General features: G+C 37.6%; 3 protein-coding genes across 3 annotated transcripts; 2 read left to right on the top strand and 1 right to left on the bottom strand.

The window, feature by feature from the left end:
• Nucleotides 1-872: 872 nt before the first annotated feature.
• SP555 (SPRY domain-containing SOCS box protein SP555) lies at nt 873-23,593 on the top strand. The gene is made up of 3 exons (XM_089241683.1): nt 873-962; nt 7,966-8,543; nt 19,709-23,593. Exons 2-3 carry the CDS (start codon nt 8,480-8,482, stop codon nt 20,515-20,517), a joined length of 873 nt encoding a protein of 290 aa, XP_089097809.1. The 5' UTR covers nt 873-962; nt 7,966-8,479; the 3' UTR covers nt 20,518-23,593.
• Nucleotides 23,594-36,933: 13,340 nt separating this feature from the next.
• eIF3h (eukaryotic translation initiation factor 3 subunit h) lies at nt 36,934-45,248 on the bottom strand. The gene is made up of 7 exons (XM_089241682.1): nt 45,046-45,248; nt 42,867-43,023; nt 40,713-40,880; nt 38,307-38,406; nt 38,034-38,183; nt 37,349-37,484; nt 36,934-37,222 (listed from the first exon to the last, which is right to left on the bottom strand). Exons 1-7 carry the CDS (start codon nt 45,118-45,120, stop codon nt 37,001-37,003), a joined length of 1,008 nt encoding a protein of 335 aa, XP_089097808.1. The 5' UTR covers nt 45,121-45,248; the 3' UTR covers nt 36,934-37,000.
• A 12,738-nt stretch (nt 45,249-57,986) lies between these two features.
• On the top strand, nt 57,987-58,907 carry LOC149078088 (protein CFDP2-like). Its single transcript, XM_089242094.1, has one exon. The coding sequence runs from the start codon at nt 57,987-57,989 to the stop codon at nt 58,905-58,907; it is 921 nt and encodes a 306-aa protein (XP_089098220.1).
• Nucleotides 58,908-60,948: the final 2,041 nt, after the last annotated feature.

Raw genomic sequence — 60,948 nt, 5'->3', positions numbered from 1 at the left:
AGGGTGAACCTAAAGATGGCCGCCGTAGCAGCAGTTGAAACGTTAGGGATAGTGTGACTAAACAACCCAGAAAGTTTCACTTTAGCCTTTGTCATCTCAAATCGAAAACCTTCGAAGTAGCCTTCTATCGACAACGTAGGCGGCTCGGGGCAGATTCAAATCCAGGTTCCGAATGTAATCTTCATACATCTTACTGGGGCCCTATCTATATAAGGTGAATATTTCAAATAGTCCCTATGAATCCAATTCAGAAGTGGGGGCCTTCCTAGAAGAAAGCTCTTAGATTTCAAACCATAAATTTAATATGGAAGGGTCCTTGAAAATTTCTTGTGTGGAAGCAGGGATTTTGTTCAGTGCCGTTTCAACTCATGGCCCCCCACCCCGGGCACTGCCCGGTGGCTTCAGCTGCAGAGGGAGACTCATGGAAACGAGATCTGGTCAACATTTTTGGCAGTAAGCATGTAAATTGGTGGGCGGACTCACTATATAGAGGGCCTCAGAAAAATCACATTGCCCGGGGGCCCATGATGCTCTTAAGACGGCCCCATTATTTTCCCGTGAGAATCAAGATTACCGCTAATCGACCGGTTTCTGAAGGAGGTCATCAAACTACTCAGGGTGGACCATAACGACTTCCCATGATCAAACAAATCGAATTTGCATTTCCGTCACAACGTGGGAGGGTTCCCCTTGATTCGATGTGGCCCCATTCACACAACTGAACCACCAGATACGACATTAAATTGAAGTAAATAAGTAAAACAAAAATAATAGCATGCACGACACCGGAATTTTCGAATTTCGCCAAAAATCGCCACTCTAGGGTTTCCGTGCTGGAAAAATTTGTCTGGCTGTAAAAGTAAGAGAGAGAGAGAGGACAATAGAAAATTGCCGGCTTGACAATGAATGTGCTAAGGTTCGAGTCCCGTTTCAATTAATCCAAGGATAATCCGTTAATGAAAGTAAGTGATGATTTTCATGTTAAATTCAATGAATCTCGGAACCGATTCTTACCAAGAGTCCATTACGCAAAACCAATCCCATATTTGATGGTGTGCTTCTCCTTGGAGCAGAGAAATCCGCACTTGGTTGAAGGTGAAGCCTAAAACTGCGTCATGGCTTCCCTTTGAGCTCATAAATTCCGAGAATAAAACATTCTTGAAAAATGAATGAATCACTATCAATGTGAATTTCTCCTATTTATTAAATGAGAAAAATGAATCATAATTCAATACATGAATTTTCATCACATTTATAATTATACTCTTAATATGACGTCATATGAAGAAAACTGCAAATCCATAAATGCAACTTGAATTCTTTGAAAACATTTTGTAAACAAATATTATAAAACATAAGTGAATTAGAAAATATATAAATTTGTAATTTTAAACAAATTGATTAGTTGTCATTGTAATCCATATGGATGCTCCATATGTTTAGAAATGGAAGTTTTTAATAGATTTTTTTTTTCTGATCTTTTATGAAAGTGTTTTTTTAATGATGTGCTATCATTAAATCATAGCTAATGAAAATTTTCCCATTTATTTTTAAAATATATTTGTATACTATTCATAATAATCAGTTACTTCATCAGTCTGAAATTAATTACAATTTTTAGTATAATCCATTAAAAATTCGATTTTTTGCGGTTTTCATGAGAAATTCATGATATTTCTATCAAACTTTTCACTGATGTGATTGCGTTTACTCACCGAACTATCAACCATGTGCTTGATCAAGAATTTCTTCACAGTACCCTCAACTTCATCTCAGACTAGTGTTAATATTGGCACCCAACCCTTAATGAAAAACCTCCTCTAGAATTTATTTCTTCAATGAATTACTCAATAATTTTAGAGGTGATTTTGAACTTGAAGTCATGACTTCTGCTGACCTTTGTTGGAATCATGTCAACCAGACAAACTTTTTGACAAAAATATTGTCAAAAAGTTTTTTTTTAATCTAAACATTCTAATAGCACCATTACTATACATTATTTTATCTAACTTTATGATATAAAAAAATTTAAGACATCCCTGTGCATTCAGAAATACTGTTAAATTCATTATTATTTATACAAATACAAAGACCACAACAGGCAAAATGTCCAACGAGGTGGCTGAAAAAAAGATGTCCATAAAAAAATATAGATGTCAAATAAAAGAAAAACTTACAGTAACCCATAAAATAGCAATTACAGTAGACGCCACTTAGAGTAGAAATCGCGGATAATATTGCCATTCAAGTATTGTTATCACTTTCGTTAAGTACGGAACGAACTAATATCATGACATGGGGAAAAATTAGTTTATAGTTATCAGGACCGGTTCAAGTTGTCAATTTTTTTTATCGAAAGTTTTTTTTTCCTTGCATATTTTGAAGCTAAGGTCGAACCAGACTCGTTTTCCCCCCATAAGTTATCGATCTGCTAGACCAGCGATTCTCAACCTTTTTTGACTCGCGGAGCACTTTTCAGTGTATAATTTCTATGGCGGAGCCCTGTTTAACTCGAAAGAGCCCTTTTTAGTATATTATTTATATGGCGGTACCCTTTAGGACTTTTTTTTTTGTTTTTTTTTATCAAATTTACTGATTTATTTTATTATCCTCGAGTGGCCGCGGAGCCCCTGGGAAGTGCACACAGAGCCCCAAGAGCTGCGCGGAGCACCGGTTGAGAACCGCTGTGCTCGACTATGTAGAACAGGTGTCTTCAACCTTTTTCAGAGTCGCGAGCAGTGCCAATTCCCCTATCATCAAAAGAACACCTTTTCAGAAATTTGACAAGTCTATGGCTGAAATCGGGATAATTGTGATCCTTGAATACAATTTGCACACAAATTGGATTGGGACGTTGATCAAATGCTTACGAGCACGAAAATTTATGTACATTATTATTTACCTATGCATTAGTTTTTTGGACATTATCATATAAAATTTGTAATCCCCTTTTAGGCAGGGATTAAATTACAAAATTTGGTAAAATATCTTTTACAAAAGTTGAAAAAACAACCAATAAGCCTATTGGTTACAATGCGCTAATCGGTTGCATTTTTCAAGTTTTATAAGAGAACTTTTCTAAAACTTCCTTTATAACTTGGAAAATACAACCAATGAGCGCATCTGTTGCATTCGAGTGAATGTAGCCAATAGGCTTATATTGGTTGGTTTTTTTTTTCAAGTTTTCTTTTCTAAATCTTTTATAGTGTAATGCCGGTTTTATTTACATGCAACATATCGCAAACCTCAAGTCAATACGCAACAAAAACTTATTACACAACAACTGATAACTTCTGTTATACTGAACTTTTACGCCAACTTAACCTTTTGTTCTTCAAACACTTGAAGCCAATATCTGCCACCATATGTTCGATCAATTTCAAAAAATTATTTTTCTTTTATGGGAAACAGTCGGTAATTTTTCTTTTAAAGATGCGAGGTATCGAATTTAAATTAGGAGAGAAAAAAACATTTAGTTCATATAAAATAATGTGCCATGAATAACTTATTTTTCTAAAATTATTCATTTTAGGGGAAAAGAGGAATTCAAGTTTTCTTTTTAAAACTATATAGTTTCTAGGAACATACACGAGTCAAGAAAACATAAAAAGGAAATTTTTTCCTTAAATTTCTTGGTCAATATCCCTGAACTAAAATAAAAATCAGAATAAGAAATAATAGGAAAAAAATAATGAAAATTAAATGGAATTTGAATTCGGCCTGCATATAACGTAAGAGTTTATATACTATATACATAGCACCTAAGAAATACAATAAATTGAGTGAAGAAATAAAATCAGAAAAATCATACACAAATTTAAAAAACTACTAATAAACAAAATCAACACAGTGAATAATGCTTTAAATGTACATGTATTTTTATTATGTACTTTTTTTTCTCTTTACGAATGCAAATGAGGACTGAGTATTATGTATATTATTGGTCTGTTGTCAACCTCTAATATACAATATATAATATCAATATGCCCTGGACGGATTATGTAATCCCTTGGGCTATTACGTAAATGGTAATATGTGTATTTTGTTTTTGTGCGTGTTGTTTATGTTGTATGTGTGTGTAAATGAATTTCAAAAGGAAAAAAAAAAATCTATAATATACAGTCTATCTATTCTCATCTATTGGGGGGTTCTCAATTTTTTGTGTTCCCCGGACTTTTGCACCAATAAGACGAAGACCAGGAACCCCTTTGTCAATAACATGAAAGCCACGGATCCCTTTACAGAATAATATTCAGCACAGTAAAAAGTAAAATGCAACAAGTTTTCTTATACATTCATGTTTATAATTGAGAGAATAAACTGGTCTGTAATTGTTAATATAGTTAGGGTCTCCATTTTTTTTTTTGTAAAATCAATAAACACTGGAATATTTAATTTTGCCATAGTGATGAAAACTCGCAATCGGCGAGTCAATTAGGTGTTTTATTACTTCAATATCATGAAATAAAATAATTTTTAGCATTTTATCACTTATCTTTGGTGACAGATTGCAGCGCTGTTTATTGTTCCATCGCAATCAGTTGTATGTGTGAGCTCAATTTCATTATCTTCGTTGATATGCACAATATCATTCTGATTTTTGACTGCGTGTGAAAGTTTCGAAAATTATAAAAAGGTATTTATAGTGTATTTGAATGATATTAATAAATTTTTAATTGATTATTATTTCTCATATAGGATCAGAGAACGATGTACGTAAATTAAATTTTTTGAATTTAAAATCACACAAGATGAATATTTGTCTCCAAAATGTCCAATGATGAGAATTGGAATCGTTTCAGAAATTGAAATTAATTTTCCGGAAAAATATTTGATATATTCATATTGAATCTGAATACGAAATTAAATTGATGGAATTTTTTTTCTAATTGTCTACAAAATCCAGAACAAAAAATGTTGAAAAAAATTGGTAAAATGAAATGTTTATGAAAATTTCTCAAAAACCCCTTGCAAAAAAGTTATTGAATAGGTAACAACAGCTAAAAATTAACTTTTAAAAATATATTGCCACATTACAATGGGAAATAATGAGAACATCTAATAAATATATAATTTAAACTCAGTAATAATAATAATATCTAAATATTTAATATTTAAGTAACATTCAAAATTGATCAGGAGTTAACGGTATTTTATAATATTTTGAAACAAAAATTTCTGAATGTGATCTTTAGGGCTGGTAATCCAGTTCTTACGGAGCAGCATCGTACAAGCAAAATGCATCTACCTCAGTCACAGTTTACGGCTGGGAATCGATGAGACACGTTTTCCCAACAATATTTCACTTGAAAGCTTTATTTCTCTCTTCACATTAAATTTATTTTCATGACTGTCTATGACCTCCTACTCAATTTCATTTGATTTTCACCAATGGCCCCTTCAGAACAGAGCCGCCCTTAAGGGTGTGTGACGAGCGCGGTCACACTGGGCCCCGCACTTACAGTTACAAAAGTGAGCCGCTGTGGTGGTCGAGTGGTTATAGTGACGGACTCGCGATGCGAGGATCCGGGTTCGAACCCCACAGTGGTGGTCGGCTGAAGTTGGTTTTCTGTGGTTCCCAACTTCAAGGCGCGAATGCGAGCCGATCTCCCCGTTAAAAAGTCTCGCCACAGAGAGCAACAGGCCTACAACGTTACAAATATTCAATCATTACACTTCACTCACAATTTGAAGTATACATGGCAGCACTGAAATATCATACACAACACTAGCTACACACTCAGACTGTTAGATGTGCACACTCACTTTGTTCCAGACTCTGCCACGAAGCTGGGCTGGAAGAGATCTCGCCAACGGGATAAGTCCGGTGGCAGAGACCCTGGCGTTCATTCATTCAGTAACTAAAGTGAAAAAATATACATATATTAAATACTTTTTTTCTTGTAGTAAACAAGGTTCTTCTAAGCTTCAACTCATTTGATCTACTTCATCGCACACCAACTCCAGTCATATATCGCCATATGGCAATTTCCAACTATTGGAGTTGGGTGGGAAATGAAGGCGTCATCTATCGTTGGTCGCCCCAGGCTCGATAGGTAAAGAACTTTTCCTGATGTGCTTTTGGCTGGATCCGAACCCATGGATCTTGACGGCAACCTTCATAGTGGAAGACGAGCATTTTACCACTGCGCCACACGGGCGCAACTGATTTGATTCTGGAATTTTCATCAATTCTGGAGAATTGTTTCCCTCATTAATTCTAGAACTGATTCTCTCATCAATTTCTGAATTATTTCTCTCATCAATTTCTGAATTATTCCTCTCATCAATTTCTGAATTATTTCTCTCATCAATTTCTGAATTATTTCTCTCATCAATTCTTGGAATTTGATTCTAAGCGGGGGGGGGAGGGAATACTTATTTACGTTCTAGATAATAAAAAGAATGAAGTTAAATTTCAACAACTCAAAGCAATTAGCCATTAAACTTTTTTTTTCTTTGCATGAGTTTTATTTACTTAACATATTTGAAGCAAATGATCCTTATTTTTTTTCTTTTGTACAAGTATTTTAGAAGTCGAAGAAACAACAAATTCCTATAAAGTATTCACATGCTCAAACGCGTGCAGTGCTTGGAACAGATGCCTTAAAGATTTCGCATTCAAAACCACATGTAAATTCCAACCTTTTCTCATATGAAAAGTGGGCTGGTAACTGGCACATTTCGAGAATAAATGCCCTGCAACCCTGTACGTTTCTGGAAAATGCCTTAAACGAATGTCCTGTAAAGACAACTACATCCACATCTTAAAAATTTGAAAGTCTGATCTTATTTCTATGGGATCCAATAATTGCAACTTAAATTTAAGAGTCAAACTTAGTCCGATTTTTCAAAAATGTTGAAAGAGTATATGGAGATATGCCGTATTTTTATAATTTCACATTGTTTTTATTTACTCCATCATCAACTTCAGAAATGATCTTAAGTTTCTCTTTAATTAAAAACTGTTTCCTTTCGAGGCCACTCATTTCGAAACAGAAGAAATAAGAACTATTCCACTGGCTAACCGCAGATTTAATTTCTTTTTCACTGTATTGGTCAAAATTTATTTCTTCCCGCACCTCCACAAGGCATAGAAGAACAAATCTTCTCAAACAGTTCAGCAAGGGAATTCAAAAATGAACAAGGCATCATTTTTGGAACGTTCTCTTTCGTGGATTTTCAGAAATTTGATTTTGAATACCGAATTTTTCATTCGTAATATCAGAATTCTCAATACGTTCTCTCTATGTAAACTTATTTAAGGATTGGAAAAGTTTTTTGTTACAACGAGATTTTCGTTATTCGTTAAAACAGGATTCGACTATATTTTGCTGTCTTCAGTTAAGGACACTTGTCTCTCGTTCAGTGTCATACTTCCTGTCAATGCATTTAAAAAATCTGTTCAAAAATCAATATCGAAATGGAATTCAAAGAGCATCAACGTGCGGGCAAAAAAAAACAAAAACGGGTTAATGGAAAAAAATGATTTAATTTTAATATCGGATTGATCAAATCGGTCAACTCAACTGGAAAATTTAACGCGATTAACAGTTAATCGATTAATAATCCCAGCCCTAATTTTAATTAACTTTATAGAGCACACTGTACGTTATCTTGATATGGATATTTGAAAAAAAAAGATATTAAAAAAAGGAGGATGTTAGCGCGTGCGGAGCCCCTTCCTTCTCCCAAACCATCCTCTCGCCCCCAAAATCGACATCTGCTCGCCCGCATTCGGATCAACACAACAAAGGTTACGCGCGCACACACACACACTCTCACCGTGAAGCCCCCCCCCCCCGGTTAGTGTAGTGGGGGGGGGGGCGCTTCAAAGATACGTTCGAATTTATCAGGTCTGGGTGAAGAGGTAGGGATGACAGAATCGCATTATGATGAGTCCCCGATATTTTCTTTCCCTCTCTCTCCATTCTATTACTATTATTATTATTTTTTTCTTTTTAGGTTTGGGCACGTGTCTGGCTTGTGCAGTACACCGGAGGTGAGAGACACAGTGGTTGTATCGGCGGCGAGAACAAGGGACAGTATATAGCACAATATACAGAGAGATTTTTTTAATACATAAATGTATTTACCAGAGAGAGGAACTGCCGTCTTCCTATCCAACAATGGTAGTCGTCTTCGGCTGTTCTCCTCCCTCTCCAGCACCTGAACTTGAGGGTCTTCTGCAGCATCAGGGATCGTCGGATGCGGTTCTTCTCTTCCTTCCGCAGACTGGCACGCAGCAGACGACATCATCATCGCCTGGAGTCCCGAGGCAGCGGTTCAGTTTATTAGTCGATCCACTAGCGCTGGAAGTTATAGGAGGAGGTGGAAGAAGAAGGAGCCGTTATGGTGTTGGTGATGTCGTTGGGATCTACCGGCAATAATAATAATTTGATTAGTTATAATTATAGTAACAACAACTACAACCGATGCCGCGAGAGTTTTGAAGAGTGTTACAGCAGCAGACGGTACAATGGACGACGAGGAGATGATGGACGTTTCGGACGATGGCGTGTTGTCGTCGTACAGAGGAAAAAGTGAGTGGCGTTTCATTTTCGATTGATCACTTAAAATTGATTAATATATTTGAATATTAATTTTATTTTATGATTGTGTTGCCAGCTTTGTTGGCAATAATGGAGGTGAACGCGAATGAGAGTGAAGTTAGCGTTTTTTTTTTTGTAAAGTCGGGTTTTCCTAGGAGCAGGTTTCCTGTGCCACGCGCAACGTGATTCGCCCAGCGCGACACGCCGTCCACTCACCAGTAAGAAGAGCAGCATGACTGTTTTCCTACAGAGTGCAATACCCCTCACGACAGCGCTTTACGTCGGGCGTGATTGGCCGACTGCTTCTGGAGGAGTCAAATGCGTCGTGCGCCGCGGTTTTGCCGATATTCTCTTCACTCTTGTGTGCTTTATTTCCCTTCCCTTCAAACAGGAGCATGCAGACGACAGAGTAGCTGATGCCAAAGCCATATACTTTATATAGCCGCCCTGATCTGATGCGCCTCGCTAGGAAAACATAAACGCGTAGCGTGATTATCTAACTCGTTTCTGTCGGCGCGAAATAGTCTAATTCAGGTCACGCTGCGCAACAAACCTATTCCTAGGAAAACCCGGCTTAACTGCGGACCGGCGAAAATAGTTGAAAAATTTCGCCGGTGAAAATGCGAAATAGTTTGCAGACCAGCAAAAAATATTTGAGTACGACGAAGAACTTATTGATCGGAAGAAATACTCAGACAGGAGGAACCCAGCTTGCTGACCAGCAAAAAATATTCTTGAAACTAGTTGAAAATTTTCGCATTTGAAAATGGGAGAAATAGTCCCCGGGCAAGCAAAAAATATTTACGTACGAGGAATAATTTGCTGACCTGCAAAAAATATTTCAAGTCGGTCCAGGGAAAAAAATTATTTTGCGAATCGGCAAAAGATACACATAAACAGAAATCATTTGCAGAATAGCAAAATATACATAAACAGGAGAAATAAGGGAAATGACAGGAGGAATAATATTTTGACCGGCAAATAATATTCAAATGGGAGGAAGGAATAATTTTCTGACTGGCAAAAAATGTTTAAACAGGAGGAATAATGCTCCGACTAGCAAAAAGATATATAAATAGGCGAATAATTTGCTACCGGCAGTAATATACTATCTCTCTTCTTATAATTACTACTACTGAACCACACATGCACAACGTCCATATTCCTCTGCGGAGTTTCTAATGAATTGCTACATGTTGGAATGTGTGTGTAGTGAACCTGACGTGAAGTTTGTTTCTGTATAATGCTTGTGTGTAGTGCTTCCACCTGCCATCAATTTTTCTAACTATGAGTGAAATGTAATGATTGAATAATTATATTGTTGTGTACGCCTGTTGCTATAAATCGCGAGACTTTTTCTGCTATATTTTTTAGAGTAAATATGTTAATTGGTGACTAGGTACTTTCAGCCCTTTCTGGCTGGAAGATGAGTTTTAGAAACATCACTTTGCCTTAGGGCCATGATGCCAAAACGCGTTTTACCCCCAGTCCAGTGGTTCTGACTGTGCAGGTCTGGGTTCGAATCCCGGGTCGGGCATGGATGTCCACTAACACTAACAAATTCTCTGGACAGATCCTAACGATCTCTTGTAAGGGAGTGAGGGAATACGTGCTGATCACATTTATTTATCTTGCTTTTTTTCCCAACTTTTCTCTGCTTTTTTTGAATTCAAATAATTCAGTGAATATTACACTTAGGGCGGTATTCACCCCGACAGGGTTTAAACTATAGTCACAATTTTTGGATGAGTGATCGACACGGATTGGTTAAAAACCTGAATTTAACCAATCCGTGTCGATTATCCAAAAATTGTGACTATAGTTTAAACCATGTCGGTGAATACCACCCTTAGAAACGTGGAATTTTTGACAGAATTTTTCAAAGAAAACGTGGGTTTTTGAGCAGAGGGTGTACCGTACAAAAAGTTAATTTTTTTTATTTTAATAACTATACGACCCCTTTCAACATGAATGATGCATCTGAGTTCTACTCATTTTGATACTTTTTCCTAATAATTGGAAGTATTCCTTTAGCATCAACGGTAAGCTTGTAAAATGCGATGCGTGCTGGTAGCTACGCACTACGGCTCGACGGAAAAACAATCCTCCCAGCGCGACCCAACCAGCACGGGTAAAAGGCTTATATCCCGGGTGGGACAGAGCCTGAGTCGTGTCTGGTCTGTCGGTAGCTACGCACCCTGTATGTATATTTTTTGATATTTCTTAGTGAAGAAGCCAGTGGGAAGGAAGTTCCGTAAGGCCGGATGTAATTCCCGAATGAGTCGGAGTTTGTGTACCCATCAAGTAACACTGCATTCACTTGAATAGTGCTTTTTTGTATAATGTATAATTTCAGCCTTGAGGTAATTTCTGAATTTCGATTTTTGTTGTGTGTGGTCACAAATTGCTATCTTACATGCTTATTATCCATCATATTTACTATTTTTGTGACTTCTTGGCACATGATTTTCATTCTTTCCGCTACTACAGCCTGGATTTCATCAGATGACCGGATGGTACGGGCTCGGTGTGAAACTCTTCCCTCAATTTTCATTCTTTCGATGACCGCTTAGCTCATTTTCTGCACACGAGGGCTAATTAGACCGGGACCTACAATTTTTATACCGGGACCTCTGTTTTTATACTCTTCGATGTGGGACTCCCTGCGGTAGCAATTTTTTGTGCGGTCATGCCGCTGTTTCTGTTGCACCCCCGTGTCAGGAAAGTTTCTGACAAGGATGAACCTGGTGTCGAACTCGCGACACCTCTAATCACTTTTTAGTACTTTGAGCGAGTATCTTATCGACCTGGGCTACCGCTCCCGATGACCACACTTGGCACTCACACTTCTTTCAGTCTTCCACTATGGAAGATAAGGGTCAATTCAGTCTTCCCCTATGGAGGATAAGGGTCAATTCAGTCTTCCACTATGGAGGATAAGGGTCAATTCAGTCTTCCACTATGGGGGATAAGGATCAACTGCTTTACTCCTGACTATTCGGCCCATGACCACCTAACCGATCATTTTCATCCTTTTTATGATCAATCGGCCCAAAATTCTCCTTTCCATGATAACTCGGCCATTGATCTTCATTCTTTCCATGACCACTTGGTCCAAAATTTCCATCCTTCCAGTGACCAGTACTGTGAGCCAATCCAGTCACTAGGTCCAGCATTTCTATCGTTTATTCTGTATTAGGGTCAAGTTCCCCACCACGCGTGTATTTCGTTGCATACGGCAAATAGATTGCTGGATCACGAGTCACGACACCAGTAACTCAAACATCTACAGCAGAGGTCTTCGACACTTTTCCAGTCGCGAGCACTGCCTGTACCCATCATCAAAAGAAGAGCACGCTTATGGCAAGTTTGACATACCAATGAATCAAATGATTTAAATCCTTTTTTACACAAGCAAGGCGATTACTTGGGACGTTGATCAAGTGTTCGCGAGCACTTGAAAAAAAATGGTATTTGTAGCAGAGCTCGGCTGCATGTTACTGAACTTTCCGAATTATATCTTTGAAGCCATTCAAAATTGATATTTTTGGACTTCCTTTCGCTAATATAGCTAATCAATATTGCATTATAAAAATAGGAACTTTCCATTGTGTGAAGCAGCTGCCGAATGTTCGAGTCCCAAATGGAGAAATAGGAGGTAGAGAGGTAGGTGGTTGGGGTTGAAATCGAAATATCGACCGGGGCCCGTCGGTCAATAAACCCAAAAGAGCGCCCGCAGAATATTTTCCACATGAGCAGCAACAGCAGATGGTGAAGTGAAGCCTTTCCCAAGATTCTACCTTCATACGTGTTAACCGTGGAGGTTAAGGATTAACTCCTTTTTCCATAACATAATAATGGGAAAACTTTCTGCATTTAAAAGATACGCCATTTAATGTCACTTTTATGGATCAATATTATTCGTACTGAGCGATTTTTTCAACATTCTCTTTAAAACGATCGGAAGTAACTACAGCATAAAAGTATATTTTCCATCGGCTATACAACCTTAGGTCGGAAAACAACCAAGCATGTTAAAAAATAATCAGCAATGGTGGCTTAAAAAAAAAAAAGACGAATAAAAAAATGCAAAAGCAGCATCAGCCAGTGCCGTCTGAATGCATGGACTAAAGGGGCTCTCAAGAAAATGAGATCTGGTTAGAATTTTCGAGAGTAAGGCTGGGATTGAAACTATAAAAGTTTGATACAAGATGTTTTACGAATTACAAAACTTGGAAAAAACAACCAACAAGCCTATTGGTTAAATTCGCTCGAATGTAACTGACACACTTGGCTGCACTCTTTCAAGTTTTATAAAATAGCTTTTCTCTCAAACTTTTAATAGTGTAATGACGGCCTAACCATGTTAATTGGTGGGTAGGCATTTCTAGCAAGGTTGGGGGCTCAGAAAAGTCACTTTGCCGGGGGGGGGGGGAGCTCGATGATCTTAGGATGGCCCTAGCTTCAATTATGGTTTTTCTAAGGCAAAGAAAACCCACAACTTATTTTTAAGAATACGCAAGCTTTCAAACGCTTTTCTGGGAGTACGAACACCTTATCTAGCAAATCGGTATGTATCTAGCAAATATGTATTTTTGGGAATACAAAAGCTTTCGCTGATTCGAATCAAAATTTAATTTCACTCCTCCAAATTTCGTTGACTCCTTCAAATATTAGGTAATTTTCTTTCTTTTTTTATAAATAGAGTTATTTCTCACTGATAAAAGCAAAAAATACCCCTTAAAATTATACAGGCGGACAACACTACTTAAACGTGTATCTAGATAAGTTTCCTACTCATGAAGGGTGCATAGTTAACAGCACGCACGGACCCTACAGCAAGATTTGGACCCTACTTCCAATTAGAAAAAGTATCCAAATAACTTGTAGACCTAAGATTCGTCATTCCTATTGCAAGGGGTTGGAAAGTTATTAAAATAACTTTTTATCGGACATCCTGTACCCAACCTGCATTTACATTGTTTTTTTCCAAACTTTCCTCCGTTTTTCTCTGGAGAGTCTGTGTCTCTGTTGACCTGAGGAAATGACGGCAACAACATTCTAGTTGAGTTTTGGGGGACAGGGTGTCCGTATAAAAAGTATTTTTTATTTTATTTTAATAACTATATAACCCCTTGCAACATGAATGACGTATCTGAGTTCTATACGTCATTTGGATACTTTTTGTATTTGGAAGTATGCCTCTAGAATCAAAGGTTCGATTTTAAAATGCCGTGAATTCTAGGGTGTGTGAAACAACCTCCAAAATATTTCTAGAGGTGCGAACCTACGCATTTGTAGGGGTAAGTACTTCAATAGTTGCAACTTCAACGCGTATCTATGGGGGGGGGGGGGAAGAGCAAGTCCTCCGCGCATTTCTAAGACTACACATCTGGAGATAAGTATGCTTCCAACGAATTCCAAAGTGTACGCAAGCCTCTTCAGCATTTCCATATTAAACTCAATATTTTAGTAGGGATACTTGGAGGCAGCATGAAAAGTAGGGAAAGACTGGCATGAATTTCAAACATGTTCCGCAGAAACCCGGGGATTCGTGAGGTTCGTTTCAGAATAAAACAGAAACCAGAACGAAAATGACACGAAAGCCGCATATACAGTCGAATCTCGTTTTAACGAATACCGTTATAGCGAAAATCTCGTTTTCACGAACACTTTTCTAATCCCTCGGATAAGTTTACATAGGAACAATGCAAAAACCTGGAATTCCTTTATAACGAAGTGATTTCACCGGTCTCTTGGAGTTCGTTATAACGGGATTCGACTGTATCAGTAGCCGTCGTGTTTTTTTAGAGACTAGCGATTCAAATGATGCTCCGTACACCTCTGGGGACAGTGGCGTCGAAGTTGGAGATTGTTCGAGCAACTACAGTATTTCATAGTACTGTGCCGAGCAACCGCAGAATTAATTCAGAAATAAATTCGAAAGCCCAAGTCGAGCACCCATAGGCTCAACATACCTATGACAACCTCTTGTGGATATCCAGACAGGGGCATCTCTTTTGGGACCCTTAGCAACCTGGGAGGCATGGCATGAAATGTGTTTCAGAACTGAGATATTACGATGAAAATATCTTTCGTAGAAATTAACTGCCCGGAGCCGAATATTCGCGTAAGGCACCAAATATTCGTGTTAAGGGACACCTGGGTTTCGAAATTGCCCATCTTAAAGTGGCGCGGGAAAGGGGTGGGGGTTTCCGGTCACCATGATCAGTCACCGAATAATTTTAATGTTTCTAATAGAGTTTTAAGCTGTCGGTTCCGATCTAATTCGAGGGGGATTATAACGACCCCAATGATCATCGCCATCCAATACGGAAAAATGGTGATGATACGAAACGGAACCACGGGACACCGATTTCGGTGGCTCTCTGAAGCAAACATCTGCGAGTACGAGGCACATCATCACCTACTCGAGGAGGTATAAGATGAATGCGTACACACGGGGGTAAATATCCGGCCCTGTGAACGATGGGCTCTTTGGGAACACAAAAAAATGTCAGGTGGTTCGTGTTGATGACGTCACCCCCAGGCAGATGATATAGGACGTACGTACTTTACAGATATGAGTGCGTACGGCACGCGACAGCAGCCGGCACGTGCCCCGCGAGCAGGCAATCTGCCTTTTCACTTCGATTCCTTTTTCTCTCTCTCTCTCCCCCCCCCCCCCGAATGTGAGGAAGAAAGCATTGGCACACAATAATAACGGTACGTGCCCATAGATACGGTATAGCACCCGTTATAAATGGAGATTACGGTCTGTCCATGAACCCAACGTCCTGTCTACGGTTACGATAACGGTTTTCTTTTCCCCCACCATCCATAGCAGTTTTTACTTGAAAAGCCACAAAAGCTTTCTCCTGTCTTTTTAGCATAAAAAGCAGATGTCTGAAAAATATAGCTTTTTTTTCCTGATGTCTAATGTTATTCTATACATTTATGCCCAACCGTTTTTATTTTCGCCTGCCGTTTTCCTTTCTTATTACGAGACATTTCTATGGATTCGTTTTGCTATTTTCACTGAATTATAGACAGGATTGGGTTCAGGGCAGTTTGCGGCCCCGTGCGAAAAAAAAAACCTTTTGCAGCCCTCCGACTTACATGCAATGCCGTCCAATAGCACAGACACTTCCACTAGAACTTAGGGTGAAAATTTCGAACCACAAAAAAATTGGTCATTTGGAAGGCGGATCCTCAGAGAGGTTTCAATGCAAAATATTGAAACTTTAAGGGTAGGACTTTGATGCGCATTTAAAAGTCAAAATTTATAATTAACATACTTTAATACTGTTTTATGGCTTGAACGGCTGCACCCTTTCACACCCAAGTCCAGTTCTGATGGGACCATGGCTAACTCGAAACAGTTTTGACGCCCCTCCGGTATATAAGCCGCATCAATGATACGACCCCGAGAAAACTCAGCCGTGTTCCCAGCTAGATAAAATGCATCAAAAATCAGTTTTTCCCCTGCGAATCATTCCATCTATTACAGAGTACCGCTTCAATGTAATGGGTTCACTTGGGATCCTTAGGTGCAATGGAGGGGGGGGGGGTACATGTTAATGAGATATCGTAAATATTTTCGAGATTAAGTATGCAAATTTATAAGCAATCACTTCCAGTCAGGTGGGGGCTCAGAAAAATCAATTAGCCGAGGGAGCCCATGATGCTCATGAGACGGCCCTCTAATACATGCATAAGTGGAATTTTACACAGATAATGGGTCATTCAAGTATTACGTCAGCATCGGGGGGGGGGGGGGTCAAAAATAGCGAAAAATCTGCTTACGTAATAATTGAATAGCCCCTAAAACATTTTCCAGAAATTTTTTCCTTTACCCCTAATTTGACACCCCTGCTATAGTGACGCACAGCCCCAGAGTCCCGACTAAAGTTAAAGCAAGATGTTACGGTACCACCAGATCAAGAGGACGCTAAAATGCTTGCTTGCCCTGTAACAATCTGTACAAAATAGGTAAAGTATTAATTAATAGTTAATTCACTTTAACCACTTAATTTTAATAGAAAGTCTTTTAGATTTTTTTTTTTTTTGAATTTTTGTTTATGAGGCTAGACAGTCTGGGAAATAGGATGGGCTTTCTTTTCAGGAATGAGCAAGTCCATATTTAAAAAGTGAGGCACCTATGCACAGGTGCTGCTTACAAACACCTCGTGTAGGTTCTCATAATTTACCCTGCCTTTAGGTAATGGTGTCTAGGGAGGCTTGTCAAGCAAATTGGCGCATCGGAATGTAGGCATCGTAGCAGCTGCAAGCAGGGCCCCCTAGGTTGCGATGTTTGTCAGGCGCCTGGCCACTTTTTAAGGGTCTCTTCCGTACTGAATGTATTTTTTCATACATTTATATTCCATACTGAATTTATTTAGCTTGAAAAAACAAAAAACTATGCGAATCTTCCCGGGCCCATGGGCTGGAACCATGTCAGACAAACTCTTCTGGTGACCATGGCTGCAAGATGCCACTAGGACAAGGTTTCTGGAACTGTGGGCCACCAACATTTGTCAAATGACCACGACGTTTGAACTGAACAAACGTACTTTTTCCGCTGAGCAACCGAGCGTTAAGATTTGGTATTCAACTCAAGTGGAAAACTCGGTCAGCGTGTGACTAGTGGTTAAATATTTTTCCTCTGAAGACCTCACCCCCATTATTGTCGAAATGCATTGGGATTTTTGTATTTTCGTGTATTTGCCTTATTTGTTGGCGTCTTCTTAATATTCTTGGGCAAAGTTGATCAACTCTTCCATAATTAATTGGCATTCACGCGTTCACGATCACGAGTCAGTTCCAGATGCTGACAGCAGCTCTGGGACCACAGAGTAATAATACTATAGAGTGCGCGCGAGGGGTTACAATGTGAAGCAAAGATCCGGAGTCACGTGACTCCGGTCGAAAGGCTGGTCAGGGAATCTCGCTGGCAATGCTTTCCTTATGGCTACTCGTATGACGATCTACACGCGCTGTCTTATTTTTGATTAGAATGGCCAACACTTGCGCAGCTTTCGGATGTTCTGAGCGGTTTAGGAAAGGGGGACCAGTATCCTTTCACAAGGGAATACTTTTTTGCTTATTCCTCTTCTTATAAATTAAAAATTGGAATATTAAATTGACGATGCAATGGATTTCTGACGTAATCTCAGTTTTTAACGACTCCATTTTGGATTTAATTCAATTAAAGTTCCAAGTTTTGGTAAAATTCAAATGTCATGAGTCATTATTAAATGTTTTAATAGAATTTTTGGCAATAAATGATTGAAATTGTGAGTTTTATGAAGTTTTAACTGAAATATACGTCTCCGCAAGATTTGGCGAGATTTGGCGAGCTAGTGAGTTCATTCGAGTTTTGCTCAACTTGGAAGAAAATATGCTTTTCAGAAGGAGAAATTTATGAAAAATATTCTATTTAAATAGAATATGAGGAAAACTTTCCCCCCCCCCCCCTCTAGACAATTTCAGTTTTGCATAAAAATGCATAACAACCTCTAAAAATAATAGTATTTTTACCCCTCTTCACACCTGAGATAAAACTATTACAGAAAAGAAATTTTTTTATTCATTAATTTATGTTTGTTGTATGTGAAATTGCCGCTTCAAACAAGAAAATTAATTATTCAATTGATTTTTTGAGTCAATATCTGTACTAAGACCTGAAGTCATATATTGTGTGCCTCAGATGTTATCTTGAAAAAGAATCATTCTAAAAACGATTTAATACCTTAAATTAAGATTAACATATGCATACTTTTGGAGCGAAGAGATTACATATGTCATATATATATATATATATGTGACATGTGTAAATATTATATTATATATATGAAATATTATATCCTAAAATATTATATATATATATATACACACTTTAAATTATTACATATATACTCTACATGGAATTTTAATTCTTATAATTTAGAGAAATTGATGATGAGATTCTGTAATTTTCTTGAGTAAAATCTATTTTAATCCTGAAATATTATGTAAGTGTTTACAGTTTTGTGTGATGAGGTTATAAAAGGTTTTTCAGGAATGTTAGAAATGAAACTTTTTCTTATTGTTTGAATATTATTTCATGACTGAATATGGTATGAGTGTGAATGTGTTACATTACATAACATAATATGATGCATTATAATTAATTATACATTAATTATGAGTATATAGAGTAATTGTAATGTTCTGGAAAGATATATTTTTGTTTTAATAACCCCTAGTATAAATAAATTTTCGAAATTAAAAGCGACAAAGTGAATGAAGAGAATATTTAAAAATATAAATGAATTAGGCTTTACAACATATACGTTGTTCCGTTTTCCAATATTTGTTTATTTTATAGAATTTACTTTTTCAAATCTGATACTTCCTAAATATTTCACATAAAAATGAGTGAAATTCATTGAAAAAATGAAGGTAAGTTTTCATCAACTTGATCGAATTGAGTCAAATTTCGTTACAGCAACATCCTAGCTTCTGTGAAAACGCGCCAAATGTAATAGCGCAGAACCTGTTCTTTCCCCGACAATACTGCTCATCTTTTCTTCACGTTCGACAAGTTTTATGAATAGCGTGCGCGGTCTATTTATATCTTAAGTCTATGTCTGGGACAGTCCCAGGGTTATAGGGAACTTTTTTGTTTCCTCATCACAAAACAAAAATGCAGCCCTACTCAGCACACCTATGTACAGGTCGGCAATACGCATCTAAATGCGTCGTAATTCACATGAAAACTCAATTTCAATCATCCCAATTTCGTTCAGCGAAAATACTCCACATTTTCAGATTTTTTTAGTCTCCCTCCATTTTTCAAAAAATTACTCCTCTTTGTATAAAACTACTTAAAATTTTGGAGAGGAGTGAAATGACTCCTGAAAATCGGGGCCGTCTTAACAGCATGGGCGCTCAGGCGAAGTTTGTTTTCTGAGGCCTTACATGGATAAAAATGCTTGCCTACAAATTTGCATGCTTACTTTCGAAAATTTCGATTGCATTTCAGTTTTTTGTGAGGCCACCGGGAAGACCCACGCGTTAAGACGGCACTTCTCAAAACTATTTTTTCGGATAACACTGCTCGGGATCTATATATTTCGCTGATTTTTATTCGATTTTTTTTCCCTCTTCCGCAGTCATGAAACCAATGGATGACTTCCCTCTGCTGAATGGATGCAATGACAATTGGACTTGGAACAAGCTGGACAAGTCTCACGAGGTCAGGCTCTATGGCCCCAAGTTGCGGACAGCCCACTTCCACCCGAACTGGAGCAACGGGGCAGCGGGCGTCAGAGGCACCCGGTCTCTGAACAGCGGCAGGTACTACTGGGAGATCAACGTCTCGCAGAGGATATTCGGCACGAGTATGATGTTCGGCATCGCGACCAGGAAAGCCCGACTTCACGTCGACAACTTCGTCAACATGCTCGGGGAGGACGAGTACGGATGGGGGCTGTCCCACAAGGGCCTGCTCTGGCACAACGGCAAGGTGAGGTACTATACGAAGCCGTTCCAGGAGAACGAGGCCACGACCGTCGGGATACTGTTTGATGGGATCAAGGGGACCCTCACTTACTACAAGGACGGAGTATGCCTAGGTTTAGCGTTCACGGGCTTGCACCTGGTAGAGGATGAACTGTTTCCTGTGGTGTGCTCTACGGCTGCGAAGACCGAAATGTCTCTGGGAGTGATGAAGAGGGAGTTCGGTAATTTGCAGGACAGGTGTAGAGCAGCCATACTGAGGCTCGTGCGGAACGAGAACGATCTAGGCGAGCTGCAACTGCCGAACAGGCTGAAAGTGTACATAGCGGAGGGCATGGACAGTATCAGGAACCTGGACAGGCACCATAGGGAAGAAAGAAGCCCGGCAAAGACTCATGTTTACATGACTAGGTCAAGCGTTTGCAACCATGATTCAAGAAACATGAACTACTTGATGGTTTGATGAAAATTGAACCAGAATATAACCAACACGCCTATGGGTTTTCTACCGGCAAAAATTCTTCAACCCTACGAAACTGCAAATTAGTGGCTTTTTTGTAGAGATTTTGCAAATTTGTGTAACAGAAACTGACAAAAGATTGACGTGTAGATCATAAAATCCCTTTTCGATCTAGGAATTCAAGAATTCCTACTTTGTCCCCCCCTTGTCATAATACACGACTCTTATACTGTTTCTGGTGGAGCAACAGTATTCTGTAAAAAAACCCCAGGGAATGTAATTCTTCCGAAAAATATTTGATGCCATTCCCAACTCTTGACGATCTGGACAAAGAAACTGGAAAATGATTTGTAGATATTTTTTCTTGAATTTGATGGTAAAACAAAACTTTTGGAGAGAAAAGCAGTAGATGGACAACTGATGTCTAAGTGATAATCTAGTTTGCAACTTGGAAGCACTTTTCCAAAATTCTGTACATCATAGGCTGATACAGGGGGTTGGTTTCTAAATAGTGGCAACTGTTTGATTGTCAGTGATTAAGGTGCTGGTGGATGACCCTGGCATTGCTTAACTTATCGATGATACATGGAAAAGCAGCCTACTGCCACAGAAATGTTCTGGAGCCATCGCAGGAATTAGATTGAATTACTAGAGAGTACAGGATGTGGCACATCATTTCCCAACCATAGTGCGAGATTTGGCAAATTAAAGAATAAAAGTCGCCAGTCTTTGCTCGCAAAAAAAAAAACTGTTCTAAATAATGTTTATTTGACTTTTCTGAGATTCAAAATGGCTACTTTCAATATTGAAAAAGATGCTATTATGAAATTAGAAAAATTAGCATTTTCCTTAGACTAATTTAACAACATATGCAAAATTTTAGGTGCCAATACCAATTTTCTAGTTGCTGTGATGACTGAATTTGTGAAACCCTTATCTAGCAATGTGAAATAATGTCACACTTTCTGCTGCTGCATATGCTCGAATATCCAAGATCATTGTTTCTTTGAAGTTTTCTACTCATTAGTACTGTTTGGTCAGGGCCATCTTAAGAGCATCGTGGGGCCTCCCGAGCCAAGTGATTTTTTTGAGGTGATATCAAATTTAGATGCTTCTCTTGAAAATGTTAACAGGATCTCAACTTTGAAATGCCCACATGTTAAAATGGCACCGTGTTCAGTATAAGTTAATACAAACCAACCTGCTTGGAGACACTTGTGCTGTGACAACTTTCACACAAGATTTTTGATATAACTTTGACACAACTGCACAGCTCCAAAACATCATGACTGTGATTTACAATATATCCCTCATTAGCCACATCCTTGTCATCACTTTGCATGAGTGCAAGAAGCAGGAAATGAGCCCATTTGCTGAAGCAAGGCATATATGTAACTGACATGAGGTACAAAATGTTGCCACTATTAAATAAAAACAAAATAACTCCTGTATTTTCACGTCATCTAAAGTCGGAAATCCTTTCACAAAGTAGCCTTAGATTCTATTAGAGTCATCGCCAGTATAGACTATGATTCAAATGCGAAATTCTGATCACTGGAATGCATTTGTGAGCGATCTGTCGTCACTACCTCGATAATATTTGTGTAATAGTTTATGTGCTCCAAATATCCACTATTTTTCTCCTAAATATTAATTTTGCGGTCTTGCTGTAGAAAGTCCATTTATTGTTATCGTCAGCTTATCATGCATGATTTCAAATGTAGAATGCATCGCTTTCGTTTTGAGTGAAATGATTCGAATCGAGAGACTTTAAATTCTAATAAGTGTTAAATTATTGATTCATATGTAAATAGCTTTGTTTTATATTTATAATCAAAGTATATTATATTTATTGTCTTTTTACTATATTACACTGGTATGCAAAACTTGGACTATTTGATTACTTATCCATACCTTTGCAATAGAGCTGCCTGGATAAATGAATGTCATGTTACAGACCTGTGGTGAACTATTTCGAAACTAGCAGGAATTAATATAGAAATATATAAAGCAGCTATATTGTGAAACCTGCGGAGCCTTTAGCAATCTCTGTGTATATACACTGATCACCTTTTCAAAACAACTGCTCAAAATTTGGCTAAACCATACATGCTCTGCTCACCCATGGCTTGCAGGTCAAATGTTGCCCACAACCTTAAACTTAGTTTTGTAAAATTTAACAAAGCGGCACATTTCCAGAATAATTAATCTGAGGTGCTGTTCCAGATCTCTTAAGTAGCCCGTGCAACATGTTTTCAAATCAATGAAGTGGCCCACAGCCTCCTAAAGGTTGAACATCCTTGTGCAAAACAGTTACAGTCAAACGGCATTAGCAGGTTACTCGGATAACATGTCACTTTTTCACAATCTTGAATGGCGTTCTTATGTTAAACTTTTGATGATGTGTCTACACACTCTGCTTAAAGTGCCACTTTCGTGAAAGTATAATTTATAAATTTTATAAATAAGTAATATTTATAAATTTTCCTAGAAACTGGACTCTTAAACAATATACACAATACCTGCACACAGTAAGTTGTATGACAGACCATGGGCACCTCCATATAAGGGAGGCTGAGAAGTTTTCAGGCCTAACCCCAGCATTTGAGATCCCCCCCCCCCCCCAGAGTCATGTCTAGGTGTGCCCACGCCTTAAGATGGCTCTGAGAGATCCCTACCACAGAGGCTTCCCAATTTTTATGTTGATAAAATGGAAAATCATTACGAAAATGTCAACAATTAATGACTACATCTTGATAGACATTGCAGCCTTAAAAAAGGTTTTTCGAAGTCGAAGCCTATAATTCTTCCATCATTGAAAAATGAATACAAAAGTATATTAATTCAGAAACTTTAAGAAAAGTTATAATTGTCATTTCAATTAAATTACTGGTACAACGATTTTCACTTATATCTCTTCCAATAAATTTTGATATAGCCCTCGTACTAGCATTTTATTATCTTTACTGGAATAGTTTTAGGATTAAAAACTAACAAACAGGACTCCCACCAAAAAAATCAGAAAAAGTAAGACGGGGTGGAGGGTACCCCCCCTCCTCCCAAGACATAATCATAGCATAATAAAAAAAAAACCATAAAATGTTTTTTGTTTTTTAATTTTCAAAAAAAAAATTCATAGTACACTATTTCAGAGTATCCTGTAAGATTAACTCGAGCTAAAGCAAAATGACAGAAATGACTTGGTAACAAAAACAATTTTTGACCAAAATAGGGTACTAGCAACCACGGATAGTGTGTTTTTCTGTCTTCCCCTCACAATGTATGTTACATTCTTTTTTCCGAGTCTTCCAGAGTTCAGTCTGTCAACTTTTCGACAATGCACACAGCAAATTATGAAGACACGTAAGTTTATTAAGAATATGACACTCTTTCGAGACCACTTCCAAGAGCACAGTGCAAAATGTGTAAATTACAAGGTCAGATATATCAAGGTGGACCAGATAGTTTTACTGCATTGCCCATCTCTTTTTCAAAAGGGTTTGTTTAAATTTTAGCGCTCAATGCCAGTGTAATAGTTTTTGACAAATGAACCACTTCTAGCTCTTTGCTGAGCATTGCAAATATTGTTTATGGCTCTGCATGCCCCTAAAAATACAGAAGACAATTGAATGTCATTGGGTATCATCAGTCACAAAACCTATAATAGGCCTATGTACCCAACTGCTTTGTTAACTGTTGTTTCACCCATACATAAAATGTGCACCATAATTTTGAATGATGAATGTTATTGCCCAAAGATCATGAACTATATAGTAAGTACAAAATTATTTTTTCGCATCCAGTAGAAGTTTTTAAATCACTGCTCTACTTGTTGACCCCTCAAACTAAGCAAATGGAAAATTAATATATAAACTAGCAAATGATCCACATACATTCTTCCTAAATAAATTTGAAAATACAATTTCTGCTTTGGCAGAATCATTAATTGCAATGTACTACATTATATTATTTGGCATTATATAGATGATTTTCTCCTCAATTAAATGAATTTTGTTGATAGATTTTGGTTAAAAAAATAGGAAAAGTAGGACAAAACCAGGACATTTTACCGAAAAGTAGGACGAGTGGAAGCCCTGTTAAAAAAAACAAACTGCAGTCAAAATAAAACCTGTCTTTGGCTTTTGCAAAATTCTATGATCTTGGGATGGAAGAGAATTAAAATAAATAAATTAACATAAAACTCTTCAATCAATAAGATTTAATTTCAAGATTTAACTTGTTTTGATAGTGAATATTTCAAGTGCATGAATTCATCAATATTCAGGGTGAGTAGCGAGACCATGGCCTACTTTGCTGATTCAGTCACTCTTATAAGGAGAGGAAGGAACATATTTTTGCTCTCTCAAGAGTGACCCCTCAACAGAATTTGACTGCATTATCAGCTCAAACTCTTTACAGCTTACCCATGCTATGAAACATTACTTTCATAGAGACACTTACATGAGACATATTGGCATTCGGCATGTCCTGCAACATAATTTTAAGGGGAAATTGGAGCACTCGTTATCATTCCACTGGCCAGCTTGTGCCGAATTGATTGCTGCACGCTTCCATTTTGAATGATGTATTACAATTATGCATGTCCTTACGGTTAGCATGCCAGTCTTTTAGAATATTAGATTTTATTTATTGTGTCGTTTCATTATTTATGAATTCAGTGCCCACGTAAAAAAAACCCCCTTCAGAACTTGATGCATGACTTTAATATCGGAAACAAAATTCATATCCAACTGATATTATAATTCTTCGATAACCCAAACTGAAAACCAGTGCAGATACTGTCATGCACCGGTGGTGAAAAAATTGTCTTGAATGTAATAAGCTTTATTGAATCAAAATATGCCTCATCAGAAAAATCTGATCAATTTCCACTATTTATTAAATCAGTGTTATCAATAGTGCATATTAAGACTCGATTATGTGCTGAATATAATTCAGTGTCCAAATATGTATATACGTGTGTGACCAAAATGCCTATTTAACACTTATCTGTGTGTGTGTGCGCGCGCATAGACGACAGCCATTTTTATACTCAAGAGATGTTTCTCTTCTCACCGTAATTTTTTGCAATTTGTCTCACAGCATAGTTATTTTGCAAATGCATTTTTATTTAGACGCGATACAATTTAGTCTCGTTGCAGAATAACCAAAGCATATGCCTAGTCAAATATGGCTCAAAAAGTGCCAATGTAGAATTACGAGATAGTATTTTGTTCTGGATATTTTTTAACATATTTCCATGTAAATAAAATAAATGTCAATTCATGTGAAGCTCTCGATATAATATATATTTCTGTATGTTATTTGTGAAAAAAAAACGGAATAGTAGTTTAGATTATTACCTGGTTCCGAACAGGATCCATGGATGGGTGCATTCTAGTCATAAAAGAAATGCCGAGCGGATAGAGAATCCTCTGTCGGGAGTAAATGTACATATGAAAAATAATATATATTGGAAATGATTGGCACTGCTTTCATATGTGACGTCAATTGCATTATGATCTACGTGTTCACTTGATTAAAGTTTATTATTGGTGTCTCTAAAAATATTGTTCGTCTCTTTCAATATTTGTCTGTCATGAATGGTCTTTACCCTTATTTGATTCTAATCATTTAACACATAAGTAAACATTTTTTTTTGGTTTGCAGGAAGAGGCACATTTATGGTTTAGCTACCTGTGGGATAATTACAATTTTGCCCCACCCTTCTCCCATTCTAGTCTAATTTTATTGACTACACTTTCCACCAGGGTTGTTTGGTTTAAACCACGTTGGTTTAAACCATGGTTTAAACCTTGGTTTTAACCAAGTGATTTTTTTAAAAAAACCACTTCGGTTTTTTTCAAAAAATCAAATAAAAGTTGTCTAAATATAAATTTTTTTCCTTGAAAATATCATATTGGTTCATTATTAGCCAAAATGTTTCATTTTTACCACATTTTATATCCTTGGGGTACATTCTGATGGTATATCTTTATACAAATACAAATACAAATACAAATACAACGCCACAACAGGCAAAATGCCCAACGAGGTGGCTGATAAAAAGATGCCCATAAAAATATGGTTGTCATATGTTTCAAAAATACAGCAACCCAAATAAAAATGCAATTAACACAAATTACAAACAATATATACACATGATAAAATATTATACAATGCCCATAAAGAATACTTATGGTTGTCTTATTCTAAGAATGGATAGCTTCTCGATTTACCCCAACATGTTTATCGTATTTCTTTTTAAACGTGTCAATTGTGTTACAATTTACTACCTCCGGGGGTAAGCTATTCCATTTATTAACAACCCTATTGGAGAAAAATTCCCTGCGACACCATAACCTTGCATTGTCCCTCACCAATCGATACTGGTGTCCCCTTGTAAAAGCAGTCGATTGGCGGTGTACTAAAAGTTCATGGTCCATCCTATCCATCCCATTGAAAATTTTGAACACTTCGATCATATCTCCTCGACACCTGCGTTCATCCAATGTAAACATATTCAAAAAATGAAGTCTTTCTTCATAACTCAAGCCCTGTGTGCCAATAAGGACACGCGTAGCTCTTCTCTGCACCCCTTCAACCAAGTCTATGTCCCTCTGTAAGTATGGTCTCCAAAACCTTACAGCATACTCCAGTCCAGGACGAACTAAGCCTCGAAAAAGCGGAAGAATGACTTTAGGAGAACGCGAAGAGACCTTTTTGAAAATGAGACCAAGCATTCTATTCGCTTTTTTGACAACCGCTGAACAATGTTCAGAAAACTTAAGTCGCTCGTCAATGAGAATTCCCAAATCGGTGACTCTAGTTGCATCCGGGATAGTGACACCATTCAACTCGTAAGAGAACCGTGGGTTGTTCGAACCAAAATGAGCGACCATGCACTTATCTACGCTAAACGTCATGCTCCATTCATTTGCCCATGCTGCAATCTTGTTTAAGTTGGTCTGGAGCAACTCCCTATCGCTTTCATTTCCGATTACCCCCATTAGCTTCACATCATCTGCGAATTTGCTAGTAATTCCATCGACACCCTGATCGAGTTTGTCGATAAAAAGTGAAAAAAGTATGGGGCCAAGGACACTTCCCTGAGGAACTCCACTTGTGACGTCTGTCCAACCAGAGAATTCCCCGTTCACCATAACTCGTTGCGACCTATCTCTTAACCACGATTCTATCCAATTCAGCAAGTTGCCCCCTATTCCAATCTCGTGTAAACGCTTCAAGAGTTTGCCATGTTGGACCCGATCGAATGCCTTCTGGAAATCAAGGTAAACAACGTCGACATTTTTGCTCTTACCCAAAGCCTTAGTCACGTAATCATAGAAGCAAAGGAGGTTAGTTACACATGACTTCCCCTTCCTGAACCCATGCTGATTATCCGACAATACATTATTCTCGTCTATCCACTTCACAAACTGCCTTTTGATGATAATTTCCAAAATTTTCGAGAGGGAGCTCGTCAAACTCACTGGACGATAATTAGACACCACTTCTCTACTACCCTTCTTAAATATCGGAACAACGTTAGCCAGTTTCCAATCTCTCGGGACGATACCCTCAGCAACACTACTCCTGTATATCTGTGCGACTGGCCCCAACAATTCATTAGCACCTTCCCTGAGAACCCTGGGATAGATATCATCTGGTCCTGGTGCTTTGCTTGCACATACATTTCTTAGAAGATTTAGGACCTCCACGTCTTCAACTTGAATATCGTTGAGCGTTTTATTACCCCATGCAACACCCGTATATCGAATATCATTATCTCCATTAAAAACCGACGCGAAAAAGTCATTGAAAGCACTACACATGCCTACATTGCTCTCTACTTTTGAGCCTCCTATCGAGAGGGGGCCAACTGTCCCCTTACATCCGTTATTGACGTATCGAAAAAATGATTTTGGGTCAGAGCCAATGTTATCTGCCAACCTAGATTCAACTTGCTTTTTACTATCCCTTATCGCTTTCTTCAACAGTCTTCTTTTATCAGTAAACAATGATAGGTCACCTCGTCCACTTTTATACTCTCTGAATGCTCTTTTCTTTTCAAGATAAAGGTTCCGCACGCTATCCGTGAACCATAGAGGGTGTGATGTACAAACACGCTTTTTTCGAACAAAGGGTATGACGTCGTGCAAAACAGAGGACAGCTTCGTACTAAATTCTTCCCATTGACTTACCACCCCTACTGATTCCAACCGGTCTTTGAAAACTTCCGCTAACCTTCTTCGCAAAACATCAAAGTTAGTTCTCCGAAAACAAGGAACCAGTCTTTTGTTATCAACCTCACCCGAGGAAAAGTTACAGTGAAATCTGACGATACGATGATCACTGGAAGAAAACTCTTCCCCCACCGAAACATGTTCAACTAGATCCTCAGAACTAGTAAGAACTAAATCCAAAATAGCAGTACCCCTAGTGGCTTCTGATACCTGCTGATACAAAAAATTTTCGAGCACCAACTTAAGAAAGTCTCTTTCATACTGATTTCCAGATGAAAGGTTCTCCCAATCAATACCCGGGTAATTGAAATCCCCTAGTATGAGAACCCTCTTTCGCTTACACATGTAGGAAATTTCATCATGCATTTTGGCGATATAGTTTTGATCCCTATTCGGTGGATTGTAACAAACCCCAACAATAAGCTTATGACGTCTTTTGTTCTCAAGTTCAACCCATATGGTTTCAATATCACTTCTCTGCACGTTACACTCTCTAGCCTTCAAACATGATTTCACGTATATCAACACTCCACCCCCTTTCCTATCAGATCTATTTCTCAAAAAAGTATCGTATCCGGAGATGTGTAAGAAAGATTCATCCCCATCGTTTGCCCAAGATTCTGTAATGGCTATAAGATCCAAGTCCTCCACAACTATCATAGTTTCTAAAAAATCTTTCTTGTTACCCAAGCTCCTGGCATTTATTAACACACATTTTAATTTGCCCGGTGGTTTGTTGTCAATCGAGAAGCCATCCAAGTCAGAGGTGGGTAATTTCCCGTCAGTACTGTTGTGATTATCATTAACTAACCCGCATTCCCGACTACGTGGTCTGGGAGTAAAAAACCTGACCTAAGACTATCGTAAACCTCCCAGACCCCTCTCTTATTTAGATGGATCCCATCCGAACGAAGCCACCTATCGGTAAATGCGGGAAGCTCCAAGAACGTGACCCCAAGTGAGGAGCAAATGTCCTTCAGGCCTATATTGAATTGGTGGATCCTACTCCTATATCCCCTACTACCCCTTGGCAGCACTGGAATCACTGCCACATCTGAACCCCCCTCCCTAGCGGATAATAGTAAATCCCGGTATTCTGACAGAGACTCACTAATATTCGCTCCTACCTGATTTGTTCCCACCCACAGAATCACCCGCAAGGGCAACTTTCGGCGATGAAAAACGTCTCGAACGTTGCCAATCTTCCCCCCAGGAAGACAACAGCGCTCGAAACCCCGAAAATCCCTACACACTCGGTTCCCAAGTTCCCTAACCATAGAATCGCCGATGATTAAACCCCTATCACTATCCCCCTCTACCTCATCCACGACCACCCATTCGCCCTCTAAAATGTCGTTGTTCGTGGAGATTGCTTCTTCATCAACAGGTGGCTCGACGACCAGAGGGTCCGTTATAACCGGGCCCTCTAGCACCCTAACTTTTTCCCGTAAAGCTTCGACCTCGAGTTCCAGCCTTTTTCTATCCAAGCACCCTTTACAATTGAAACTATCAGCTACTATACCCCTAGACCAGGGAAACCTCCCGTCGCAAGCTCTACACAACACTAGTCGAGGTCGAGGCATACTAACACTATTGCTAAAGCTAGATAATAATAATAATACTTAACAATACGAAAATGAGAAACGTTAACTGGAAATTAAAATAATGTAAAATACATTACTATGCAAAATATACGTAAGAGACTATACGAAAAAATTACGTAAAGTAGAATGCTCAGCACTAACTCACGAAGAATAAAATAAATGACATAATAAGTCATAATGACAGAATAAGATAAATGACTTTAAATGACATAAGATTTTATAAGTGGTTTTTTTCAAAAAGTCTCATAAAAGTGGCCAGAATATATATATATTTTTCATATGAAGTATCTTAGTCATTTAAAGTTATATATAAAAGCCTAAATTTCTCATTCTTACAACATTTTCTAACCTTTGGCTACATTCTGATGCACTATCTTTAGCAAATTCATGAATAAGGATTGCATCACACATCTAAATGTAATGGTGTATTATCTCACAGGGTTTTTTTTCCCTTCACAAAGAAGCAGCTACAGTAGTGACACCATCATGCTAGGGGCAGGTGGTCCTATAATCCAATAAAGACACCAGCTGTCCTTAAAGGACAAAGACTAGTGTACTAGTAGTTACATTACCTCACTTACATTTTCATTTTCTTTCCCATAAGAAGTAGCACATCTCCTACTGTATATCTCCCAGTCTTAATATTCTCTCTCAATAGTTGTTTTTTTTAATACTTTCACACACACACACTGTTAAGCCCAGTTAATCAAGGTTCTACTGTATAGTAGTAACAGATTTCTGAAAAATAATCAGCTATATACAGGGTGATTATAATTAAAGTTTTGATTCCAAAACTATACAATAAGTACTGATCAGAATGACTTGAAAATTTGCATGGATACTCCTGAAGCAATGGAAGTTTCTTTCGCAAAAGAAAAAAGTGTAAAATGTGCAAGTAGACGATGCTGTACTTGGCCAGCAGTATAATCTATTTTGTGCAACCACATCATTTCGGCACTTCCACAGCATCAGTGTGTGGATAGAACTTCTATCAAGATGCACATTGCAATACCAGCTGCTGAAGACCCATTTTGACAGGATGCACCTTAACCCTTGCAACTTCTGGCTGTGGGGATACCTCAAAATGTTATAAACAGTGGTCAGATTAAGTGGTTTAATAAAGCTGAATTGCAAGCACATCCACATTATGACCATGGGGCATACTCTGATTCTGTTGTTGAACAAGAATTTTTGTGCTTTCAACCTCATAGCCAGAACACGCAGTGGACAACATATTTAACATTTCTTAAGTAAGTTGTAGTTATTTGTTCAATTACTTCGTTTTTTGTGATGTTTCCATGAATTATGAAATCGTGAAATGTTATAATTAAGGTATCATTCTGCCATGACTGTCTATCGTTTCCATTCTGCGGGCAAATTTCCCACATGTTGGATGATGTCATTAATTTTACATTTTTAAGTATTTTTTCCCCTTTATCAAATAAAATTGAATTTTTTCAGGAATATTCATGTTAATTTTCAAGTCATTCTGACAATCGTTCCTTTTTTACAGTGTTTTGAAATCAGAACCTTAGTTATAATCACCCCGTATATCGTAAACCATTGCTAATTAATCTGCATTATTTATGCTTCATTAAATACATTATATTCACCTAATTTTTATTACTTTTTGCAAAATAGCTTCCTAATTAAGTATACTGAAAGTAACTGGAGAAAAACCTTTATATATTATATGATTAATAATAACATTAAAATAATTTTCAAACACTCAGTAATCCATTGAGTTAAGCAAAAAATAATTAAATTGCAAAAGTTGGTTTTTGTTAAAATGTAAGAAATATTTATTGATTAATTAGTATGGGAATAGTGTTAATTACATTAATAAACATTTTATTTTAGTTAATTATTGGAAGTTTGAATGAATTTTATTGTTTTTAATGTTAATACTATTTAAAACAAAAAACCGGTTTAAACCAAAAAAACCTGGTTTAAACCAAAAAAACCCAGTTTTTTGGTTTTTTTCAAAAAAACCGTTTTTTTTACCAACCCTGCTTTCCACTAATTCACCATCTTTTGCTATAGCCAGCTTGCTTCCCCTCGCAAATACACCTGTGTCCCTAAGTCATTCTTTTGGTCACTCTTTTAGTCATATAGTCATACACATGCTATAGGTCACTCTTGAAAATTGAGATCTGGCAAGTATGGTGGATGTTCAATTCGCACCACCCCCTTTTTTGCCAGGAACTGTTTGTCAATATTGGCTGTGTGAGGGTGAGCATTGGTGTGAACAAGAAACCATGAACCTTGTTCGTACTGAAGTTGTACCCTTCGTAGACGTTTCATGAAACGGGTCAAAATTTCAATGTACCTTGCAGCATTTATCGTCGTTCCCTCAGGTAGAAATTCCTTGTGGATAATGCTTTGACTATCAAAAAAGATGATTAGCATCGTTTTGATGCATGATTTTTCTGCTCTGACCTTTTTCCGACGAGGTGATGCAGGAGAACACCATTCCACGCTTTGCCGTTTCGTTTCAGGGGCGTACCTGAGACACCAGGACTCATTCTCGGTGATGTTTTGTTCGTTCATTTTCCTGTTCTTAGTTAAGAACCAACGCACTAAACAAGCACTTTATAAAACAAGTCTTTCACGGAACACAAACGACTCTCAACTGAACAACGGTGGCGGCAGATGGCCAACACCTGCCGCTACGCATGCGCAGCGTTTTGCTTCGCCAGTGTTGCCAGATCGGCAGTTTGGACTTCATTCACAGAACTTTATTGTCAGAGGTTGTATTTTGGTTCTACAAATTTTGCCATCCTCCTTCCATTCCAAATGTTTGGCCACGCATTAATCAAGTTTGTGGCCCTAGGCTATAGTCCGCTAAGCGCCATGTAAATATGTCTGGCCAAACACATCCCAAGTTTGGTCATGGGCAAGTAGTGTGGTCGCTCCACCATTGGCAATGATTGTCAAATGTTGGTGGCTGGAAGGCTGGTCAAACAGAACCTTCCAGCTTCCAACCCAAGCCAAAAAGGTGTTGCCTTCCTGCCCGATCTTCTAATCAGTATGGCTTCACATTGGTCGAAGAACGGCAACAGCTACAACGTGCATTAGATTGTTCTGGAAGCAAATATCCATCAAGGAACATTGGGTCAGTGAGTAGTCAGCCTATAATGCTGCTGTTTTTTTTTGTATCAGGGGATGGCAAATATTTGCGAATGATTGTTAAGCCAGGCTTGACAAAAGTCTGAATTATCTGTCATTACTACGCTTAAATCAAAGATACACAACAAAAATATCACCATCACACCCAAAAAATGAGACCAATCCAACATATGCAAGAATGTCACAGCTCAAAAAACCTGAAGTTGCAGAATGGAAATAAACTTCACTTTTTCAATACAAAAGTCTGTCTACCAGAAAGAAACTTTTGCTACTTAGCGACCAATTTTGTAGCTACAGGGATGGCAATATTACCAAATTGTAGAGAAATTTTTTTTTTTTCGAATATATAAAATTAACTCAAATTCGTGAATTTTCAAGTTATGTTATTCTTGCGAGTGTGTGATATCTCATCACACAGATTTGACTGTCGAAAGATAACTAAAGCTGGATTCTCTGCAAAATTTATAATATTTTTGCCATCAAAATGGAACATTTGACCCTGGAGAAAAGTTTACATCTCTCTCCAGAATCCCAATGGTAATTATAGAAAAACCCTGCTTTTGGGAGGGGGAACATTGCAGAAGAATTTACCTGTAAAAAGTTTATTGCTAGTTTCCCCCTTCCACCAGTGACACCACACGAGTAATGTTAATGTTAGCTGTTATTGACAAAAACCACAAGGAAATATTCCACAGAGATGAGGAAAATATTGTAAATTTGCTTAGAAGTCAACCTTGATTCAATTTCCAGACAGTCAAATTGATATCTGAATTCGCTATCCGCTCCAATATTCCAATGAGATGGGAAGCGAGGTGTGTTTGGTCTTCAAAGACAGTCAAATCTGCAAAATGATATGCATAAAAAAACAGGGATTTTTCTATCATTTCTCTATTTTTATGGGCATCTTTTTATCAGCCACCTCGTTGGGCATTTTGCCTGTTGTGGCGTTGCATTTGTATTTGTATATATAATTACAGTAAAAATTGTGGAGAGAGAGAAAAATTTCAGGAGACTCGGCCACCACCCTACTTTTTTGGACATCGTGTGGTCATCTTTCCTATAAAATGGGTATAAGCAACAGTGATAATTTCCACACTGTTTGTACGATAGAATGGCAATCAGAAGATCTTAAGAATTATAAGAGGGGGGGGGGGGGTAATTGTCACTTTTCCCCTTCCACTCAACCATCAACCAAAAGTCAAGATACACGATGAATAGCACAAATGTTACAGCTTTGGATGACAGAAATGAGTGTTATGGGTATAGGTTATGATTTTAAATCTTCATTGCAAAATTAGACAATGTTCTTACAGCGAAAGTCAGAAAAAAAATTATAGGTGACATTGCACTGGCCTCGTCAATCATTGTCCCCCCCCAACAGTGGTTAAATTACATATAACTACAGTACACTCACTAATCCTGCACATAGCAGGCAAAAATGTGTCAAATCACCAAAATCACAGGATTACTGGAAGTCAATTGAAAAAAGCCTGTTTAAATAATATAAACTTCTGTGCAAAGACATGCAGTGACACCTTTTCATAGCTGCCAACTTTTGAAAATGAAAATTCGGGAGATTTTCGCACTGACCCATATTTTGTGCTAAAAACCACTCCCTAATAAATACAAAAGGGATTTTTCTAAATAGGGATTTTCCCACATAAAAGTTAAAATGTAGGGAATAAAATCCCTATTCAAAAATTAAAGTCGAATAAAATAGGGATTTTACACATATGGAAGTTAAACCCTTGGGAATAAAATCCCTATGCAAAAAACAAGTGAAATTGGGGGTCAAAACTTGGTGATCTAAAAAAAAAATAAATATCGTGTTCAATCATAAACGATGCGAATGAACCCAAAATCATCTCAAAATGAAGGGGAAAAAAGCGCCAATTTTTGAAGAACACTGACTTTTTGTGACACTTGCTTGATATTTTTTTTATATTTCACATGGGTGATGTCAATCTTTCCACCATGACCGATGTTTATGTACATAACACAACTTGTACGAAAAGAAAAAATCTGCCCTTTTCTGGAATGTTTGATGAAAGGAAATTCATCAGGGAATAAGTATCTTTATACATATAAAATTGATTAAATATGTTTTTGTTTATCAGTATTCATGTTTTGTTATATCCCACGTGAGGAAGTTTTGACCACATGCGCATCACTTATAATCTTCAATTATTATCCAGGACGATTGGCTGCTAAGCTATTTCCCTGAACGATAAGACAAACAACTTTCTTGTTACCATCAGTGTTTGTAAAATTTCCTTAAAAAGGAATTTCCCCATTTACAATGTGTGACATCATTTCGAAAGGGGAAAAAACAGGCAAAAGACTTCACGCCCCACAAGAAATTCCTCAGGGATTATCACTGAGCTATAAGGAAAGCTATAAGTTTACTTATAGCTCAGTGGGGATTATTTTCAGAAGCAGGGATTTTTTTAAAATGAAGTAGAGAATTTTTAGAGACAATTAGGGATTTTTTGTGATTTTCGTAAAAATTCGGGAGATTTAAGAAGTTTTTGGGAGGTTGAGGGATAAAGCTAAAATTCGGGAGACTTGACAGCTATGCCTGTTTTTTCTTCTATGGCTTGAAGACAACCTGTTGTAAAAAACCCTAGATTACTGGATGGGCTGGATCTGGCTCGCACGGCCAGATTATTTATAGAGTGCCAACTGTACTACATTTAATTCAAATCAATCCAAAAAAAAATTTTGCAGACATGCCTTAAAAACGAGATATACAGATTTGGGGGGGGGGGACACACAAGTCATTTCAGATACAAATCATCTTGTGGATTCCAACCAGACTGTCAAGCCAAACTAGGTTTGTTTGGCAAAATTTCACCCCACCCACTAGAATGAAACATTTCTTTTATGACTCAACAGCGATAATTTGCATTACATACGATACCATTTAAGAGAGAAAAATGCACGCAATGAACTTTTTTGAACTAATTCTTTGAGAAAGAATTTTGAAAGCCTCCCAGAAAATCCAGAAGACTTGATAACTATGCTTCAACTATACAAACATCTTTAACAGGGCTTGACTAATCATTGACAAACCAGTCACGACCCAGGCTCTGTCCCTCCAGGGATATAAGCCTTTTACCCTTGCGGGTTGGGTCGCGCTGTTGACTAATCACCGGCACAGCTTGTCATTGCACTCTGAAGTTTTTAAGCATGCTTAGTAAATTGGGGTCTAAGGACGAGACAAAATTTTTGGAATCCACATGACCAAATCACAGAAAAATAAAACAAAATAAGGACTATTTTAAGATTGTTTTTCTAGGAGAAAAGTTTGGCTCCTGAGAAATCTGGCTGAATTATCCCCCCACCCCCAATTTGTCAATCTCTGATGTATGTGATTTTATAGCACACGTAATCAACTGTTTTTAAGATTACTGAAATATGGCTGCTTATGACCCAGTATCTAATATTGAAAGACTCCCTTTATTTTGTCATCTAATGTTGGAGGCTGTACACATTTGCAAGATAAGTTCATTGTATCTTCTGCTCTTGTTGCAATGATTCAGCCAGGAACAATTTAGCAATACTCTGAGTGGCAAACTGCGACACTTGTTTGCAATAGCTTTCAATCTGGCCTGTGACCAGCAGAGCATCAAGACGTGAAGGAGGTGGAATAGTCTTGAAGAGTTTATTTATGTCCTCCTCAGGAAGGGGAGGCTCACCTTTCGTGGCTCTAGCGGCATTTTCGGCTGCCTGAAATAGAATAGCATTTTTTGAAACCTTTATATATTTTAAAAAACCAACTGGAAATACATACATTTATAGAATTCAGACTCAATTCAGAATGTTAGATATTCAAAAGCACAAAATCACACGTACCCTTTTCTGCAAATACTGATTCTTGGCCTGCTGCTGTTTCATGAGCTGACGCTGATAGTTCGTTAACTTGTTCGTTTCTTGGCTGACGGTATCCACACATTCCATCAATGCCTGGAGATTTTTCTCCAAAACAGACCTGATAACAAATAATAGTTATTACAACATACATCAAACAAAAAAAGAAACAAGCAAGACTGTGCTAACAAACAAAAACAAAGCACCTACTGGATTTCAATAGTCAAATTATCATGCTAAAAATTAATCATTACTTAAGCGATAAAACAATATATATGTGAATCTAAAAGTTCCCACAAATATTTCTCTGATTCCGAATTAATTGACAGCATTCGAACAGATCTTTTTGTCACTAAATTATGTCAAATAATCAAGAGTCGAATTCAAAATCATTTTGAATTCGACTCTTTCGTCTACAACAGCGAGTAACTCCAGCTATAAGGAGTTTTTCTTTGTTTCTGCTACTGATGAAGGAACTTCACATAGTTCCAAAATGCGTATAGCCGTGGTTCTTTTACAATTTTGGTTTAATCTACATCGGCTTTCAATTGTATTATTTTTTCTTAGTTTGCAGAATATTCTTATATCATGGTTTCACTGTATTATAATAACATAATTTATCAACCCTTCAACACTCAGTTTGGCTAAAGATGATGTTATATAAACTTACGCAGTTCCCATATCAAGGAATTGATTGGATTCTTCAGCTGGAATATAATCACTTATTTCACAAAGCAAAGCATTCACAAGATGTGAATTCCTTACGATGACTGGAATCTCTACAAAAATCTTGTTGTACGATATATGCATATTCTTCAACCTATCACAGAGAAGCAAAAACTATTTCAGATGCATAGATTAAAGCAAAATACAAACCAACATTACTGTCTATTATTTATCCTGAAGGAAGAAAAAATTCACGATTCTATTTGACACCACTTACTGTTCCAAAGAGAATTCTCCCTCTCGGTAAAGTTTCATGGCAGTATTAGATAGCCTAAATGCCTTCAGCGAAAGTGAACCTCGAGTTGTCTTCAAAGGATCTAAGAAATTGTGAACAACAGATTATAAACTGCAAGCACAGTTAGCAATTGTTAAACACAGTTAGCAATTGTTTCTAGAGTGATAACATTTTCCTTAGCGATGAGAAAATTAAAGCATAGCTGGTGAATTTAGATAAGAATTAGGAAGATTTCTGTACAGATCAGAATCCCATACAAAAACCGTACACAACAAATATAAAAGGAATAATAAACTACAAAATAAAGCATTTGCCAATAATGAAAGTAAAATTTTCAAGGATTTTCCCTCCTGGAAAGATGCAACATCACGCTAACCACTGCCAATTATAGTCAGACAGTAAGGCAAATTACTGCATTTATTTGAGTGTAGGACGAGGTTTATATTCAATTTTCAGTGCTTTAAAAAAGAAAGTTGTCCTATATGCACGAATGAATATCTAAACAAAAATTGCTGCTGAAAAGAAAAAAAAAATCAATTAATTTAAGAAATATATAATCAGGGGTCTATCCACTTTTTTTGTAAGGTCCTGTTTTTGTGAAAATGGTCATTGATTTCATGAAAATAAGTAATTTTGTAAGAAGCAAAATAATCTAGTTAATTAATCACAAAATGAATGAAAGGTAAATTTATGATTTCAATTAATTTGTATTTTGTGAAGTATTCATTATTCAGATCCAGAATTTTATGAAGGGTCCAAAATAATTGAAAATTGATGAATAAAACCGAAAACTAGAAATAGTCTCAGAATTTGTGAAAGTTTTCAATACTCTTAGGGCTTCTCTGTTTCATTCAAGGCCCAGGACCAGACACAGGGATCCAAAAGTGGGTTAGCATTGGGGGCACAGTGAGTGCTCAGGCACCCACATTATTTTGTAAAATCATTTTCAGCACCCCCCAAAATTCATTCAGAAATCTCCTATAAAATAAATACCCAGACTGATGCATCCTGCATTTACATCGTTTTCCCCTAAAAATCTTATGCTACTAGCTACTATATGTGAATAAATGAAATATAAGGAAGTGAATTAATAAATCTTAGTTTTCCTTATTTTGATCTCTAAACTCATGTCATCTTACTACGAGTAACATGATACATAACTGTCATTACTATCCCGAAATCACATTCTGGCAACACAAGCTAAATGGGGTGTATGGCCATCTAGATCACAGGCCATTCGGCAGATTCTATTGTGAGGGGATAAACTGATCGACATCTGCTGCTTCGCAAATTTTTATGGCCAAAATAAAATATTTCTTCAAGCTTTGGTGCAATTAGGTTTAGTTTGTGGGCAGGAGGGGAGAGGAGAGAGAGAGAGAGAGACTGGCAACCAAATTTTTTCTTGCAGGTTTTTTAATTTTTTTTTCCTATAATAATTTTTTTCCTAAAGTACTAATTTCTTCAAACTACTTAAAATTCTATAAATATAATAATTTTTTGGGAGTCCGGGTGATGGAGTAAAAATCTGAAAGCCTTCCAGAAATCTGGGAGACTTGGCAGCTACGTTAAGGCTGAAGTCAGAAACTTCTCTTGCTGATGAAAATAAATAGAGGGAAATCTCACAAGGGAAAGTTAGCAACAACAGCGCTTTAGAGGGTTTTTATAAGGGGCCTTGCTTGGGTGGACCAGAAAGAGCACTGCTACTCACCAGGTTTCAAGCTATGGTTACATTTTTCGCGAAATGCAAAAGAAAATCGTAGAATGCGAAAGTTGTAGTTGCCAGTTTCGCAAAAATTCATACTGGAGGTACGAAACGAGGACATCCAACCATAAATCATTAGCATTGTAGCATTTTGCTAAAGCTTTTCCCCCATTTTCGTTTTTTGTGAAAGTAATTTTTTATCTAGCGCAAACCCTGCTACTCACAAGAACTAGTGTTTAAAAAGCTTCACACACATTAAAACACTGCAAGACTACCACTACTAGACAGCACACGCACCCTGTACATGCCAAAATGAGTGTGTGCGTGACCCTCTAAATCATTTATATTGGCAGAGTTCTGTTTTATGTACTTGCTAGTGCTGCCACCTGTATTCCATATTTTAAAATGGAGACAGCAAATGCATGAATTTGTCATGTTGTGTAAGTATAAAATTGAAGGTTTGCATGCTCTTGGCAGAGAGCTGCAAGACTCTGGAGCGAAGAGGCATCCTCCAGACTACATCGCGATACGGCAATATCGGCTATTGCCCTTGCGAACATTGATGCAAGAAACTGCAAGACTGTCAAATAGTTAATGTCAGTTCCAATATATTCCTTGATTATAATTGGTAGAAGATCAGTGACTGAATTGCCAACTTCCTAAATAAGACCAGCCAATTTACTCACCATAAATTAGAACAATAGATTCCTCTATGGAATTCTGATAAGTGAACTGCGAATCAAGAAGAGGCTTGTTGTAGAAGCTTCCAAAATGTGTGCTCTGGTACCAGCCGACTTGCAAATGGTCAATATTCACATGCCTGAGGCTTCTCATCATCTCCATTTGATACTCAACTGTGAAAAAAAAAAAAATTATGTAAAGCTAATTAAATCAAATGCTCAAAAGTCAAACACGTGGTCACCAAGATTATGTATAAACACACACACACATCATACAACAGTTCTTGCTGGTCCCGTAATTCATGAGTTAGCAATCTATCAGCCAAATCTGTCCACACATCCATCACGAGGAAACTCAACTTGATAAAACACTGGATTGGCCTAATGCTTTTGATAAACAGTTGAACCCATTTATAACAGTTAGAAAAAAAACCCCAGTGAAACGATTCGTTTTAGCAAGCACTTTTATGCCCATACCAACTTTAAAAACCATGCAATTGAGCAAAATGAACATAATTTGAATACACAATACACATTTTTTCAATAATCTGAGCTTTAAATTACAGATTGAACTTATCAAAATATATTAATATTTTAATTAAAATCGTATGCAATGTAATATATACATGATATTTTGTTCATGTATATATACATCAGGGTTTAAGCTATGGTCGTATTTTGCAAAAAATGCGAAAGAAAATCATAGAATGCAAAAAAAGTAGCAGCAACTTTTGTAAAAATTCGTACAAAAGGTACGCAACGAGTAGACAACCATCAATTGTTACATTAGCATTTTGTTAAAGCTTTTTCCCCCCTTTTCGATTTTTGCGAAAGGAATTTTTTATCCAGTTTAAACCCTGATAGACATGAATAAAAATATTAAGTGTTTTTTCACATGATATGATTGTAGATGTCAAACATTTTTCCGCTAGTCATTTTTGACAAAAAACATGCAAAATGCTGTTCCCTTTTACTACGGATCTAGTTACTATTATGTTTCTTGCCCTCCCCATTTTTCAAACCATCAAAAAGAGCTTCTGTGAATTTCTTTACGTAGATATTCAGTTCACCATCCACAAACTCAGATTTGAATACCCCTGCTGCCTCTTTAAAATCATATAGAAAATTTCAAAGGATCGCAAACAACTTTTTCCCCCTCTCAATTTTTGGCTTTCAAACAAGCACATACCTTGAATTTTTGAAACAACAGACAGTGCTTTTGTGCTTGAAATTCACAAAAATTAACTTGCACAAGATAACACCACCATGACCAATGTTGTAATCTAGTTAAAGAATGACAAAGGTGCACTAAAGGTGTTTTGGAGGTTTCTGTGGTTCCCAACATTGACCCTATGCTCCACAAGGAGGCAATATAATTTTTAAGATTGGCAATTTGAATTTAACCTATGTCGAGGTGGACTGGGCATAGGATCACATCAGAAAAAGACAATTCATTGTTATATAACAACCCCTTACAATTACAAGGCTCCAGTGAATTTGGCTTCTTAGCAGAACTTATGAGCTATTCAAAAAACGTAAGAATCAGCATACGAGACCTTCTTTATTAGGGGGAATATTACAAAGTACGGATTTATGATGATTCATATTTGATGAAAATAATTTCTAAGAATGAAGATTCATATTTAATGAAAAATAGTCTAAGAATAAATCAAATTCTCTAATAATCATATGCTCCCTTTTTGACTCAGAGCCAGCAAGCATCATTGGGCTTATTTGTTGAAATGCCAATGTGCAAATTGAAATGACTATATGGCAGTGTTTCTCAACCACCGGACCCTGACAACAGTCAAACTGGGCATTGAATGATTCATCTTTTTATTTGTTGCTCATTAGTCGTGTGCACGACTGGGCCTTTCCACTCACAAAAAAATAAATCAGCACAGCCTCAGGCTTCCAAAGGTTGAGAACCACTGCTATATGTGATGCAAATAGAAAAGGGAGTGGGTGTACGCAGAACCTACTTTTTTGGGAGGGGGGATACAAGGTTAAGTTGAGGCTTGCGAGGAGCACAGAGAACTCTGAGGTAATGTTGAGTTTCAACCTTCTACAAACATTTTAAATTCACAGAAAATGCAACAAGAAATGAACATTTAAATAGTGAATATTTTTAATGTTTAACTCAATAAAATCACAACAAACCTTCATCAAAATCCTCTTCATCAGCATGACGTGGAAATGGAAAGCAATTTGTGATTTCCAAGCGGTTGTCAACAGCAAGACCCAATAACACGCCCTGGGCAACATCCGTAACTCCCGCACCTTCTTCATAACAGTGCTTGATCACTTTCAGAACAACCTGTCATGAAATAAGAGAGTATTAGAGACATGAGCACCAACATACAACAAACTATAAGGATGGACAGACGCGCGCGCGCGCGCACACACACACACACAAACACCCTGATTACGAGAATTATCAAATAACTATTTAAATAGATTGTAATAAGTAAATTGAACTCCAACTATTCAAAACTGGTTCCAAGTATCTGAAAATGTACAAGAGGGAAATATATATCTGAGAGAATCAAAAATAACTTATTTAGATGACAGTAAAACATAAAATTTTACACAAAGTATAAATAAGTAGGGCCAAACCATTGAAGTCGTTCACCTGGTTCCAGTGTTATTGGTAAAACCCTGATCCCCTATTCTATTGAATAGTAGAAGTGTCTTAAGATATGTAGGAATCAAATTCACCACATCACAATTCACAGACAACAGTTTGGTCACCAGTGAGTAATCAATAACCAAATGAATGCATGTGAGCGCGAGTGAGTTCCAGTGAGAGTGTCCGCAGTATAAATGGCTGAGTAACTATATGAGTCACCCTCACTTTGTCTACGAATAGCGTGACACGAATTGTTTGCAATGAATTTTCTGCACGTCTTTTTCAAACTTTGGATATATATATATATTTAACGAACTGTTTATGACTCATTGCGATGACGTTGATCAGCATTGTGCTTATCAAAATTTTACCTACTATTTTAAAGCAACAAAGACCAAAATTAAGGGTTATTAAATTGATTGATGATTAACACACACTTTGAGTCAATTTTTGAGACACTAAAACGAAATGTTTTTATGGTATAAAATGTGAAAAAATTAATTTAAACTTGCTTCCTAAGAAAGACAGATATAAAGATTACGGGAATAGTGGGAAGCTGTAGAGTTCATACACTCATCCTGTATATATAGTCGAGCTGTGTATACAGAAATTTTCAGTGGACAAATCTTCCACACATAGGGATTACACAGGTTCGCCTTCATTCACTATAATGCCAAAAAAACGCCGCCAGAATTCTCCGAAATAATTAACAAAATCATGTCTCAAACATAAACCACTGTTATCCAAACAAGTTCCCTTCAGAATTACTTTGAATTAGCGAGGTACGCTTTTTCAACTGAACCAGCGGTTCTCAACCTTTTTTGACTTGCGGAGCCCTTTTTATAATTTTTATGGCGGACCTGTGTAGATCTCTTTTTCTAACAAATTTACTGATTTATTTTATTGTCGCTGCGGAGCCCCTGGGAAGTGCATACGGAGCACCGATTGAGAACTGCTGAATTAGACGTTTCTCACAGTGGGCAATATTACTTTACGAGTGGCATGTGTTGAGGAGTGATGAGAGGAAAAAAATGAATGAAAAGGATGTTAAAAACCTTTCGGGGAAATCGAAAGGCGCTATGAACTAGGCCAGGATGATTTTCTATGATAGTCAGCACCACCAACTGATTTGGTGACTTTTTTCGCACATAAAAACAGCCGCATCTGGACTTGCTAGTTTTGACAACTCTTCATTAACCATATTAATCACATTTTTTGACTACATATTTTTTTTCTGTATGATTTTTCCGCAATTGGAAACCCAGACAGCCAAATTCATATTTGCTTGTTTTCGGCAACTTTTTATCAACCGCACATTTCAATTTAGTTTTTGTGTGCAATTCTTTCCACACATTTCAATTATTGCATATTAGATTGATTCGTGCAATAAACTGATTTTGTCAAAATATGCCCCCCCCCCCCCGGGTGATCAATCTTGTTATAATGGGGAACCCTCAATATATATATATTACCACAATCACATCAATTAGACGTATTCGACTAAACACTTCAAAAAGTAAGCGTTAAATTGATTGGAGCACGTGTTGACCTCAATGAGCTCTTATTTAATCCTAAATCAATATTGGATAAAATATCGATAGCCACATTTTATTGCTTGGCAATAATCGATCATCTTCAAAAATTCTGTGCACGTAAAATTCAAATACTAAATCGATAGCTCATTAAAATAAATGCAAATTAATTTATTACCAATCCATCAATTTGAACATAGGATATCGGATAATCGCCATCTGGATCACACAACGACACACGGGTGGACGCCATCTTCGTCCCGAAGTGTTGCCACTTGCCAGATGTGAATCTTGAAACCTTCGATTATACTCTCTTTTCTTACTTTATTTATTTATTTCAAGAAATCAAGACACCGCAGGTGCTGTTATCTATGTTCCAATACCAACACATTAAAAAACAGGGTGGAAATGCACACTGTCAACATTCTGGAACCATCCAGAGCTTATATTACTATGTCATAGTTTCCCAACCTTTTTTGTCCCGTTGCTCCCTATAGGGTCATATGGCAACCTCCAACGTGCTATAGGTCATATGGCAAATTTTTTCCAATGGAATTCAGATCCGAGGTTTTGATCGAATTCTAGAAAGAATTTTTTTATCCCATGCAAGTTTTTTTTTTCGGATTGCTCAAAACTGTCTCGATTTTTCTTGAAACTTGAGCATTGCACTTACGTTTTGCTCCTTTTTTCTGTCCTATATGTTTTGAAGAACACGTTTCGGGAATTTTCTGACACCTCATCCTCGTTGTTGCAAAATTAGCCAGCATTTCACATACCAGCAGTTGGCACTGTTGATACTAGATCATTTTCAACAATATCATCTTCATCCATGATGTTCATTTTCATTAGCACGTAATTGGTATATATCTACGTATTCGGAATCTGAAAGGGTTTCTAAATATCTTACAGCTTCTTTCTAATGTGAGATATATCTTTTTGATATGGTTACACTCAGCTGAACACAACAAGACTATCTAAGATTGTCGAACTCGGTTTGATTAGTCTGCGGTTCACAAAAACATGTAAGAATAAAAAAGTACTCACTCAATATATATACAAACAATCCACCCCAGAAAGCATATTTCTCTGTGTCATATTACCCAGAATTAGCCCCTATACACATGTAGAATGATGACAACAGCCCGGGGTCCGAACAGGAAAAATCGAAGCAGCGCACTGCACATTAGATATCCGTAGAATCCCGCTATCTTGAAAGGCCAAAATTCCATAAATGGAACATGCATTTTTGAACGCGCGTAGCTCTTTAATGTTTAACAGTACAAAAAAACTAATTGATTTACGTTGATTGATACATTAAGCGGTAGAAAAAAAACAAGATAATTTTCAATTTACTTGAGTCACTCTCAACGCATAAAATGTTGAATCAAATCTGTTGTATGAATTGACTTGTTCTTTCACAGCTGCTGTTCAAATTTGAACGTATGATAAGTTCAAAAAAATTTTCAAAAAATTGTTCAAAAGATTTTCGTATGTAAATATGTAAGCTGTTACTTCCATCTAAGTATGGGGCAGTGCCGTCTTAACGCATGGGCTCACTAGGGCGCGGCCCGGTGGCCCATGCATTAAGACCCCAGTTACCCTCTTTAGAAAAAAAAATGAAAAGCGGTCCGGGGGGCCTGGAGAATAGGGGTCCTCAAAAAATGAGTAGTTGAATTTTTCGAAAATTTGCCAGGTAGGGCCTCAGAAAAATCACTTGGCCCGGTGGCCCATGATGCTCTTAAGACTGCCCTGGTTCTTACCCCCCCCCTCCCCACCCTCTTTAGAAGAAAAAAAAAATGAAAAGCCCTCCCTCGAGAAAATTCTGCATACGTAGCCGACTGATATAATGTATGTAATGTACATAGAATATAAGCAACAGGAGTTTCACATAGGAATGCGATAAATTGACTTCATCATCATCGTGCCTCCATCCAGAGTTTCTAGTATATCTGTCAATGTTCATAGGGGGGTTAAACTGAGTTGTCAGTGAATGTCTCCTGAATACGAAATCAAGTATCCACTCTCAATGGTTCAAGTGAGCTCCATGGACCCCTCCTCACCCCACAAAATGGCAGCATGGGCCCGGGTGTCCAGCCTTGCCCAATACGTTCCATGGTTAGTCATGGGCAAGTAGTGTCACAACTCGGTCTTTGATAATGATCGTCAAATGCTGGGGGCTGATCGAAGAGAATGACCAGGATCTACCCAGCCTTCACTACAAGTCGAAGGAACCACCTTCTTTCCTGATCCTCAAATCTGTCTGGTCACACACATTAGTCTATGAACCCCAACAGTCGCAATACTGATACGTCTGGAAGTAAATGTTATTCACCAAGGATAGGCTAGGATGGGACGGTGTGTAGCTAGCCTACGGCACCGCTGCTTCCTTGCAGCAGGGGAAGGCAAAGAAAATTAGACCAAAATGGAAGAAGGGCTACAAAATTTGTGTACACAGGCGGAAAAACCATAAACCGCCTGTGGGTGTATCAATGTTTTGGAGAACATATTTCGAGCTGGATTACAATTGCGAGCAGTGTAAGGCCAAGATTACTCTATAAAAGTTTCATAAAAGATGAAAAATTCAACCAATAATCCTATCGGTTACTTTATAGTGTGTAATTCCAGCCTAAGAGCCCAGACTTTTAGAGTGCAATCCCAGCCTAAGAGCTAAAATATTTCTTCGAAGGCCAAATATGTGTGATTTATTGAGACGAAATAAACTTGACTTGAACATATACTTCTTTTTATTGGTGCAGAGTGACAAGGCTTCCCGTAGCAATAAAAAGATCTGCATATGATTGCCATTCCAATACAATTATTAATAATAATACCTACATATTCCGTACACATTTAACTTCGTGCCTTAAGCCGGGATTACATTATAAAGGTTTTATAAAAATTTCCTTTACAAAACTTGAAAAAAGAAAAAAAAAAACAACCCAACTAATAAGCCTAATGGTTGTATTCGGTCGGATGTAACCGATACGCCTATCGGTTGCATTTTTCAAGTTTTATAAAAGGACTTTGATAAAACTTTTATGGCGTAATCCCGACCTTACTGCCAGGGGTTTACGGACCGGAGTTAGTGTGCTTCCGGATTGGCGAAACTTCGACGAGCTTGTTAACTGAGCTGAAGTTAGTTAGCTCAGCTTTTCGATTTACATTGAATAATATGCAAAAGTATTTAGAATTATCTGGTATTTTCCATTTTAAAAATTAAAAGAAATCCTATGCTAAACTATTGATAAAATCATAGAAATTTGCTGATTGAAAATTACAACTTGAAAATTAATTATATGAGGAAAAGAATGTTTTATCAACAAGGGATGGCAGCACATACATTTACGAGATTTATCTCTTTTTTTTTTTATTTGAAGTAAAAACGCTGTTCATGCTCATCATGGAATTACAAACTTTTTTTTTAAGCCGTGCTACTATTGCATTAGTCAAAATTAATGAAAATTCAGATTTGTTGAAAATTCAAAATCAATGAAAGATTAGTCACAGTTGATCGAAATTCAGAATTGATGGAAGAAATGATTCTAGAACTATTAAAATTTTAAAATTAATGAAAATTCGGAATTAACGAAAACCTAAAATTAATGGCAGATATACGGAAAATATATTCTGGACGTAAATTAATGTCCAGAATTAATAAAAAAGTTACTGAAAACTCATGAAAGAAATAATTTTATAATTATCGAGAGAAGTAACACCAGTAAGTAATGAGAGAGATAATTGAAAATTAATGAGCTGAAATAAATGAGAGAAATAACTCTAGGATGAATGTAAGAAGCAATTGAAAATCAATGACTAAAATAATAACGAAAGAAATAATTGGAAATTAATGAAAGAAATAGTTCTGAAATTAATGAAAGAAATAGTTCTGAAATTAATGAAAGAAATAGTTCTGGAATTAATGAGAGAAGTAATTCCAGAATTAATAAGAGAAGTAACTTCAGAATAAATGAGTGAAATACTGTAGTTTTTAGAATAAATGAAATACCTCTAGAATTAATGTAAGAAGCAAACATGAATCAATGGCCGAAATAGTACCAGGATTAATGAAGGAAATAATTAAAAACTGGTAAAATAATTAAAAATTAATAAAAAAATATTGAAAATTAATGAATTCTGGAAATAATGAGAGAAGTAACTTCAGAATTAATGAGATAAACATTATTGTTCTAGAATAAATGAAAGAAATTACTTCAGAATATGTGAATGAGAGAATCAATTGCGAATCAATAAGTGAAGTAATTAAAGAATTAATAAAAGAAACACATAAAGTAGCAATAAGTAGTAGTTTTCAGAACAAATGAAAGAAGCAAACATGAATGAATGACCGAAGTAACACCAGGATTAATAAAGGAAATAATTGAAAATTGGTGAAATTAATGAAAGACATAATTTGAAAATTAATGAAAGACATAATTTGAAAATTAATGAAAGAAATAATTGAAAATTAATGAAAGAAACAATTGAAAATTAATGAAAGAGATAACTCCAGAATTAATGAAAGCAATAACTGCAGAATCAATGAAAGGAGTAACTGCAAAATCAATGAGAGAAGTTTCTACAGAATCCAGGGCCGGATTAACCATTAAGCAAAATAAACACGTGCTTAGGGCATCAGTACTAAAAGGACACCACAAAAAGATACCAAATGGTATTTTTTTAATGTACAATTTTTTTTCAACATCGATCATCCGATAGAAGATCCTAAAATTTTAAGAACACTTGATGGTATAGTTGAAGATCATTATCACAAGGATGGCACAAAAGATGAGAAACTAATAATATTGCAAACTAGACCACATTATTGCTGAGTTTTTTGATTAGCTTTTCACAATTTTCATAAAGTACGCCCAGGGCTGTCTTAACATTATCATACGCCCACGTACAAAGCGATTTTTCTGAGAGAGGCTCTACTTCCTAGCTAAAACTTCATACCTACCTATTTGCATATTTACTCTTGAAAATCGGAACCAGATCTAATTGTCACTTGATTCCCCCGTGCCAGAAGTGCTCAGATGGGCCCATGCAGCAAACCAAGTTCTACAGAATAAGGACATGATGGTCATTAGTAAGTCAACTGTGAAGTTTGATCTATAGAAGTAAAAGAAATGCTGCCAGGTGTAAATTACAAACTTGAGAATGTATGTAAAAGAAGAAATACCCAATATAACGGTGATTCGTCAAAAATAAGATTCCTATTGGCACGGTCGCAACTGGATACTTGGTTAGCCGGGGCAACCACTCATTTAGGCACCCTCCTCGTAATGCTGAAGGATAGGCTGAATGGTGAAATATGCTTTCCCTTTTTTGATGCGTCTGGGGCACCAGACCCGCCTGCAACCCAGCACTACTTACAGCCCTGCCTATTGGTAATATTATGGCCATTCTAACATTCAATGGTCTCTCCTTGGAGTGTTGTTACAGCCTTTATCATCCGTTTGTCATAGTGGTATGTTTCTAACTTTAAAAATTCTGAAAATGTGACCAGAAATCACCCTGTGCGAGTTTTGAAGATGAAAATACAGTGTACACAGAATAAAAAATGTAAATTTTTATACGATCCCTTCCCCCCCCCCGTCCTCTAACTGCCAATTAGACAGTTGTTGCACTTTCTCTTCTGAGCCCAACAAACAAATTACATGTTTTTAACTGCATTATTCCCTGAGATATTGAAATTCTAAAATGGGAGACAGGTCCGGGCTTAGGAGAATTTCTCGTCCCAATGCAAAAAAATTTTTTGCGGTCCCCTCTAAAAGAATTTTATGTATGTGCTCCCCGACTTACAAACTTTTCGAGTTACGAACGTAAATCTTGAAAGGGAAAATGTTTTTCACAAAGAACGCATTTATCACAGTCATTTTTTTCATTATTTCAGGAACGCGTTGATAGTCTGGATCGTAATCAAACACGATCCATTGAGAGGGAATGGTATTTAAATTAATTTTACAAAATTCATGAATTATTAATAATAATTAGCGCGTGGTCCACCTGCTGACACTTCATCGTGGCTCGAATCATATTGAACAGGCATAAATTTTTGTCATACTTTTAAAGCGCTTCATCATCTCTTCATCAAATGTACGTTGCAATTCGATAACTGATCATTTTTCGAATTTTTTATTGCTGTTTTTGCAATAATTAATGTAAATAAATAGAAGTAAAGAAGTAAAGGAATCGAGTACTGGAATTCCATGACCCCCCCCCCCCCCCCACAAGGGTGGGGCTGAAAGTCAGCATCATGGGCCCCCGAGCCAAGGGATGTTTTGGAGGCGCTACCTGAAAAATTCTCAAAAAATTCAACTACTTCAGGTTTTTCTGAGGCACCTCCTCTCTTGAGGCCATTCGCGCACGGCCCGGGGTGGAGGGGCATGCGTTAAGACGGTACTGCCTAATGTTCGCACCAGGCGTCCTCTTTTTCAGTTTTGAATCTGGTAACCCTATCTGAAGACCACATAATCAATATTTTCACTTATTTGTTCGATCATCCATACTGTCCGAATTTTTTTGTGGGAAGAAATAATTATTTTTTCTACATAAAAAAATCGATTATTGCAAATGTACGAATTTTGTTACCAAAATTTTCGTCTCAAAAAAATTTTATGCTCAAAAATTACAAAGAACTCTCTCTCCCTCTTTTTTTCATCATCGCATGAGTTGCCTGAAATTTCGAGATTAGATGGCAGCACCAACAGTATATAAATCAAACCTCCATCGAGCTTATCTCTCTCTCTCGCTAGCCCCGACTAAGACGCCTTCATATTCATACGTGTATTAAGGAGTTCTAGCCCCGACTGGAGAGAGTATGACGTCAGCGTTCTCCACCTTGGCAGTAGAACTCCTTAATACATTATACATTGAGTAAACATTGTAAAAACAATACATACATTGAGTATATGAAGGCGTCTTACTTGGCAGTGCTGAGAACGGAACCATCCATCCCCAATATCTTTCGTCGGAACATCACGTGACTCGGTGAAAACAAACACAATCCCCGTCATTTGCTTATGGCATCCACAGGAATTTAAAACAATAAATGATAGAGATAATTTCAACATCGATGAGATAATTCCAGAATTAATGAAAGAGAATATTCTAGAACTAATGAAAGAAAATGTTCTAGAATTAATGTAAGAGATAATCTCAGTATTTTAGTGATAATTCCAAAATTAATGAAAGAGATAATTTCAGCATTAATGAAAGAGACAGTTCCAGAATTAATGAGATATAATTTCAGAATCTATGAAAGAAATAATAATTAATAAAGGAAGTAATTAAAGAATTAATGAAAGAAAATTTAAGAAATAATGAAAGAAAATTTAAGAAATAATGAAAGAAAATTTAAGAAATAATGAAAGAAAATTTAAGAAATAATGAAAGAAAATTTAAGAAATAATGAAAGAAAATTTAAGAAATAATGAAAGAAAATTTAAGAAATAATGAAAGAACATTCAAGAATTGATGAAAGAAATTATTCAAGAATTGATGAAAGAAATTATTCAAGTATTAATGAAAGAAATTATTCAAGTATTAATGAAAGAAATTATTCAAGTATTAATGAAAGAAATTATTCAAGTATTAATGAAAGAAATTATTCAAGTATTAATGAAAGAAATTATTCAATTATTAATGAAAGAAATTATTCAAGTATTAATGAAAGAAATTATTCAAGTATTAATGAAATAAATAATTTAATCTTTTCACCTTTAGATAACCTTTAGATGAGTTCTCTATCATTTTTTTTAATCTTCAAAACCCAATATTTAGAGACCGAACTGTACATTTCTATGGGCAAATTGCCAGGCGGGAACTTTGTTTTCACCGAGTCACGTAATTTCCTTACATTTGATGTCGCTACCGTCGCGGTGGCTGGACGCTCCCTCCAGCAATATAAGCTCGATACAAGCGTCAGAATCTCTGTCGTCTGCTTCGTTCCACTTGTTTTGGACGCCTCCTTGTGTCCTGAAAAAATTACTAAACTGGCAGTTCGAACTTCCAGTTCTGTTTGTGGGCTTAGCTTGTAGGGAATCGACTTTTTGTCTGTCGTCTGCTCATTAATAGGTTATTTGTTTTGGACGTCTCCCTATGCTCAAATAAAATAACCGAACTTTCAGTTTGAATTTCCAGTTCAGTTCATGAGCTTCGTTTATAAGGAACTCAGCGGAATAAGGAATATAGTTTGTTTACTTTGAACTTCATCATCACCACATGAGTCACTTTTAAATTTGACATTAGATGGCGGCACGTTACTATGAAGTGAAATGTGGAAAAATTCACTTTTTACGATCTTACCTGTCGTTTGCTGGTGTAGAGAATGTATTTTCCTTTGTTTTGGATGTCTCCTTGGATCTTGAAAAAATTACTGAACTGGAAGTTTGATCTTTCAGGTGAGTTTATAAGCTTTGTTTATAAGGAGCAAAGCTGGATGAGAAGAATTTAGTTTTTTATACCTGAGCTTCGTCATCACCACATTAGGCACGTCTGATTTTGAAAGTAGATAGCAGCACCAACAATATTTTTAAAAATGAATGTCTTAAAGTGTATTCTGGAGTATTAAATTAATTTTAATTCCCTTAAAATTGTTAGTGCCATTGTGAATTCGCGGCAAATGCTACAAGGCAAAAAACAACAATGGCTATTGGCGGACGGCGTAACGTTTCGAGTCACCCGGAATATACGGGACTCATTACTTCCTAGACACAATATCTATAGGACGTACTGGCCTAGTCGGGAAGACTGGATGCATTTATCGCACCCACGTCCTGCAGCAGGGGTCGCTAGGCTGGGATCTTTGTTGGGGGCCTTAGAGGCCAGATTTTTCACTTGTCTCTCGATAAAGAATTTATAGTATGAAAAAAACAAAAATTATAAGAAACTAGGCTGAAGCCTTTCAGCCCCTACCGTGTGACCTGTGCAGCCACATGGGGCACCTCTCTAGGAAAGGGTGCCAAATCCGAGTTGGAAGGTAAAAAAAAATTGTTGAGCTAAAAAACGTCATTGGGGGCACCAAAAAAAGTTACCGCACTGGCAGAGATTCCTTTCTTTTTCTGCTCCTGCCCATTTGTACATCAAGGCCACCTTAAGACCATCGTAGACCCTGGGCCCACAACCAGAGGTTTGGTCAGCTGTGTCAAGCAAACATTTTGGTACCCTCTTGTAATGTTGAAGCAGAGTATGGAAACAATTCAGAAAATAAACAATAATCGGTGTTCTTAACTAGGGACGGTTCTTTGTCCGCGCGACCTGCGCGGCTGTATGGGTCATCGCCAGGTGCGGATCCAGGTCGAATTGTGTAAGTTCGTTGGATCGTCCCGTATTTTACAGGACAGGAAAATTTTCCAATATTATTCGTTCGCCCCACCCCTGGATCCGTTCCTAAGCAGAGGCAGACATCATCAGCTGCTGCGAATAGAGCGGAGGTGAATATCTTCAGCTGCGAATGGAGCAAAGGCAGAAATATTCAGCTGGGAAAGAAGCTCAGATAGACATCTTAAACTGCGAAATGAGTGGAGGCAGAAATTCAGCTCCGAATGGAGCGGGAGTACAGGCATCTTTAGCTGCGAATAAAGCCGAGACAGAGGTCTTCAATGGTGAATAGAGCCTATGCAAAGATCTTCAGCTGCGAATGGAACGAAGGCAGGTATCTTCAGCTGCGAATGGAACGAAGGCAGGTATCTTCAGCTGCGAATGGAGCGAAGGCAGGTATCTTCAGCTTCGAATGGAGTGAAGGCAAGCGGTTCCAGGGCGATGTGTCGGGGAAGCGACTTTCTGTGTAGGTGCATTGGATCATCCGTATTTCACGGGATACATAAATTTCTCCCGTATTATTCGGCTCTTGGGAGGGGCAATCACTCCCCGTCTGGATCTGCACTTGGGCACTGCTCTAAGAGGAGTGCGAAATTCGAGTTGAAAAAGTGAGAAGCTTTGTCGACAGAAAAAAAAAGGACATGGGCAGGGGGCACCAAAAATAGGTTCCACACAAGTACAGATATCTTCTCGAGTCACCCCTGTTCTTAACTTCTGTGTCAGATTTTTTTACCGGATATTCATTACTCTGTAATGAATTTATAAAAACCATGGATCCCATATCCTACAGCATGGTTCCTGGGCTGGGATCTCTGGTAAGCCTCCAGGCCAAACTTTTAGTGTCCTCCCTCTGTAGTAAGTTTATAATGTGGGAAAATACACACACACAAAAAAAAGATAATTATCGTCCCGTATCTGCTCCCCTCTAGTTGCTGCGTATCTTGTGACTTGGGCGTCGGATCAGAGGATGTGGGCACCAAAATGCGTCCTTGCCCCGGCTGACTAAGCATCTAGTTGCAGTCGTTGTAGTTCTGCCTACTCTTGTATGAAGGGCAGAAACTAGTGGGGGGGGGGGCAAGCGGGTCCAGTGCCCCCGGCACCGGACCAGAGAGGGCACCAAACATTACAAAGGGTGCCAAAATGTGATCTTGCCCGGCTGACCAAGCATCGACCCTGTTGCGACCCTGCTTGTGGGAAAGAGCCTGTGGCAGTCCACCCAGGGACGTAGAGTGCCTTCTCGGGGCCCTGGGGCAGACTTTCTTGGGGCCCTCTTGAAAAGATTTATTATCATGCAAAATAAGTGTATATGTTTTTGTAAGCCCCCCCCATTTGCTCGCGGCAGGACTCTACTTGCCCCAGCCCTTTTACGGGTCAGGGTCCACCCGGGGACGACGACTCAAAAAAGTAGGATTTGGTGAACTTTTTTTCGGAGCATTTTTCATACAAATTATTAGGTGAGCATTTCCAACCAGAAGGGAGGGGGGTGGAGCTTAGATATATCACTTGGCCCTACCAAGCAAATTAACATGTATGCTCCTCTAAAATTTCAACTATATCTCATTTTTGTGAGGCCCCACGGGCCGTGCCCGGGTGGGTCCATGCGTTAGGACTGCAATGTTGACAGAGCTCCAGCCCTGGCATCGGGGACAATAATCATAATTTTTTTTTCACGCAATAAATTCATTACAGAAGGGCCCGTGAAAAGTCTGGCTTGGGGCCCGCTAAAGATCTCAGCCTAGGGGGCCCTGCTCCAGTATGTTAGGAGGGGGATGTGTAATTCACAAAAATAAAGAAAAACATTCTGAAACACGTTAGAACTACATTTGAAAATGTAGATTAATTTAAAATTACTACAGCATATTCCGCTTAACGCTTAGTACGACTTATTTTCGTGATCCTAACTTTTACTAACACTTATTGAAATTTCCCGTTTAAAACGCTTTCCCACCAACAACGTTTTTCATGAGTTTTTGGAAAACGCTATAAGTGGAATCACTGTATATGAACTCTTCAATGTTATTACTTGTTTAAAACCAAAAGTTTCTTGCCACAAACAAAATCCAAGATTGCAATCTCAATATTTGGAATTCCATATTCAAATTCGAAATTCAAAAAGACGCTCTGGAATAGGCTGTGTCGAATATTAACAACACTAGCTGCAATCAGCCTAAACTTCAGATATAATTTATTTAATACAATACAAATACAAATACAATACAAATACAACGCCACAACAGGCAAATTGCCCAACGAGGTGGCTGACTTAAGAATATCATGGATCCCCGAGCCCCTACCTACTACTGCTACACCACACATGCTACACCCCCCCCCCGCGGAACCCCCCAACGAACCCCTAAGGAATCGGTAAATGCGGGAATGTGCGTGTACGTGTAGTGCAACCTTACGTAAAGTTTGTTTCTGTGTAATGCTTGTTATGTGTAGTGCTGTCATCTGCCCCCAGTTTTACTAACTATGAGTGAAGTGTTATGGTTGAATGATTTATCGTTGTAGGACTGTTGCTCTCTGTGGCGAGACTTTTTAACGGGGAGATCGGCTCGCATTTGCGCCTTGAAGTTGGGAACCACACAAAACCAACTTCAGCCGACCACCACTGTGGGGTTCGAACCCGGATCCTCGCATCACGAGTCCGGCACTATAACCACTCGACCACCACAGCGGCAGTATGGCAATGAACTACCGGGGGCTGTAAGCAACGTAGCCTACATCCTAAATGTTCGGAAATTTGTGCTCTTAAATGTTTTTATGCATGAAATCTCTATTCATGAAAAGGGTCGGTTCTGGACATTTTTCAAGTGTAAGCGAATGATGTTTTGGTGATTAAAAAAAAATCACCCCTTTCAGTTGGTGCCTTTTGCGGCCGCGTAGTTCGCAGGATTCAAGATCCAGCTCTGTTCACGAACAAAATATCTGTAATGTTGGTACTGTACTAGGGGAATAATTAGATTGAGGAAGAAAAATTAGAGAGAAACTTCTTACCTTTTTTCGGAAGTTCTCAGTAGCAAAAATTATCAAAACTCAGAATTTATATGTTGTCTTGCGCTTGAGCGCTCTGACAACCCCGAGAGCTATGCCGGCGGTAGCTTAGCTACTGGTAGGGCCTCCCAAGCCGGACAGGTCTTCGTGGGGTAGGAGTCAGACTAAGAGAGGTGCCTAGGAGATGGTAGACTGATTCCAAACTACCCTGACACTGGGCAGCAGCAATGTCAGTACTGGTCTTTGACCAGATAGCTATTCGCAGAAATGTGGATAGTACTGCGAGAAGAAACCAATGGCAAGCTACTTCTCATTACTGCCAAGAAAACTCTTATGGATAAGGCTCAAAAAGAAAATATGTCATGTTGCCGGAAGATGGCCCCCAGGTCGGAAAGAAACCACTTTACTACTGGGAAGATGCAAGAAGACTATCCTGGTGGATCCTGGTCTTTTGACCATAATGACGTAGATAGATCGAAGCCTTTAATTTTTATCTAATGATGAAAGAAACACTAGGAAATCTTTGAGTTTAACAAAGAAAAAATACAAAATGGGAACATGAAATGCTAGAAGTATGAATAATGGAAAATTTTAGAAGTTTTAAAGAAAGAAATGGAAAGAACAAAGACAGACATTATCGGAGTAAGCGAACTGAAATGGACTGGTGCAGGATTCTTTCAGTCAGATGACTATAAGATTTATTACTCTGGACATGAAAATTATAGAAAAAATGGAGTAGCAATAATTATTAAAAATAACATCGATGCATGTGTGTTAGGGTACAACCCTGATAATGATAGAATTATGTCAATCAGAATAAAAAGCAGTCCAATAAATATAACGATCATCCAAGTATATGCGCCAACAACTGATGCTGAAGAAGAAGTTAGCGATGAATTCTATAATGTACTACAACAAATTATTGATCAAATACCCAGGAAAGATACGTTGATGATCATTGGGGATTTAAATGCGAAGGTTGGAAATGTGGCAGTTCCAGGTACAACAGGAAACTTTGGGCTTGGAAATAGGAATGAAGCTGGACAAAAGTTAATTGAATTCTGCTCATCAAATGATCTTTACATTGCTAATACTTACTTTAAGCAGCCTAAAAGAAGAATGTACACATGGACATCACCAAATGGCATGTACAAGAACCAAATTGATTACGTAATTGTCAGCAAAAGATGGAAAAGCTCTGTGACAACATGCAAGACTCTGCCAAATGCTGAATGCGGGTCTGATCACCAGTTACTCATTTTAGACATGATACTTAAATTAAAGAAAATCAATAAAGGAAAAGCGCCAGCTAAGTACAAGTTAGATAATGTACCAGAGGAATATAGAATTTCAATAAGAAACCGTTTTAATGACCTTGATCTGGTAGGTAGGGAACCAGAAGAACTCTGGTCTGATATTAAAAACATACTAAAGGTGGAAGCAAAAAGAATTATTCCAGTAAATAAAAAGAAGAGAACACCCTGGCTGTCAGAAGAAGCTCTTGAAATTGCCGAAAAAAGAATAGCTAAGGCTGTTGGAAAAGTAAATGAAACCAGGGAATTTAATGCACAATTTCAAAGACAGGCAAGGAAATATAAAGAGACTTTTCTTAATTCAAAATGCAGACAAATTGAAGAAGACAACAGACTTGGGAGAACAAGGGACCTCTACAGGAGGAAATCAATGAAATCACTGGCAATTTTAATCCACGTTTCGGTATCATAAAAGACAAGAATTGAAATGTCTTGAACTCTGAAAAAGAAATTGTAAACAGATGGAAAGAATACACAGAAAATCTTTATAAGAAATTAGATAGAAAGATAATAAATAGCAATATAGAAATAAATCATGAACCACCAGTTACAAAAGACGAAGTCAGATGGGCAACAAATCAAGTAAAAAATTGCGAAGCTCCAGGTATTGACGATATTCCTGCAGAGCTTCTGAAAAAAGCAGGGTAAAATATTATAGGTGCACTAACATCACTCTGTCAACAAATCTGGGAGAAAATAGAGTGGGCCCCAAAGACTGGAAAAGATCTATATTCACACCCATTCACAAAAAAGGTGATCTTAGAGAATGCTCCAATTACAGAACAATCTTCCCTAATACTACATGCTGGCAAGACTCGAAACCATTATAGAAAGAGAATTAGCAGTGGAGCAAGCAGGTTTCAGAAGAAATAGGGAACTAGAGACTACATTGCCAATATAAGATGAATAATGGAAGCAGCAAAAGAACATCAAAAGAAGTTATGTTTTTGTTTCATCGATTACACAAAGGCCTTTGACTGTGTTGATCATGATAAGCTTTGGGATATTCTTGGAACAATGGGAGTGCCTAATCACCTCTTCTGCTTGATCAGAAATTTATATATTAACCAAGAGGCAAGTGTAAGAACAAGCTATGGTTTAACTGAATGGTTTGGAATTGAAAAAGGGGTTGGACAAGGATGCATCCTTTCCCCATACTTATTTACTCTCTATGGAGAATATATAATGAGAGCATCCGATTTAGAGGAATTAGAGGCAGGTGTTAAAATTGGAGGAAGAGTGATCAACAACCTTAGATATGCTGATGACACAACTCTGATGGAAAAATCTGAAGGGGACCTGAAGAACATTATATCAAGAGTAAAAACAGAAAGTGAGAAGCTTGGACTCTACCTAAATACGAAAAAAACAAAGATCATGACTACAGCAGATATTCACAGTTTTCAACTAGATGGCGAAAATTTTGAGATTGTGGACAGATTTGATTTCTTGGGATCAAGAATTGTAAAAGACGGAACTTGCACAGACGCAATAAAAAGACGAGTAGTTCTGGGTAAAACAGCCATGAGAAAGCTTAATATAATAATGAAAGACAGAGATATCTCAATGAAAACAAAAATTAGAATTATAAATGCGTTGGTCTTTCCTGTTTTTATGTATGGATGTGAGAGCTGGACACTACGGAAAGCAGATAAAATTATTGATTCCTTCGAACTTTGGTGCTGGAGGAGGATGCTGAGAATTCCATGGACAGCTAAAAGGACTAACAAATCGGTTATCAAAGAAGTCAAGGTTGACTATTCTCTAGAAGTAACAGTCATTAAACAGAAATTCTCTTACTTTGGCCATGTAATGCGCACAGAAGGCTCACTAGAAAAAATGGTAATGCTTGGAAGAATGGAGGGAACAAGAGGGAGAGGCAGACCAAGCACCAGATGGATAGAAGAGGTGTTGCAAAGCACTAGTATGAAGCTATCACAAATGAGACATGCTGTGAATGACAGACCAGCTTGGAGAGCCATGATCTATAGAGTCGCCAGGAGTCGAAATAGACTCGATGGTTCTTAACAACAACAACATATCCGTCTTCCGGAGTATAAGAGAGAATAATTCGGAGATGGGGTGGTGTTTATGAATGAAAATTTCGAAGAAGTTCTCAAGCCTCCCCTAGGGAAGCATCATGGCATGACACTTCAGAGGTTCTCAGGAAGGCATGCATTTATCACTCCGAACGACAGTCGATGTTGCTTCACCCCGGGGCAATCGGCATCTAGAGATTTCCACACTGCAGTCTACTATGGAACATCAATAGTGGAATCATCGTCGAATGAAACTACAAACATTGACCTTGTGCGCACAATTGGTACCTCCAGACCAGATGGTAACTCTAACGAGGGGGTTTTTTTCTAGTTTCCATTTTCGTTTGATGCTCTAAGCATGTTTTTTTTGGTTAATATAGCCTTGTTATTCTTTACCGGCAGAAAGAAAGGCCA

Source organism: Pholcus phalangioides, unplaced genomic scaffold (genome assembly GCF_987345545.1).
Source record: "Pholcus phalangioides strain wild (caught in Gottingen) unplaced genomic scaffold, Ppha-v1.0 ptg000014l_1, whole genome shotgun sequence".
Taxonomy (NCBI): domain Eukaryota; kingdom Metazoa; phylum Arthropoda; class Arachnida; order Araneae; family Pholcidae; genus Pholcus; species Pholcus phalangioides.
The sequence above is the reverse complement of the archived record's forward strand: the minus strand, read 5'-3'. Positions and strand labels throughout refer to the sequence as shown.

Coding starts and splice junctions, on each gene's coding strand:
- SP555 (XM_089241683.1), top strand. CDS start 8,480: ATGGACGACGAGGAGATGATGGACGTTTCGGACGATGGCGTGTTGTCG. Junction 8,544..19,708: donor GTCGTCGTACAGAGGAAAAA/GTGAGTGGCGTT, acceptor CCTCTTCCGCAG/TCATGAAACCAATGGATGAC.
- eIF3h (XM_089241682.1), bottom strand. CDS start 45,120: ATGGCGTCCACCCGTGTGTCGTTGTGTGATCCAGATGGCGATTATCCG. Junction 38,407..40,712: donor ATCTATTGTTCTAATTTATG/GTGAGTAAATTG, acceptor ACAATTTCTTAG/ATCCTTTGAAGACAACTCGA. Junction 37,485..38,033: donor TTCCTTGATATGGGAACTGC/GTAAGTTTATAT, acceptor ATTTGTTATCAG/GTCTGTTTTGGAGAAAAATC.
- LOC149078088 (XM_089242094.1), top strand. CDS start 57,987: ATGTCAATCAGAATAAAAAGCAGTCCAATAAATATAACGATCATCCAA.